The sequence below is a fragment of the Hyperoodon ampullatus genome (genome assembly GCF_949752795.1).
Source record: "Hyperoodon ampullatus genome assembly, chromosome: 4".
NCBI lineage: Eukaryota > Metazoa > Chordata > Mammalia > Artiodactyla > Ziphiidae > Hyperoodon > Hyperoodon ampullatus.
The window spans coordinates 175,710,393-175,761,283 of record NC_136917.1 but is presented as its reverse complement, the minus strand read 5'-3'; the positions used below and the strand labels follow the sequence as shown (position 1 = coordinate 175,761,283).

The window sequence follows — 50,891 nt, the reverse complement described above, 5'->3', positions numbered from 1 at the left end:
GCTTTCACTTTCGATGTAATTTTATCTCAGGAGCGTCTTAGGTTCAAGTAAATAATAAAAAGAACCCGGTCTGCCTTCTCACTTCCCCTGCAAAGCAGGGCCCCGAGCTGTTCTGAGGACGCAGCAGTCCCCTAGCAACTATCTTTGTTCAGTAAACAAACAGCACCGGGCGCCAGCCCAGGATGCCCGCCCTGTCACACGGCCGCCTCGCCGGTCCTGCAGCGGGAGGGCGCGGCCCCCGCGGAGCTGCCCTACCGCTGCCTGGGTCCCAGAGGAGCCCCACCCCGCCCAGTGCTTTCCACAGGCCAAGGGCGGCCAGGCTTCCGCACGGTGACCCCCATGCTGCACGTGCAGCCTTGCTGACACTTCCCTGTCTCCACCGGGCCCACGGAATGCCACCCGGCTTCCTGAAATCCCGCGGCCCTGACCCAGGACACTGCCCTCCCTGCTCCTGGGTCGCTGCAGGCGCCGAGTGACGCTGGCGCGCCCTAGTGGCCAGAGCATGGCGCCCAAGTGCAGCTGCCGGGGCCTGAGGAACATCGCTGGGGCAGTGGCGGGTCTGGGGGGCAGGAAACTAGACCAGAAAACATGTCCTGAAGGCCGTCTGAGCTCTGAACAGCCAGGGACGCCATCCTGCATCCACCGCTTGGGACAGGCAGGAGGGGGCCACACAGACTGGGTGCTGAGCCACCCAGAGGCAAGAGGCCCACCAGGGGGCCAGGACTCTGGGAAGAAATGGCCGTCCATGTGGGACGGGGTGCACTTGACCCCGGGGCTCCTTGCTGTGCACAAAGCAGGTAAGCACTCACAGTGGCTACTGGACAAAGCACACTCAAAAAGGCTCCAAGGGCCAAAACTCAGCTAAGTTTTGGGTCGAAAGAGAATGAAGATACAGCATCATAGCCAGCACATAAGCAAAGACCCACAGGTGAGGCTGAACTGTGTCCCCAAAAGATGTTGAAGTCCTAACCCCAGGAACTGTGAATGATTTTACTTGAAAATGGGGTCTTTGCAGATGATCAAGTTGAGATGAGGTCCTTATGGTGGGTCCTGATCTCATAGGACTGGGGTCCTTATAAGAGGAGAAGATCAGGACTCAGACACGCACAGCGGGACAACCCTGTGAGGACGCAGAGGTGGTGGCATCTAAAGCCAAGGGATGCCTGAGGCCACCGGAGCTGGGACAGGTCCTGGGAACTTCAGAGGGAGCACGGCCCTGCCAAACCAGTTGGACCTCTGGCCTCCATCTTGGACCTCTGGCCTCCATCTTTGTGCCTCCGTGCCTCTGCGTGTGTGGCAGAGTGGGTGCCCATATGTGTGGCTGGTTTGTGACTTGTGCATTGTATGTGTATTTGTGTGTTTGTAGGTCTGTGTGTGCTTGCACCTAGGGGGAAAATTATAGCTTCAGATACGACAAAAAGAAAAAAGGTCTAAAATCAATGGCCTAAGTTTCCACCTTAAGAAGGTAGAAAAAACAGAACTTCCCTGGTGGTCCAGTGGGTAAGACTCTGCGTTTGATCCCTGATCGGAGAGCTAGATCCCGCATGCCGCAACTAAGAGTTCACTTGTTGCAACTAAAAGCTCCCACGTGCCACAGTGAAGATCCCACGTGCCACAGCAAAGACCTGGCACAGCCAAAATAAATAAATAAACGGATAAAGATAAATCTTAAAAGAAAAAAAGAAGGTAGAAAAAGAGGAAATTAAAGCCACAATACATTGAAAATAAATAGTAAAAATAAAAGCAGAAATTCAAAAAAAGAAAACAGGGAAAATCAGTAAGTCCAAAAGCTGACTCTCTGAATAATTGATAAAAGCAATAAACCCTAGGAAGACTGATCAGCAGTGGCATCACGACAGATCCTACAGATAACAGGAAATAGTGCAAATAATTTTATTCCAAGAAATTTGACAATTTAGACAAAATACTAAAATGTCTTGAAAAACATGACTTGCCAAAACAGACAGAAGATGAAACAGAAAAGCTGAAGAGCTCTTTTCCTATTCAGGAAACTGATCACTGCAAACCTTACCACAAAGAAATCTATCTCTATGACCTCGAGGGGAAAAAATGGGCCTCATCTGAGTGAGAGGCACTCCAGGCAGATGCCCTGCTTTTTCTGACTGATTGGGGCTCAGGGGGCCCCACATCTGCAAAACGACAAGTGTCAATCTTGGTAACTTCCCATGGGGTTTTTTAGATGAGATAAGAAGAATGGTGGTGTGGAGACAAAAGTCTCTGTCAGATGCAAACTGGGGCATTCCAGTGAAATTTCATGATGTCTGGGGTTTTTAAAGATACTCAGTGTATGTGTGTGAGATATGAAACAACACTGGCAAAATCTTAACTGGTGAAGCTGAGTACCTGGTAGTTGGGGTCCATCACACTGTTCTCTCCACTTCTTCAAAGCTGAAAGACGCCACGATAAGGGGTTGGGAGGCCCCGGGAGACAGAGGGCCCTTCTTGGTCCTGCCACCTCCCTCGCGCCCGATCCCCACCTCTTACACACACCTGGCCAGGGGCACGGGGCAGCCTAGGAGAAGAGGCAGGCAGTGTAGCCACAGGCGCAAACACCCCACTCTTAGAAGCTGGTTCCAACGCCCACTTCGCAGCAGCCCAGCCTGTCCACTGGCTGTAACGTGTGGCGACCCTCAGTGTGAGGGCCGGGGTTCCTGGTGGAGTCCCGCGCCACCCTGACGCCCACCCTGACGCCCACCCCAGCATTCAGAGCAGACGTCTCTCGCCCAGAACACAGCCACCACACATTATCACAGACGTCAGCGCCTCGGCTCCACCTATGTGACCCTCGCGGGGGCACGCGAGCTCTTCAAGTCCTTATTAAAACCCACCAATCCTCTCGGACAGCACAGAGCGACCGCTTAGCCATGGTTGGGAAAGTGCGTGGCCCGTCTGCGGCTCTCCCGCTCCTGGGGTCTCTGTCCACCCGGGACCCTCCCACCCCTGCTGCCAGCTGGGCACCCTCTCCCTGCCCCAGCACTGGTGGGCACTTGTAGCCCAGACCCTGAGGCAGCGGCGGCCTGGAGGACAGCTGTGGGGTTTCCAGCACTGTGACAGTGGGAGCCGGGGCGGAGGGCAGGTCTGACCACCTCTGCGGGTGGCCTGGAGCCAGGCCTACTGGAGGCCCCTCCAGGACCCCCTCGTCCCCTTAGATGACAGCAATGCCCCCAGTAAAAGGATACACTGTAGGCAATGTATCTCCACTCGGGTGGCAGGAAGGGAATGAAGATGCCAAAGGTGGTGAAGGTCAGGATCAGGAACACGATCCAGGTCACGACCTGAAAGCGGTGGATGGGCTGCGACCAGCCATTCACCCTGGACCGGCTGGGTGGCACAGTCTCCGTGCTCTTCCTGCACATGGTTCCTCGGAGGGTGAGCCTCGAGATCCTGGCACAGAACGCCATCTGCAAGGCAGGACGGGGCATGGCAGGCCATGTTCTCCTGCCCTCGTGGCCCGGGGACTCGGGGTGGGACCCACGGCCCAGCATTGCCCGGGGCCCCGGTGACATCACAGCTGCGGAAAACAGCTCTTGGGGGGGTGTGGCCCCCTGGATGAGGAACAAAGGGCACCCCTCGGCCCCCACCATGACCGCAGGGCGGGCAGCTCCCAGCCCCTCATGGCCTGGGGGCCACCTGCAGCAATGAGTCTGAGGGCTGGTTTATAGATGCACACGCCTCATCAGAAGACTCATGGGATATGGTGGACCCAGTGAGGAAAAGGTCCTCATCCCCGGGGAAACCGAGGGCGGGGCAGGAAAAGCCAACTTTAGCTGGTGTGATCACGTGACACTTTCATCCACCAGAAATCCTACACGTTTCCCCTGTGGCAGGAGAGGCCACATTTCCAGAGTCCTGTGTTTTTCCTTCCACAGGAACAGGCCCTCCAGGGGTGGGAGGGAAGCAGCCAGTCAGGTGGGCAGGGCCACTGGGAAAGGGAGGGACATGGCCAGGGAGGCTGTCGGGTGTTTGGGGGTGCTGGAGGAGGCAAGGATGTTAACGGCTGTTACAGGTGGAATGTTGAGGTTAGAAGGCCCCGTGCACGGCCTTCCTTGTCTCTTCAGGAAGAAATGCACAGAAAATACAGCTGATATTAATGTGTTACTCCGAGAAGAGACGGGAATGTTGAAAAATATTCTAAGACTCTTTTTTTCTGTGAGCTGTGACTTCCCCTTGGGGATTGTCCTAAGAGCAGGTTTCAGCTGCTGGCCACAGCTTTTGGTCATCTGCTCTGGCCCTCTGGATGTGACGCCACGTGGACATCGGGACACAGCAGCCCCGAGTTTGCGTGGGTTTCATGAGCATCTAATAGCACATCTGTACAACACAACCAAGGCACCAGGGGGTTCAGAACCCAGAAAGGCAGGCTTGGTATTGAAACATGATTCCCAGATGAAAGCATTCAGATGGAAGGGCCAACTAACAGAAAAGATGTTGCCAAAAATCAAACTCCAGTCACGTGCAAGGTCACATCAAGGGATTACTGCAGATCTTGAAACAGAGACGTGTGGAAGGGATAATTGTGAGAGCAAATTTAAGTGACACAGACACAATGTGTGTCTGTCAGGGTTTCCAGAAGAGGAAAAGGAAGAGGGCGTGAGAGAAACAAGAAAAGTGAAGCAATGTCCGCACTGCAAGGAGACTGAAGACTAAATTATCCTCCAAGAACCAGACAGTGGAAAGAAGAAGACATCTACGGTGGTGAAAATGCGAGCTTCCAGGACACAGAGTCCTACAGGTGTCCCGGAAGAAGAAACAATGACATTACCTATGACATGATGTAACTGGCATTTATCAAGTTCAAGTGCTGAGTCTTCTGTCCTGAGATGGACCAGCCAGCCTGTCACTGAAGGTGAGACAGGGCAAGCCCCCAGGAGGCTTGGAGACTCAAGCGCACCCACTCACCTTTTCCCAGAGGTCTTCTGAAAAGATTTACTCCATCAGACCTGAGAGTCACCCTGACACCCCGGGCACTTCAAGTTCAGAATGCAGGGCCGAGCGGGTGGGTCTTCAGTGAAAGCCGGAGCCCACGGTGCTGGCCGCGCGGACACCCGCCAGCCCGTCAGCAGGCCCGCCATGTGGTGGCGCGAGGTGGCGCCCGGGTCCCCCCGACCCTGACCCAGGGCCCCCTGCACACAGACCTGGCAACTGTGGCCTAAGTCCTTCCTCTCCAGGACCTGCGCTGGGACGTCGGGATCAGCTGGGTTGTTCCGAACAAGAGGACCTGGGGGAGGAGAGAGCTGACGGGGTGGAGGGGCCACGGCCCACGCTCGTCCTGCGTCTCTCCTCGTGAGCCGCGCCCTGCGGCCTGAGCCCCGCCTCCCCGCGCGGCCCAGGGGACACGCGGGGTGACGAGGGCCATGCAGGGCTGCGAGCACGCGTCATCCGTGGGACGTTCACGCGGGGCCAAGCCCTCCGCCCCGAGACGGGACTGTCCCCACCTTCCTGTCAGGCTCCACCTCCCACCGCAGCCTTGGCTTGTCCTGCCAGCTCCTCTGCGTTCAGCCCTCTGCCAGGCGCCTGGTCCCCCGTCGCCACGGCCACCGGAACCCCGCCGGTCGCTAGGCGACAGGCTCTCCTGCCCCAACTGTCCTGAGACGCAGCTCCACACTGCTGCTGCACGCGGACACACAGCACACGCCACACACGCAGGCACGCACACACACCACACACACACATACACACCACACATACACGCACACCACACAAACACATACACCACACACATACACACAGACAAAACACACAATCCGCACATGCCACAGACACATGCCACAAATACAGACACACACCACACACACACACACACACACACCACATCACACACGCCACACAGACACACAGCACATAGCACACACACCACTCACCACAGCTGCACACACTCTCAGGTTTCTGGGCTCGTTTCTCACTGCTCAGTGTTTTCCAGGCTATTTCCTGGGCCGGGGCCCTGGGGCCATCTTGTGCCCCTGCCCACCCTGGTAACAGCCGCCTTCTCCCTCCGTGCCCTGTCCTGGTGCCACCTCCTCTGGGACATTCTGATTTCACTATAGGGCAGACCGCTGGTGTTGGGCTCAGGAAATTAGCCCTTTGGGGCATGATGGTGCCTGGGTCCACTTTTTGCCCCATTTTGGTTCCTGCATCTTGTTTTCCAGCCTCCCTGGGGCTCCAGAGTCTGTGTTTGGTGCTGGGATGACCCGTAAGGTCATTGTCACCTCCAGGCCCCCGACACGACCATGGCCAAGATTCACAGGCCGTGGTCGCCATGGAAGCAGGGGGGTCCCAGATCTCCTAACGTGTCCGCAGTGCGGACAGAGCCCCTCCCCAACCCCGTCCCCCATCTGTTCCCACCCCATCCACACTGCCCCCACCCCATCCCCACCCCGTCCCCGTCCTCCCCGGAACAGGGCATCGGGCTGGCTGCACGCTGCGTCCTGAGCCAACCATGACCTCTGTGAGCACGTTTCCTGACCGTCCCCCAGCACAGATCCTGGCAGCTTCTGGACCCGTGTGTCTTGCCCGCGTCCCACGTGGTCCTGGATTCCCTGCAGACGGAGGGGCGAAGCACCCACCTTCCCCGCAGCCAGCTGCGCAGCCAGAACACACTCTCCTCACCCCTCTCCCGGTTCCCAGGTCCTGGATGAGCGGGAATGCACGGTGCCTCTCGCTCAGCGCAAGCCCACGTGAGGGGAGCCGGGTCTCGTGGCAGCACCCAAGGCGCGACACAAGGCCGGGGCCCCGCCGCCGGGACGCATCACCAGATCTAGGGGAGGGGCAGGCGGCACAGGGGCGGGACCGAGAGACCCTCAGGAGGGACCCTCACCACCGCGCCTGAGCCTGGAGAACTTCAGCCCTCGGTGGAAAGGCGGTGGGCTCAGCTCTCGCTGGGGGAGGCCAGGGCGTCCATTACAACCTCGTCCTCACACGTGACCCGGGAGCCGAGACTCCAGCAGCCACAGCTGCTCCTGACCCCTCGCCTGTGAGATGCCTTGTGCTGCCCTTTCCCCAGTGCTCTCGGGGATCCTCGTCTGTCCAGACAGCGAGGCAGCCAGCCCCGCTCCCTGGCCTCTCGGCCACACACCTCCCCCAGGCCTGACCCTGCCCCGGGAGGAAACGGAGGCTCCGGTTTTACGTTTCACGGCGAGGGAACAGGAAACTGTGCGGGTATGGGTGTGACCCTGGACGTCACTGCGGTGCCAAGAACCGGGCCAGATGCGGAGGAGACCGCAGGAGACGGGGCTAGGAAGAAGGAATGCCACCCAGCTCGCATGACAAGGGTTTTTACTAAGTCACGCAAAAGGGGACACCTAGCAGTGCTGTAAATAACTAAGCGTAACGACACTCTTTGTGTATCTTTTTATTAAGATCTGTATTTACATTTTGCAAATACAAACAGGCATCCAGTAAACACATCCAGAACAGAGTGTTTTCAGACACTTAACCCTTCGCCATGGCCAGCAGGACAGGCCAGTTGTCAGCAGGGGGCGCCCCTCTCAGCACAAGGCTCAGAGAACGGGGGACGCTGCCCTCACTCCCAGCCCCCACGCGGCCCCCGCCATGACCCGCCTGGGAAACGTGGGGACGTGGGGCACGGGCGGGGCGGGAACGTGTAGGATGCCCCAGGGAACAGAGACGGACGCACCCACGTCTGCCTCCCAAGGGCTTCTCCCGTAGGACGCGGGGCAGACAGGTGCGCCCACACAGGCACAGAGGAGAACTTCACCGCCACCGAGAAGCTCAGAGACAGACCACACCAGCTTCCCAGCATCTGGTCACACACCCTTTATGAGTGATCTCCAGCTCTTCAGGACCCACAGGGCTACCACAGAAACGTTGCATCCCAGTGCGGCTAACATGATAACAGACAAGTCACCACCTCCCCGGGGCTGCTTCCCGCACGCCAAAGGGGACAAAATGAAAGTTTTTGTCTCACGACAAAAACTCTGTACATGCAAATAAAAGCTTACAAAATAAGAAACCACCAAAGGCCACCTCCAGGGCTAGCTCTTCGTGGAGGCTGCGGGCTCTGGGGACTGAAGAAACTCGTACGGGTCGTGGGTCCCCTCGGGCTGCTCCCCAGCACTGAGGCGAGAAGGGCTTCCTGCAATCACGGGAGAGAAGGGACGTGTCACCCCAGGGTCTGCCACATTGTGTGCAGCTCAGGACCCTCCTTCAGGGGCATCGCTGCTCCATGGGACAACTTTAAAAGCTACAAATGCATGCGTGCTGAATACGAATGTCCACGTGGCTGCAGTCAGCTGAGCCTGGGCCTCAGCCCTGAGCAGTGGCTCCCAGGCTCCCACAGATGGGCCACCCGATGGCCCCAGAAAGGGGGCCCCGAGCCTCCATGCAGCAGGGCTGCTGCTTCTGCAGGAAGGAAGGCTCCTCGGCCGGGGGTCCTCAGACAATCCCAGCCTCCGGAGGAGCCCCAGTGTCACCCTGAGTCCACCAGGACCTTGGGGTCCTCATATCTGGAGCTGCCCCAAGGTCACCTGGAACCTCCTTCACATGCCTTTATCACAAGGTTAACAGGACCAAAATGCTGGTCCTCACAACAGTCTTAGCCAAACCTCTGCAGGTGATCACTCATTTCCCCCTCCCCCGAATGCCAAGATTTGTTACATTGAAAGAGTAACTCAGGGTCTGTATCTGGGAACTAAAAAGGCAGCATGAGGACTAATCCAGCACATTCAAGGAGCCAGGAGACACCCTGTCCGGGCGCGGTCCCGATCCACCCACCCACCCTCACTGGTTCAACAGGGGACTCCCAGGCCAAGCAAGGTCCTGTGCACTCCCCACACGAGGGTCCTGCAGGAACACACTTGTCCACACGCTGCCTCAGGACCAGAAGCAGGAACAGCAGAAAGAAAGCAACGTTCCCAATCCCTCACCCTGGAGGCTGGCAGGTCCTCGGCCCGGGGCTCCTCCTGACACAGGACCTGCAGCACCTTCCGGCCCAAAGCCCCCAAATCCCTAGACTGAGTCCCATCCAAACCCTTCACCTCAGTGCAGCTGCCTGACCCGGGAATCCCAGGGGACAGGGGCCTGGGGAGGCAGCGGGGCCCACGGAGCCCCGTGGGCCTGGACCCGGCCCTGCACGTGCCCTGGCCTCCCAGGGTCTTTCCGGCCGCGACCCACACCACTCCGCACGAGGCGGCCTCACCCAGGTGGTGCTGGTCCCTGTCAGAGGCGTTGGACAGGGAGCTGAGGTTGGAGGACGGCCGGGAGCCCCCACGCTCTGCCTGCGCCTCCTGCAGGTCCTGAAGGAGCTTCGTGGTCTCATCCAGGCTCAGGTGGCCGTCGTCGTGGTCCAGCTCCTTCTTCACTTTCCCTGCACACACGGGACGATGGCATGTGGGGCAGGCCGGCCAGCGCGTCCATCCGCAGCCACGCCCTCGGGTCACCACGCGCACAAGGACGACAGCCGCCTGGCCGAGCCGGCCCTGTGCCAGCGTGAGGTGGCCTCTTGGGGGGTCAAGAGCCACACACGTGCTGTGGTCACCTGTGGCCCAGGCCCCCGGCAGGGCGCGGCCTAATGGTGGGACGACGTTCGCCCTGCACTGACCCGGCTCTGCACCCTAAGATGGCCTAAGGAAAACCTGGACAGGGCCCGACGCTCCAATCTGCCTAACGACCACCAGAACAGCGCCCGGCACGTGCAAAGGCACGGACTAAATACAGCGCATCCGACCCACCACGACCAGGCAGGCAGAGAAACAGGGACACGCAGCGCCACCGGGGGGAGCCCTGCAAATGAGATGCGGGGACAGCGATTAGGAGCACACACCACGTGTTCATAAGGCAAAGGACACGTGCCCGGAGGCAAGAAGGGGACGGTGCAGGACAAGCTTCTGGGGTGACGAGGACGGCGCCACGGCGAGCCCAGGAGACTGACAGGCCGGCAGCAGGAAGGGCGCCCAGTGCCCCCAGGACTCTGTCCGCCACGGCCCGAAACCAAGCAGAGAAAAGACCACAGGCAAACGGGCAGAACTGGGCTCAGGAGAGTGCTGAAGAACTACAGCCAGACCCCCCCCATTCAGTAAGAACGCCAAACCCCCAGGCCCAACGAGGAAACGCAAACCTAAAGGAGAACAAACCAGGGCTGCCGTAACCAAACTACCAAAAACAGGTAAAATGGAGAAAACCGTAGACTCCGCGGGAGGAAAAAGAGCAGCTGGTCAGAAGGCCAGACCGGCCCGTGGCTGGGTCCCACCACCCGAGTGACCGAGGGGTCGCGGTGCCAGACCATCTGTGCCACAGTGTGCTTTGTCCTGGGCCCCTGCCTTCCTGCTGGGAGTCCGGGACCTGGGGCTGGGCCACGCAGAGGGTGCCGGTCGTCCCAGCCCCAGCCGGGGGCCCGCGGGGAGGGCGCTGGCAGCTGCTGCCGGGCCTCCCGCAGCAACCCCCCCCGGGCCCCTCCCCTGTAGGGATCCTGGACTTTGTCTTTTCGCTGTAATGAGCCGTGAGTACGACCACCACCTGCCGAGTCCTGGGGTCCTAAGGAATCACATCTGGGGGTGGTCCTGGGGACCCCTGAACCGCTGGGAAACCAGAAAACAGCCAGATGGCAGGCTGGAACACAATCCTATCCACAACTGTGTTGAACACCAAGGGTCTGAAGCGCTTCAACCAGAAGGCAGGGCCTGCCAGGCTGCGTGACGGAGTGCGGCCTGCCTGACACCCTTCAAGACGCGGTGACGAGGTCCACTTCCAACAGCAGGTGGGGGCCCGGACTCGGCCCCCGACCTCAGGCCAGGCCATTCTTGCTGGGGCTCTTCTGGGGCTTCAGGGCCATCAGCAGCACCTCCGGCCTCTGTCTATTTGAGGCCAGAAGCACCAGGTCCCAAGTGTGAGGCCAAAGACGTCTCCAGAGGCTGCCCCAGGTCCCCTGGGGGAACTGCCCTGGGCGAGATCACCGAGGGGACGCATAGCACGTCCAGCAGGTCTGAAGGGGGAGGGGAGATGCACCACGAAAACCACTGGCCACGAGGGACTGGGAGGGCCTCGTCAGCACCCAAGAGCCGAGGGGAGCACAGAGGCATCCATCTTCCCCGACGGGGCCAGCCCAGTGGGCACACATGGACGACGGTGGTGAGCACACCGATGCACAAACCGGGGGCGGGACCCCAGCAGACGATTCCCAAGGATGGGGCCTGAGGTCAGACAGGAGAGCCGGGCGAGCCCCATTTGGAGTCACCTGGGGGGGTCCTGAGGATGGGGGTCTTCATCGTGTGGCCAATGGGCAGGGCCGAGCCACCCTCCTGGGGGGCAGGGTACACACAGCGCCCAGCACAACCTACCCAGACAGCCGAGTACAGAGATGTCCAGAGAGACGTCCGAATAGGACTTCATGGCCATGAAGTCCAGGGTGGAGCCACCATCCCCGAGAGGGTCCCCTGCCTGCAGGAGACAAGCAACGTGAGACAGGAAAGGAGAGGCAGCTGACACGGATGTAACGGCCTGTCAGCCATGGGGAGGCCAGGCCTGTCGCATCGTGTCCACCCCGAGAAGCCCACGCCGCAGCCCAGGGGTGAGCTCCCAGAGGATGCCTGTACCTGGACCAGCAATGAAGGCTGCCGGTCTCTGGGGACCTACAGGCACTGAGGGGGCCTGAGAGAGACCCAAGACCTGAAGGGCCAGGCTACCTTCCAGGAACTTAACAGGTAACGTGGCAGATTCCAGAGCAGCGCACTCTCTTTCCTTCTCTGGGCTGACCCACGGAGGCCCTGCTGCGGGCCAGAGTGGGCGGGTCCCTGCCCAAGGTGGCCTGCAGCCCATCCCAACTCCTCACAGACTGTGCGAGGCTGGCACCCAACGCCACACGTGTCTGTGTAATCCAGACAGAGACCCGAGCAGAACCCTGGTTGCCCCGTGCACCCGGGGGAGATGCCCTCGGCACCCTCTCCAATTCTGCCCATCCAAGGGCCCCCACCTGACAGGCACCTGACGCTCTGCCCTGGGTGGGCTCCCCAGTCACCAAGGCCAGGTGACCCCTGCAGTCCAGGCCCCCATACCCTGCCCAGAGTCCTGGCACCTCTGCCCACATGGCCGTGTGCAAAGCTGGGGGCCACAAGTGCTCCAAGTCACCCCAGGGCAGGATGAGGAAACCATGGCCGGACCGCAGCAGAGCGTTTCCTCAGAGTGCCTGCCCCCGCACTGGCGAGGCCCCGGGACGCCCCAGCTGACAGCACGTGCCCACCCGCGAGCCCACCTTCTGGGAGGGCTGGAAGACCCCTGCTCACCCTGTGGGCCGCCCCGCCAGCCCGTGAATCCCTCTGTCCAATTTGGAGGAATGTGCTGTGCCCACACCCTCAGCCCAGTCATCACAGTCGGGCTGGGGGGACCACCACTTAAGATTCCTCATCAGCAACGTAGCCAGTTTCTAAATAAAATATCTCAACCATCCCATTTCAAAGGCCAAACACAACTGTCCTCGCGGGAACCCAAACGATTAGGTTTCTACTAACTTGTCCACGAGACGCACCTTTACTTCATCCAGAGGCTTCGTCGGAACGCTTCTCCTCTGCAAAGCAAAAGAGACAAGAACCAGTGTTCCACAGAACCACTCATCCAGTCGCCCACGCGTGAGGTGGACGCGGCTCATCCGCTGCTCCGAGCTGGCCCTCATGGGGTCATGCTGCACTGTGAATCACACGGCCCGCGGGTCACAGCCAGCACGAGGCCGCCACTCACCCTGTGGGGCCCGGCTCACGAGACCACCCTGGGGTGAGGTGGACACCAAGGAGAGCACCCCAACCTGCGTCTGCATCCCCGGGGGCAGAACACCAAAGAGGAAGGTCAGACTTTGGAAAAACAGCCAGTGGTTTAACCTGGAAGACGGTTTAACCCAGGAGGTAGAGAGATCCAGAGACTAGCTGGATCCCGACAGAGCAGGACGCCTGTGGTGCCACCACCCTCGCAGGGATGGGGCCACAGGCCAGGCACCCTTCTCTCTGGCCTGCTCAGCGCCAGGGGAGGGCGTACACCTGACCACCCCTGTGACCACCACTCTGACCACAGCACAAAGGATGCGCTGAGCCGTGTCCTGTGATCTGGCAGGAGCACTGTCTGAAGCTACCCTAGTTCTGTGGATGAACCTAGAAACAGCTACTCAGCCTGCACGCTCTCCATCTGCGATCTTTTGCTCAAGATGATGTTTCTGAGATGCACTTGTGTTAAAAGCTTCACGACTTTTAAGTAGAAAAATAAATACTGCCATTATTTTAACATCTGTTTCCTCACATAAACTTCTGCTGACATATACATTTCATTATTGGATGTTATTTATGCTGTGGCACATCTGAAATTATGCCACTCTGAACACAGTTCACATTCAGAAAATTGATCAAACCGTTCTTGCCTCCTTTGTCATAAATTGGCCAGAAGTGGGTGGGTTTATTTCTGGGCTCTCTATTCTGTTCCACCGATCTGTGTGTCTGTTTTTGTGCCAATACCACACTGTTTTGATTACTCTAGCTTTGTAGTACAGTCTAAAGTCTGGCAGTGTGGTACCTCCAGCTATTCTGTCTCAAGATTGCTTTGGCTATTCGGGGTCTTTCGTGTTTCCGTATCAATTTTAAAATTATTTGTTCCAGTTTTGTGAAAAATGCCACTGGTATTTTGATAGGGATTGCACTGAATCTGTGGACTGCCTCGGATAGCATGGCCCTTTTAACAATATTACTTCTTCCAATGCAAGAAAAGACAGTCTCTTCAACAAGTGGTGCTGGGACAACTGGACAGCTACATGTAAAAGAATGAAATTAGAACATTACCTAACACCATATACAAAAATAAACTCAAAATGGATTGAAGACCTAAGTGTAAGACCAGAAACCATAAAACTCCCAGAAAAAAACACAGGCAGAACATTCTGATATAAATCGTAGCAATATTTTTGTTTTTGGATCTATCTCCTAAAGCAAAGGAAATAAAAGCAAAAACAAACAAATGAGACCTAATTAAACTTAAAAGCTTTTGCATAGCAAAGGAAACTATAAACAAAACAAAAAAACAACCTACTGAATGGGAGAAAATATTTGCAAATGATATGGCCAATAGGGGTTAATATTCCAAATACATAAATAGCTCATACAACTCAACATCAGAAAAACAACCCACCCAATTAAAAAATGGGCAGAAGAACTAAACAGACATCTCTCCAAAGAAGACACACAGACGGCCAACAGGCACATGAAAAGATGCTCAACATTGCTAATCATCAGGGAAATGCAAATCAAAACCGAAATGAGCTATTACCTCACACCTGTCGGAGTGGCTGTCATCAAATAACAAATGCTGGAGAGGGCGTGGAGAAAAGGGAACCCTCCTACACTGTTGGTGGGAATGTACATTGGTGCAGCCACTATGGAAAAACAGTATGGAGATTTCTCAAAAAAACTAAAAACATAACTACCATGTGATCTAGCAATTCCACTTCTGGGTATATATCCAAAATATATACTAATTTGAAAAGATACATGCACTCCAATGTTCACAGAAGATTATTTATGTTTGCCAAGACATGGAAGCAACCTAAGTGTCCATCAACAGATGAATAGATAAGAAAGATGTGGTGTATATGGGTGCGTGCGTGTGTGTGTGTATATATATATATATATATACATATATACATACACACACACACACACACACACATATATACATACAATGAAGTACTATTTACCCATAAAATAGAATGAAATTTTGCAACTGGCAATAACATGGATGGACTTGGAGGGTTTTATGCTACGTGAGATAAGTCAGACAAAGAAACACAAATACTGTGTGTGATCACTTATATTTGTAACCTAAACAACACAAGAAACCAGTGAATACAGCAAACAAGAAGCAGACTCACAGACACAGAGAACAAACTAGTGGTAACCAGTGGGGCGAAGGAAGGGGGGAGGGGCAAGATAGGGGAGTAAGAAGTGCAAACTACTCTGCACAAGTAAGCTACAAGAATGTATTGTGCAACACGGGGAACAGAGCCAATGCTTTATAAGAACTAGAAATGGAATAGAAACTTTAAAAATTGTGAATCACTATACTGTACACCTGAAACTGACGTAACGCTGCACATCAACTATACTCCAATTACAAAATGGTAAAGAAATAAAAGCACAATCTAGACTTCACACACAAAAAAGAAAAAAGATATTTGAAGAAACAAAGGCTGAAAATATTCCAAGTTCGATGAAAACTATACACTGAGAAGCCCAAGAAGCTCAACAAATGTTAAGCAGAATAAATACAAGGAAAAGCACACGAAGAAACACCAAAAGTAAACGGATATAAGTCAGTTATAAAGACCATAATTTTCAAGTATCTACAGCAGCAGGCAGCACTTTTTCTCCAAATGGCTGGAGAGCAAATATCTGAGGCTTTGCGGTCACACACGGTCTGTAGCACGTTTTTCTTTTTTTCTTTTTTTTCTTAAATCTTCAAAAACTGTAAAAAACATTATTAGCTTATGGGCCAAAATTTGCCAATCCTTGATCTTGACCAAAAAAGACACATTACAAATGGAAAACAAAGATAAAAATGACTGCAGACACTTCCTCAGAAACAAAGCAAGTAAGACATCGTTTTAAGTAGAGGCTAAAACGTCACCCTGTAATTCCACACCAGGAAGATGACTTTCAAAAATGAAGGAAAACGAAGACACTTTTCAGATAAAGAAAAAGCTGAGTAAATTCACAGCCAGCAAATCTGTCCTTTAAGAAACTTCAAAGCAAAGTTTTCAGGACGAAGGAAAGTGACAGCAGATGAAAGAAATGTAGGTCTAGAGAGTGATGGAGAATACGTGCTAGACAGAGAGGAACTCCGTAAGTTTCTCTGAAAGATAATTGACTAAAGTAAAAACAAAGAATAAATAATAACCAGTGGGGGAGAAACAGCCACCGATCACCTAAAAACAGCACATCCCCTAGCGCCCAGTCTGGCGGGCACAGGGGTGGCCCAGTGCGCCCACCTGCCTCAGCTGGAAGAGCATCCGCGAGTGGTCTCCGCCCGTGATCTGGTCCAGGAGGTCATCCACCAGCTTCTTGCTGTAGCTCCCGGCATCCTTCACAAACTCCTGCAGGCTGGGAGGGGCCGCGAGAGAACAGGCTGGAAGCCACCCTCCGTTCCCACTCCCCATCCTGGCTGCACGCCCCTCAGACATCCCCCCACGGGACAGGCTCTCCCTGAGCGCTGCAGCCCTCCAGGTGCAGCGGTCTGGGGAGCGGACAACAGCTTCATCAGAGCTGCCCATGACCCAGAAAAGTTAAAGAGCAACGTGAAGAACACGTATCCACATCCCGACATACCTCACGCTAGCTTTCACGAGAGCAGCACGCTCCTATCTGCGCGTTTTGGATTTAGAAACACAGGGAGCCTGAGGAAGAGTGTGCTGCGGAGGGCTCCACGCTGGGGAGCGGGGGGGCAGGTACGGGAGCAAGACTCCCCACGTGCACCTTGAGTGTCATTTGATTTCTGGACCGTGTGAATGCTTGAAAATCCAAAATAAGACTAAACAGCAAATTTGGAAAGGCGTCCAGGAACAGAACCCACAGCCCAAGCACAGAGCCAGGCAAAGTCCCAGAAGGGGCCCCGGACCGCAAAGGCCCTCACGTGGGGAGGGGAGGGCTGCGGGCCTGGAGGGTCTCCACCAGGAGCCTTGGGCTGGGGAGCGCTGAGCAGCAGCTCTCCCGGGGGCCCGGGAGTGCCCAGGGGAAGGGGCGCTGCAACCGCGAAGGGCGCGGCCTGCTTCCTGGGCTGTTCAGGCGGCCCGGGACCCGTAGGCCTTCCAGGAGCTCGTGGAAGGTCACATATTGAGCTCATATATTGAGCTCGCCGGGGGCGAGCTCGTGCCGGCTGCACTTGCTGCCTGAACCACGGGGCGTGGAGTGGTGCCCCCAAAGCTGAGCTGAGGAGCGGGCCACCGCTCGGGACACGAGCCTCCCACCTGCAGCGTCCTCCCTGCGTCTTTACCGTCACTTCTCTGTTTGCACAAAATCCAGGGTTAGGTATTCATTTACTGTGTTAGGGGCTAACTGCTTTCTTGTGTAATCTTCAAAAATATTCCATATTCTCTTTGAAATAAAACAAAGGTCTGATATGGGAAGACTCTATTTCTCAGAGACTAGCAAAATCGTTACTTTCCCCATAGAAAACCACTAAAATTCTAAAAGAATGATCCACTTTTACTTTGTCTCAGAAAACAAAAAATACAAAAACAGCCCTATAGAAATGCAGTACTCTATCACTAATTTTAACATCACATTTTAACTACAGCTGGGGCTGAACCGCGTTCCCCAAACTCACACGTTGAGGCCCTGAGCCCCCAAACCTCAGAACGTGACTATATTTTGAGATGCGGCCTTTAAAGGTGATTAAGTTAAAACCAGGTCTTTAGGGGGGGCCTAACCTTGGTGTCCCCAGAGGAAGGGAGCTCAGGACACAGACACGCAGAGGGAAGTCGGGGGAGGGTGCGGGGGACAGCTGTCTGCCCGTCGGCGAGAGAGGCCGCGGGAGGAGCTGCCCTGCCCGCACCTGCACCTCGGCTCCCGCCTCCAGGACTGGAGGCCGTGAGTGTGTGCTATACGGGCCGCTTTGTTCTGGTGGCTGGAGACGTCACGCAGCCACGAGACCCTCTTCAGGACAGCCGCGACGCCGGCTCTCCCTGACGGCGCACGGCCGTCCCACACATGGGATCCCGTGGCCCCGGCTTGGACCGTCATCACCTCCCAATCCCGACCGACCGAGTGACCCGAGCTTCAGGGCCGCCTGCGGTGGCCGCGGAGGTCTACTGGAAACAAGCCGCCCCGCTGCCGTGGCCGGCACACGGCCCCCACCCCGGCCCTGCCCGCAAGGCGGCCGCACCGCCCACCTCAGCGCGCACTGCACACCCGTCTCGTCTCCGTAGGCCGAGTACAGCAGCTCCACCTCGTCGCACTTCAAGTCCCCGAACACTGAGTTGTTGTGCGTGGACAGGGCGGTGCTGGCGCCGGACAGGAAGGTGACTGGGGGGGGCGGGGCGGCGTCAGGGCTGCGGGCCACGCCACGCCCACGCCGCATCCTCCAAGGATGGGGAGGTCACGGAGGAGCCGCACAAACCAGAGGGCCCAGCGTGAGCCCCACGCGCCCTCCCGCCCTTCGCGCAGGGTCCCCGCTGCAGTCTAGCGACCCCTCCGATGGATGAAGCGTGACAGCTTGTTGAAGGAAATGTAAATCGCACACGCAGGCCCCGCCCCCCCAGCGGCAGAGGCGGCTCCTGCCCACCTGCCCACCTGCCCGATGGGCTCCTGAGTCCCAGCACCTGCCCTGTAAGATGAGGTCCTTCCCGGGACCTGCCCTGTAAGATGAGGCTCCTGGCCGGGCCCGGACGCGGCGTCCACGCGGTGAGCTGGGGCCCCGGGGCGCTCACCTCTGTTCCTCCGCTCCTCCCTGAAGCCCAGCGCGGTGAAGCCAGGCAGCAGCTTGCTGGACAGCGCGCTCAGGTCCACCGGGTGGGTCTCCTCCTCTGCAAGGGGACCAGGGCCGTGAGCAGGTGACCCCGGAGCCCCCAACCCCAGGCAGCATTGGGTGCACGCAGGAGGGCGGGCCCAGGGGCTCCCCGTGCCTGTCTACAGCCGACCTGCCAAGCCGGCTGCCTTTCCCTCATGTCAGCTGCACCGTGATCTCACCTTGGTGCCCCCGCAGCTCTCATGACGACAGGCCAGCGGTCTGCCCACCACAGGACAACATAACCTTCCCAAACCCATGCTACCACTCACCACCTCCAAGAGACCTCGGGCCACGTGTCAAAAGAGCAACAGAGCAGCCTGAGGGCAGTCCCTCCGCTGAATTCTCCCTTCAAGTTGCCCAGTGGCCTGAGCAGGACCCTTCACATCCCCAACCTGAACCTCAGTCGCGTGCTCTCTAAGTGTCGACTAGCTCGCCTGTGCTCTTCCGGCGAGAACGTTAGGATCCCCTCCAGCTGAAGGTCAAAGGCGGTGGTCAACGCGTGTCCCCCTTGTCCATCAGAGGACACCGAGTGGCCCTGCTCATCTTGGCGGTGGCGGGGAAGCACCGAGGGGCATGCTGGGCCGTGAGAGCCGTCCCACATCCACGCAGATGAGAACAAGGGGAGTCTTTCACCTGCTGTGTGTGTGTGACAAGCCTTTGAAATACTTTTCCAGAAGATGGAAAAGTGTAGGAGTACTTTAAAGACCACAGCCGTGACCATACAGGCTGGATGGACCCTCCCTTCAAGGAAGCTCATGCCTCCTTCGAAAGCTTCCCTGATGCAATCGCCAAACAGGCCGTGTGGGGCAGACGCCCGCCTCGTTCTAGCTTCGAGGGCGGGCAGAGCTCAGTGCCCCAGTTCCAACAAAGGAGGCTCAGCTGGGCCGTGAGGCAAACCCAGCTCCCAGGGCTTTGCTGCAGCTTTGGGGAGTGCGACCCAAAGCGCCTGGGGCTTGGGGGCCCTTGGTCCGAAAGGTCTGACCAGCATCTCCGGCCCTGCTGGACGGCCGCCGGTGGTCCACTGACCACATTTGCATCCCGCTGTGTGGGAGACCGGACATGCCTTTATCTACACTTCACCACAGCATCGTTACCAGGGAAAAGGGGCATCTCGGGCAGGCTGTGAGGTGCAAGGTCACCGAACGGGACAGAGGTGAGGCGAGCGCATGTGAGCCACCCACCGTCTGTGTCCGGCTCAGCCGTGTTGACCACGCTGTAGAGCAGGCTCCCGTCCCCGTTCTTCTTCAGGTAGCCCATCTGCAAGGAAGCACGCCTGAGCACCCGCTCTCCGGATGGCCCTGGCTCCCTGGCCCAGGGCTCCACCGAGGCACCAACAGAACAAAGGCCTCCAAGGACGGCCTGAATCCTAAAAGGCCACGAAGTTACTTGTTTCCCCGTGAACAAATGACCACGTGCACACATGTGCGATCGAAGAACTTCTGGGACGGGCTCCTTGGGACCCCTTCCAAACAGGAGCTTTGAAGACAGAGAACGAACCCTAGAAACAGCCTGTTCCAGCAGTCAGAGGCCCGAGCAAAGCGAGCTAGGTCGGGGCCTGGTCAAGGAGACCAGAGATCCACCTCTGACACCTGTGGGAACTCATCTCCGTTTGAAAACCAGCCTGCGCACAAGAGCAGCCCCTGCACAGGCTGTCGGGAGGGCCCAGGAAGGGGAGGCTGCCGTGTGGCTCCGTGTGTGCGAGGGGTCCAGCGTCCGAGCAGGGTGAGCAGGGCACGGGGTAGAGGGGGATGGAGAGGCGATGTGAGTTGGGTTTCTCACAGTGTAACTATGAAACTGTAAGGGGGAAAAGCAAAGCAGACCCACTGGTGTTGGACGGAACTGAAGGTTTCAGTGTGAAAACTCGGTGTTCAGTGAACGTAAACACGGACGTCATACAGGCTGTACGGACGGACGGGGCCTTCCTAGCTTTGTCCACCAGGGCCCAGGTCTAGGTCTGGGAACCAGGGCTCCTTGGAGAAATGCTGACTCCAGGGCTGAAAGGCCACAGGAGTGCAGACAAGCGAGCTCAACAGAAAGAACTATCACGTGAGCCACACGGGCAACTTCAAACTTTCTAGAAGGCACACTGGAAATAAAAAACTGGTGGCGTAAAATGTAACGTATTTCATATAATCCGACACATCCAAATTGTTACCACTTCAAACTTCTTTACGTAAAATGTAAATTCCAACACGTTTCGCAGACTTAGTACAAAAAAAAAAAAAAAAAGTAAAGCTGTAATAAGTCTTTACACAGACTGCACGTTGAAATAAAATTTTAGACGTTATCAGGTCAAACTAAACACTAGGGTTAATTTCATCTGTATCCTCGCTAATACAACTACTAGGAAATTTAAAGCCGCACACGTGTGTCATTCACCCTATTTCTATTGGATGCACGGATGGAGAACACCTTGTGTGTCAGAGAAAAGGTGCTCAGAGGAGGGCAGGGCCCCCTCGTGAGGACCAGCAGCCCTCTGCACAGGCTCACACCTGGGTCACACCCACGAGGGACTGCAGGGGCACACAGACACGTGAGCACACAGGGGAAAGGATTCACCTACAGCGGAGAGTCCTGGACGGCTTGGCCTCGGTCCGGGGACAGAGGTTAGCGGCCCTGCTGGCAGGCGGCCCGCACACAACCACACCCCTCCTGTCCTTGAGGTGCCCTTGGAGTCCCTCCCTGCCCTCCGGGAGACCGGCCAGCAGGCTACCACGGCCAGTGGGGACGAGGAGCTGACCCCTCCGGTGACAACAGCACCGCCGGGACACCAGCGGGACTCCGACCACATGCTCGTAATGACCGGCTAACCTCTCGCTCTGGACGGCTGTGCCACTGTCCTGGCAGAAACACAGCCATCCTGTCCGGGAGTGCTACCTTGCCACCGGGGACCAGCCGGTTGATCCTGTCCCGGGCCTCGTCGGCTGCGTGCTCCACCAAGGCCAGGACGTGCTCCTCCGCGGTGCTGTCGGTCAGGCTGCAGGCATTTCCTTCCGGCTCGAACATGCAGCTACGAGGCAGAAACAGGCAGGAGTCAACGGGCCGCACGTGGGCACGCTCACCCCTCATCCCCACAGTCCGTCCCTCACGCCACGCCAGGGCGCAGCACAGGGCAGCGCGGAGCGCACTGTAACTTCCTTCCTTCTACTTCCGACGCTTCGGCTAAGACGAGAAAGTACGAGCCAAGCAGACGCTCCACGTTTCTTGTGTCTCGCCTCCACGTTTCGGTCACTTTAAGAGCAACAGCAGCCTCACGGGTTCGTGCCACTCGAGGCGCCAGCAGAAAAAATGACAACCCCACGCGGGGCTGGGGCGCTGGCAGTGAGCTTGGGCTGGAGAGCGGCCCACCAGGACCCGGGGCGCCTAAGACCGCAGAGGCGGAGCAAGAGCGGACTGCCAGCGCCCGAGGGAGGCGCCCCCCACCCCCTCCCGGTGGAAGGCTCTAGAAGCAGAGGCGCCGAGCCCCTGCACAGAACTGTGGGACTGGGGTGAGCCCTCCTGGGGGCTCTCGAGCCCACAGAAGGCCCTCGCTCACAGCTACCGGCACGGGGAGCCCGCCCTCACGCAGCTGTCTGCCCAAAGCAGCACACCGGTGCCGAGCCTGCAACGGGCAAGCCCAGGTCGCCAATGCGCGTTCTACCCAAGAGGGCATGTCTTGGGAGTGAAGGGTCAACAAATATTCACACAGAGCATGAGTGTGGGAATAGCAGTGACTGGTCAGCAGTGGACACCGCAGAGCCAAACAGCTGGGCCTGGCAAGCCACACCTGGGACAGAGCGTGTGTGTGGCCGGCCGGCCGGCCGGCGGGGGTCCATCAGGGTGACAGTGACTCTTTTCCAGGACAAGTCACTGTGCACTGGCACACGGAGAGTGTGGGTCACAGAGCAGAGAGCCGCGCCCCTCACAACTGACCCCGGGGCTCAGGGTCTTCTGACACTCCCAGCACCCACCGCGGCCACCTCATTCCCGAGGTGGACAGGGGAGAAGGGTCACCTCCCTCTGAACACAGGGTCCGGGGCCTGTCCCAGCTGCCTTGAAAGCCCGGGGGCTACAAACATGGCCCTCGGCTTCCAAAGAGCACACTCTCCCGCCAGCAATGCGGGCAGCCTGTCCACAGCAGCTGCGCAGACCCACGAGGCCCGGCTCGTCACCCGCTCCCCACAGAGCCCCGGCCCCCAAGGCGGGTGGCCCTTTACCTGATGACTTCTCTACTCGGCCTTTTGGATTTCTTGGCAGTTTCTACTTGTACGGGCACAACTTCAGGAACAGGCTCCTCGACGGCTGTATCTTCGTTGCCCAAAAGAGCTGCCTGCTGAGAAAAATCCATGTCCTGCATAAACGACATGCTGCGCTTCAAAGCTAACAGCCGCTCCTAGAATCAGAAAGGACAGAGCAGCAGGGACTTTACCTCTCCCTCCGGCCAAGGCACCATGACGATGGGATGGGATGGGTGGCCACAGCCTCACCTGGCCTAACAGCTAAGCTGCCACGGGGTGCGGCACCAAAGGGCGTGCCAATTGGCCGGGAGTGGTCAGAGCCAGCGGGGATGCACCTCACCTATGGGCTTGTCAGGCCCAAGGCACTGGTCCTGGACGCATGACGCATGCAGCCTGGCTCACAGGAGAGGTCGGGGAAGCCACCTGGGATGCCCGGGATGGCTGTCTGGATTCAGAGAGGCAACCACGTAAAACAAGCCCGCGACGCAGGCTGCGACCCAGTGAGACCAACAGATCCGGAACTCTGCGCCAACCCTACGCGAGGCCCTGCAGCTGGGGTGGGAGCGGAGGGCAGAGAGCGCCTGCAGGAGAAGGGCGTGGGGAGGATGGCTGGCTGGGGGGGCTACCCTAGAGCAGAGGGCCCACGCCGTGGCCAGGGGCGGATGGATGGAAGCGTGCCGGTCACTGTGAGCTTCTGCTTAGGCACGAGGGCCGTGGAGGAGGAGGGCGCTCACAGCCGCGGCTCCTCGCTCGCTGTTAGGGGGGCCCTTACTTTGCTCATCATCTTAAAGCCCGCGTGCAGGATCTTCTTGGCTAACTTGTAGTACACGGTTTCCGGTCTGTTGTATGTCATTGCATTATCACACATCAGTTTGAAATCTGCCTGAAAAGAGAAAAGAATTCATCAAGTTTGAAACGCCACAGATAACAACAAAGAGTTGAGATTTCTATCCAAAGAGGCCAGAAGTGGCTGAAAACAGAGCGGAAAACAATCTGGCTCTTCAATTCAAAGAGTAATCTTTGTTAATTTATAGGAACTTTGACAGGTTATTTTCCACTACGGATTACTATTAAGATACTGGGCATATAGTTCCCCGTTCTATGTAGTAAGTCCTTGTTGCCCATCTGTTCTTTATATATGATAGTCTGTAACCGTTAGTCCCAAAGTCCAAATTTATGCTCCCGCCCATGCCTTTCCCCTTTGGTAACTGTATGTTTGTTTTCTATGCCTGTGAGTCTGTTTCTGTCTTGTATACAGATTGTTACATTGTTTACATTCCACAAGTGATGTCGTATAACATTTGTCTTTATCTGACATACTTCACTAAGTATGACCATCTCTAGGTTGCTGCAAATGGTAATATTTCATTCTTTTTTACGGCTGAGTAATTAAAGCATAATTTTTTAAAACTCTGAGAAATCTTCATAATTGTTCATTGATCTTTACTTGTATGAAAAATACCCCAGTGAGAAGCTTGCCAAAGTGTGTAACTTCTTTCTGAACGTAATACACACATTTCACAGGAGTAAAATGCTGCTTCCCTCTGCTTCCTCCCTGACCCACCCTATTCCCTCTCTTTGGAAGGAACTCAGACATTAATAGGAACAAAAACCAACAACCAGTTCTTTTAAGCAAAAGCAGAGGGACGAACTGAGAGGTGGGCAAGTCTTCTATCTCTGGGAGTTTTCCATAGGATTTAAAATTCTGTCTACAGACAGTGACTCTAGTACCATTAGAAAAACACTTTCCCCTAAAATAAAGAAGAGCCTTTTAGTGAAAAACTTACAATAAAAGTAAATGCTTTGAAATATCAGCATTTTACCACCTAGCCAAATTCCTTAGGGTACACCTGTCACAGGTGAGTCAGACCTCAGGATGGACAACGACTGCTCACGTAGCGTGTGCCACCTGGAGTCCTTACCAAGTCACTGTGCCAGTACCCCCAGGGCTGGGACCGAGGCCGTAAAGTCCCTCTGTCACAAGTCCCAACTGTGACAGGTTCAGAACACTCTCTGGAGGACATGTCTTGGCTTTGTCACTGCGTGAGTGACCAGATTCGAGGCCTGCAGGTAGACAGGTCGCGACTCTAGGACGTGGATCTTTATTAACCACCTGCCTGCAGGACTAGTGCCTGACCTTCCTATGAAAACTTCCCTTTTCTCCCACCCTCCCTTTCGTCTGTTGTGCTGTTTCTGCAGGTCAGCAAACCCTTTCAGTAAGGTCTCCAGTAAATAAAAACAGAAAAGCCAAGCTTTTCCAAAGTTAACAGAACCTAAGAAACCTAATGCCTTTTTCTAAGTGACACTGTCAATGTTGTCAAGCATTTGTTTTGATCTCCCCCGAATGTGAAAGCCAATGAGCAACTTTCCCCTTTCACAGCCAGTGCTGAGAAACAGGGAGTTAGGAACAGAGTGCTGGGGAGACATAAAGATCTATTATCCTAAAAACGTTAAACTCCCGGTCATTAAGATAAGGACAATTATGTTTCTAAAAACACCCACTCTGGAGCCAGAGGCCACAGCGAACCCATCCTCGCCTGACCCAACACGTCCGTTTACGCCAAAACAGTAACTTAAAAAAGAAACATGTCTACTGGCACGCAACATACAGGCCAGCTTCTAGGCCAAAATACTGAGAAAAGTACAACCAACCCCTATGTTGGCGAAACGTCAACCCAACACAGAAACACCCACGAACACTTGGAACTGGAAACAACCTAAGATGTATGAAGTGTCTACTGGACATGAAGACACATGGAGCCTCCGAACAGTTACTTCAGGAGCTGAAATGAATTTACCTTAAATTCCGTGACCGACTTGTATTCATTAGCTACAATTTTGTCTTTCATCGTGCCAAAATCCATCGGGTGTTTTATTATCATTGAGTATCCAGGAGCGATTGCATCCGTGACAGGAAAAGCAAAAAATCCATGAGGATCTTTTCTGAAAACACAAACATCTTTACTTAAACTGGAAAAACCCTGAAACCTAAATTTCTAAACAAAACCCCTCACAGTTAAAAATCTGATACAATTAACCAGATTTTGTTTCTTAAAAATAACAAATAAAATTTATGCTCTTTACAATTGTGGTATTTTGGATACACTGAAAATTCCAAAACTACCATCCCGGCTCCTGCCATGACTCTACATCAGGGTGTCTGACAACTGGTGTGGACGCAGAGGAGACGAAGGAGGTGTTCTCGAGCCCTCCCAGCTCTTCTCCCACGTGGCAGTGCCCCACCGCCCCAACTGAGCGTTACCCAGTGAAGGTGAAGTGCCTGCTTCACAGGTGATGGGGTGAGGCAAGAACACCAGAGAGAGGAGACACCTCACATGTCCCCTAGCACAAACTCTTGAGAAAAGCTCTTTACCTCTGGAGCTGGCGGAGGAAATGCTCTAGTAGTTGCTGAATAGGCGTGCTCTCATTTTCAGCTGGCGATTTCAAAAGTAAAAAAATAAAATTGAAGAAAAGAATTTTGGTATCACTTCACCAGAAAGAAAACTCCAATTTCGTAATACTTATTTATCTATTTCTTTTTCTACAATGTTTTGGGTTCAAATGAGAACTGGATATAAAGATAAACAGGGGGCTTCCCTGGTGGCACAGTGGTTGGGAGTCCGCCTGCCGATGCAGGGGACATGGGTTCGTGCCCCGGTCCGGGAGGATCCCACATGCCGCGAAGCGGCTGGGCCCGTGAGCCATGGCCGCTGAGCCTGCGTGTCTGGAGCCTGTGCTCCGCAACGGGAGAGGCCACGACAGTGAGAGGGCCGCGTATCGCACAAAAGAAAAAAAAAAAAAAAGATAAGCAGACCCCGCAAAGCTCAGCAGGGTGAAAAAGGGCACCCGCAGCATTGGTCCTCTAAACCCCTCAGACTGCCAACACCCCTCTAAAAGAGTGATGCAGAGCCATCACCCTTCACCCTGTCCCCAGCCCCCATCACTCCTGGGCCTGGGACATTCCACACAAGGTATGAAGCAGCAGACGAAGGCTCTGGACATGGAAGCTGACCCTGGATGCACCGATATCGCTGTACTCGCTATCGTTTACGGGCCTAAACTTGTGGGCGCGCCTCTGTTTATGTGTAAAATGGGGATAAACATGAGGGTTCCTGTGAGGACCCCAACTGTCAACTACGTCTCTGGGCCCACAGCGTGAAAGACACGGTTTTCAGGGAACGTCAACGCAGATGTCGGTACAGGCTTCCTTCCACAAGAGTATGTATTAACTGGTCCTCCCTAGCTTTGTCCCCCAAGGCCCACAGCCAGCGCCCAGATCTGGCATTTTGAATGCTGTTCTCCACCAAGGAACCAGGGCTCCTTGGGGAAATGGCTCACTCCTGGGCTGAAGGGCAACACGAGTGAAGACCTGCGGGTCCCAAGAGTGACGCTCCTGAGAGTGATCAGGACAGGTCCAAGAGAATGTCATCTGATCACGAGCTTTTCAGGTATACCGGGGCAGGTGCGAAACGTATGACCTCCAACAGGTTGTCATGCAGATTAAGCTAGCAATTACTAGTAACTGTAGTAACTTCAGGCGCGTTCGTCTGCGGAACTGATGCTCTGTGCCTCACCTTCTCTGCTCCACAACAGGCCCAAGGGCCCTGAGTCCTACCTGTTCCCTACAGCAACGACTCCCGCAGGAGAGGGTGTTGCCAGGAAACAGCAACCCCGCACGTGCAATACAGTACCTCCCCCCGCCTGCCCCGACAAATCAAAGGTGGCCAGACCCCAAGCCAAGAAAGAAACACCTGCAGAACAAACCTGCCTCCAATTCAGTACCTCCCGACAACCTCTGAGGGAAGTGACCACACACAAATCAGAGGGTCCCGAGCACTCCAGAAGCCTTCCTCTGCTGGAGCCAGCATAGCTCCCAAGGGAGCTGATGTCCTGAACAACTGATGCCAGCACTAGCCTCCTCCCGTCTACGATGAGCTTCTCATTAGCTCCTGGGCTTTAAAAAAAAAAAAAAAAAAAAAAAAAAAAAGGCCAGGAGCAGTGGTGGGCCAAGCCCTGCTCTCGGAGTTCGGAGCGGACGGCAAGAACCTTAGGTCCATCCAGCTACTCTGTGTGAGGCCCTGGAAGAGAAAGTGCTGTTCCTTCCTTCCTATGCTTCTCCCAAGAGTGGAAGGGCAGATGCCAGCCACTAGTTCACAGCGACAAGCTCCAAAGCTCCAGGGCGTCTCTGAAAACGCCGCCACTTGCCTGGCTGTGTCCGGCACGCTCGGACAGGCCGGTCGGGGGGCGGCTCCACCTCCACCTTCTTCCCGGGATCAAAGTCGTCCGCCTCTCCCTCTGTGTCACAGTGTTCCTTTTCCCGTTTCCGCTTCTTCTCTTCCTGTGAGGCAGGGTCAAGGCAGCGAGAGCAATGAAGCGCTTGTTAACAGACCTCGCGCTCCTCAGGGAAAGCTAAGAGAGAAAAGCCCTCTTCCAGAGCCCCTTCTTACGCCAACACCACCCTTCAAAGACCCGCCCCCCACGGGCCAGACAAGAAACGATGCGGAGCAACCGACCCCGGCACGGTGCGCCCTGCGAGAAACAGAGCATCCCTTCCCGAGGCCAGGAAGCCCTTGCTCCACCCGCCCCCCAGGGGTTTCGGCCGCCCTCGCTCACCTTTCGCTTCCTCCTTTCTTCATCGTCAAGGTGCTTCTCCTTCTCCGACTTTTTCTTTTTCTTCTTCTTCTTCTCCTTGTGCCTCTCTCGCTCGTGGTCTGACCTGTCATCGTAGTAACTGGAGTCGTGGCCGGACCCCGAGAGCTCTGTCACTTCACTTCCTCCAACCTTGAGCACCAGCTTCAGGGGCTTCTCCAAAGGCTTGTCTGTATAGTCTGTGGACACGCAGGCAGCCTTCACCGTGTGTGCTCAGGGCGCTCAGAGGCGCATACTGCTGCCCTGTCGGCAGCATAGCGGGCCCAGGGTGGGGTGTCACGGGGAGGACACAGAGGCCCAGGAAGGTGGGGGGATCGGCTGAGCTCAGGTGGACGGCCGGGGAATGCCAAAACCAACAGCGAAAGATGCTGCTGGGCACAAAGACAGGTGGGGTGCTCCATCCCCCTCGTCCACAGTCATTCTCGGGGGGGGCTGCACGGAGATCTCTGGGTCACTGTCAGGGGGCAGGAGCCAGACCACGTCTGGGGCCCAGGCGCCCAACCCCCTACCCCCAGGTCCTGGCCCGTGGTCATCCCCTTCCTGTCCGGCAGCAGCCCCCGTGCGGCGTCCCTGACACCGGGACCAGGGGCTGCCGGACCAGGGCACAGGCGGGAAAGGCGGGAGAAGACCTCGGGAAATACGGACGAAGAACCACAGAGGCGCTCAGCGCTTCTCTCCAGGATGCGGCCAGAGCTAGACGGACGCTTGAGAGGCGCGGCCCCGAGACCCTCGCCGGCGCGCCCCGGACCCCCGCTCTCGTCCCCGGGATCCCCGCCGCCTGGAACGCCCGCCCCCCCGTCCGCCCTCCCGTCGTCACAAAACGCGTCCGCCGCCTCACCCTCGTACGACGAGCGCCACTCGGCCTTATGCTTCTTGTGCTTCTTGCCCATGGCGACGGCGCCGAGGACAGCAGCGAGCCCTGCCGCACCGTGGCCGCCGAGCCCCCGCCCCGGTTCTCCGCCCGCCTCGCCGCGGAGCTTGTGGGATCGCGCCGGAAGCGGGCGCCGAGACCGGAAGTGACCCGTCCGCCGGCGCCGGCGCTTCCGGGTCAGGGGGCGGGACGCTGCGCGCGGCAAGTTCGAAGCGCGGGCGCGGCGGAGGGCTGAGGCAGCTACGGTGGCGGCTGCGTGGGGCGAGAGGCGGCGGCGGCCGCGGTCCGGCTCGTTCCTCTCGGCTCCCGGCGGCGGCGCCATGGACGAGGCCGTGGGCGACCTGAAGCAGGCGCTGCCCTGCGTGGCCGAGGCGCCGACCGTCCATGTGGAGGTCCACCAGCGGAGCGGCAGGTGAGCCGGGCCCCGAGCCGACCGCGGCGCAACCCCGACCTGACAACACCCGACCTTGACCCGGCCCCCCGAGCCTGACCCCGACCAGATCCCGCCCTGACAGGAGCCGACTCCGATCCCGAGGCGGACTCCGGCCCGGCCCCGGCCGAGCCAGGGAACGCCGGGCTCTGGGACGGCCGGTCGCAGGAGCTCCGAGTCTGGGGAAACGGCCCTGACCCCGCACCCTCGCCCGCAGTCCCGATCCCCGGCGAACCCTGTCTGGCCTCGGTGGGCGGGGAGGGGCCGGGGGTGCCGGTGGCGGGTGACTGGCCCCTGCGCGCGGTGGGAGGGGGGGCTCTAGGTGCAGCCGAAGGGTCTGCGAGGTCTGGGAAGCAGCGGGCAGGGGGCTGAAGGGGGACCGCAGTTCACGGCCTCGTCGCCCGCCGCCGCAGCTGTGGGGCTTCCAGTCTCCGCTAATCACAGCCCTGTCACTGCGGCTGCGCTTTGCGGGCGTCACGGTGGGCCTCGCGTTGTCCAGCACAGCTCCAGCGTAGTGACTGACCTCCAGGAGCCCAGGGTGGCACGGGCTCTTGCCGTCGCCCCTTCTTCGGATGGGGACCTGGGGCCCAGAGCCCTTGGTCGGCTTCCCCAGGTCACGACGAGTCCGCGCAGGTCTGCTCCCCAGGCAGGCCCTCCCGCCTGCCCTCTTCACTGCTGCACTTTTCCCTGTTCCGTCTGGTTTTTTTTTTTTTCTTTTTTTTTTAAAATCACTTATTGTTAAAATGTTGGTTTTGGGCTTCCCTGGTGGCGCAGTGGTTGAGAGTCCGCCTGCCGATACAGGGGACACGGGTTCGTGTCCCGGTCCGGGAGGATCCCACATGCCGCGGAGCGGCTAGGCCCGTGAGCCATGGCCGCTGAGCCTGCGCGTCCGGAGCCTGTGCTCCGCAACGGGAGAGGCCACAACAGTGAGAGGCCCGCGCAAAAAAAAAAAAAAAGTTGGGTTTTAACTCAGACCTGACTTACATGTTTTGTTTGTTTTCCTAGCACCGCAAAAAGAGAAGATCTAAAGCTGAGTGTTAGAAAGCTTCTCAGCAGGCACAATATTGTGTTTGGTGACTACACATGGACTGAGTTTGATGAGCCTTTTCTGACAAGAAATGTGCAGTCTGTGTCTATTGTTGACACGGAATTAAAGGCTAAAGATCCACAGGTAACTTACTAATTCTCAGTGGCCCCGTGAACATACACTTGCTGTTTTGAGGGTGTGTCGTGTAGATTTATCTGATGTTTCCTTCTCCTCGCAGCCCATTGATTTGAGCATGTGCACTGTTGCACTTCACATCTTCCAGCTGAATGAAGATGGCCCCAGCAGTGAAAATTTGGAGGAAGAGACAGAAAATATAACTGCGGCAAACCACTGGATGCTGCCTGCAGGTACCTGGGACAGTAACAGCAGGCAGAACATGCCAAGACTGGGAGGCCGGAGGGTGGCCCACGCCTTGGCTTGTCGAGGAGATTTTGTCCGCTGTGTAGAAATTTAGAATGTTTTATCTGCTGTGAAATAGAAAGTATATCATGACAGAGAAAGGTAGAAATTTCCAGTATGCACCTATTTGGAGGGATCCCTCAAGGACAGTGCTAATGGAGAGTTACACTGCTGCTCTTCTTTCCTGCCCAGTTGGTCAGTCCTGCTGGACCACTCCTTTCTCCTGCCTTCTCGATGCTGCTCTGTGAACTTTGCCGATGGGGTCTAGCAGGCAGAATCCTGCTTCTAATCCAGGTTAGGCTTGATGTCCTAACGACTAGAACAGACCCGCCGCTCGGCCCTGCCGGAATGTCGGCTCGTGGGGAGAGTGGTGGCTTCAGGGTCTGTGCTTGTGTCCGAGCATAGGTCCCCAAAGACAGGTGCGCAGAATAATATGACAAAGAGGTTAGTTATCTATCCAAAGCCACGTGCGACTGCCATTTGTTCAACGTCTTTAATTTTAAGAACAATTTGAAAAGTTTAGCTTCCCTGTAACCAGAATTTTAGCTTACCGCGTGTGGAGCGGTGGAGGGCATCAGCGGCTCGGGGCAGACCTAACCAGTAGGTACAAGGCTTCCTTTCCTAAAATTAGGTTTTTGTTTTATTCTCTCAGTTGAATTCCATGGGCTTTGGGACAGCCTGGTGTATGATGTGGAAGTCAAATCTCACGTGAGTTGTGCATTTTTCCCAAAAGACCCCATTATTTGAAGTAGAATCATTATTGTGTCACTCTCTAGCACTCCTTGACTCAGATGGGCTTTTGTGAACACTGCTTACCAGCAGCCCATGTCCTGGATTTCTGTCCTGTGGGATCGCTCCTGAGTGGAGCTGCCCTCCGGGGAGTTCCCCTTGGGAGAAGGGGGAGTGTTGGGAGGGTGAAGACCACTTGCTCTGGGTCACACGCTTGGTGTGACCAAGCACGTGCACATGGTCACTCCCGCGGGCTGAGGGGGCAGTGCTGAGGGGCAGGCTCAGCAGGTGGGCAGGTCTGAGCAGGTACCGACGTGTCTGCAGCCCCTTCAAGGGGGAGAGGCCTGCACACTGGGGGGACACTAGGGGTCTGTCCCCACCGCCCCTCATCACCCCAGGCCCCTCTCGGCGGCCACAGTGGGCCGCAGAGCCCTGGCTGTTGTTCTTTCAGTGAATGTGCCGTGTGCGGCTCCACTGCTGTGTCCCAGAGGAAGGAGCTCACTCTTACTTGGCGTGTCCCTCAGTTGTTTTGTGTGTCGTTGGCATTTTAAATAAAAGTGATCTTTGTGTTCCCCTTTTATCCTTAAAACAGTAACAGCCAGCGCTTGTCCTCTTATATCTCAAGTTACCGTCCGAGTTGAAAGCCTGTAGGTGTCTGGCAAGTGTCCGGCCATGGCAGTCTCTGAAGACTCCCGTCGCTCTGCTCGTTTAGGGCACGTTCAGCGGAACCTTCGCCTTGCTGGGGACTTTATCTGTATTTTTCCTTTCTCCACGCAGCTCCTTGACTATGTGATGACAACCTTACTGTTTTCAGACAAGAATGTCGACAGCAATCTCATCACCTGGAACCGGGTGGTGCTGCTTCACGGTAAAGCACTACAGCTTTGTTTGACAAGATAAACTGCATGAAATCAGGCTTTTACTTGTGCCTTTGTCCTTCTGCGAGGAGTTGCAGCTCCTTTTTTCTGGTGGGACCAGAGTTGTCCTAGACCGTCCTCCTCTGTGAAGCCAGTCGGGCTCACGCTCTCTGGGCTTTGGTTACTTGACCCTTCATTTGGCAGCCACCTGATTATGCCTTGTGACTTTTTATACTATCATTTAACTTTTCAAATAACTGCCTTATTTCCCGATTGATTGTGGACTCCTTAGGATAGCAGTTGCCTTGTATTTCTTCATAGTGTCCTTAGAGCTTCCCTTGATGGGTAATAAACTGCAAAAGCCACACTTTACAGGACTCTGTCTAGTTCTTGGAGGAGAATACTGGGTTTTCTTTCTTAATGTCCCTGGAGAGAAAAGAATCGAGAGAAAACCCCAATTTTAGTGAAGTAGGAGCTATAATTAAAAGGGTAATTAGTCTCTTTATACAATAAAGATTGTAGGCTTGTATACAAGTTAAAGAAAACAATGTCTTTTAAATAGCACATATTCTGGCAGATTGTCTTAATACCAGGGTCAGCGTAGGCAATCAAGAGGCGTTTTAACTAGTGCAGTACATCACTTCCATTTAGAATTGGTTGTATATTTACTCTTAAACTATGGAAAATGCAGAAAATCAGAGTTGAACGTGTCAGCATTTTCTATGGGATGGGTTCATGCTTCCACATCAGTTACCTCAGAGTTCCTGCAAAACTCTGTGCTAAGTGACACACACACAGGGCACAAGCCCTCGCCTTACGGCTCTCCCTGTGTAGCGTGGGGTTCGAGCCCACGTCCAGGTAACTGGAGTGAAAGATGGTGGTTCCTTGGGCTCCAGAAAGAGCACACGTCAGTGCCTTCAGGGTCCCGATGGCTACCAGGAAAGGTGTGTTTGACTTTTGAAAGGTGGATTTTCGTAATCAGTGGATTTCATAGAGGATGTGTGGGGATGAGGAGGATGTCAGTGAAGATATGGACAAAGAAACGTGGAGCGGATTGTGGGCCATACTTGGCATACTTGTTGATGTTTTCTAGCATTTACACCGCTAGGAGATTTCTTTGTAAGTTCATAAGCGGTACTTGTGGTAATAACATTCGTAGCATTGAAGTCTGTTCGTTATCTTATATCCTGTGGATGATGCAACTACTGTTGTTTAAGAAATTTGTTATAGCACTAACTTAAAAACATATTTGCTTGCATTTTGTTCCAGGTCCTCCAGGAACTGGAAAAACATCCCTGTGTAAAGCTTTAGCCCAGAAATTGACCATCAGACTCTCAAGCAGGTAACTTCGGTAATTTGAGAGAGGAGAGCCACAGAAGTGGGTTTGCTGGGTTTTCAGTTATAACAACGGAAACTGTTTTTATTTTTAAATCATTTTACATGAATAGTAGGTCTCTGTCTTTCAATGTAAATTAATGAATTCCTCTGTACTCAGCATTGTCTTGAGTTACGAGTCCAGTCTTTTTAAATGTGTTGAGACTTGCTTTATGACCAGCACGTGGTCTCTCCTGGTGACTGTCCCACCACGTACCCTTAGAACGTGTTTCTGCTGTTGTTGGGTCGACTGTTCCATGTATGTTAGCTCAGGATGCTCGATGTCCATGCTGATCATCTGTCTGCTGTCCTGTCACTTCCTGGGAGGACTGTCCAAGCCTAGCGCTGGGTTTGTCTGTTCCTCCTTGAGTTTTGTCAGTTTTGGGGTTTATAGTTTTATCACATTTGGGGAATATTTCGCTGTTATCTTTTCAACTAATTCCCCTGCTCTCTGCATTTGTTTACGTGTTAGACTGCCTGATATTGTCCCACAGGCCACTGATGTGCTCTTATGGTTTTTTCAGGTTTTTGAAATTTTCTGTCTGTGTTTCATTTTGTATAGTTTTCTGCAGTATACGATCTGTCAGTGAAATTTTCGTTTCTGATAGTGTATTTTTCTTTGGAGATTCTGTTTGGTTCCTTTTATACTTGCATTTCTTGTCCCATTGTGTTCTTGGTAAATCCTTGGGTAAGTGTATGATAGCTGTCTTATGCTCTGTCTACCAAGTCCATTGTCATTATCATCTGGGTCTGGTTACGGGACACATGTTTCTGCTTCTTGGCGTGTCAGGTAATTTTTGATTGAATGCGGACGTTATGATTTCAAGCGTCTGGATTCTGTGGTCTGTCTATAATGACTGCTGGGTTTTGTTCTGGCAGGCGTTTGTGTACTTGTCTTTGGTGTGATCCTTTTGAGGTCTCTTTTTAAGCTTTGTTCGAGAGGCGTCTCGATGTGGTCTAGGCTTAACCCTCAGGTGGGGCCCTTCTCGGGTCTCAGTTGAGCCCCTGAATGAGCAGCGAATACTCTGCACCTTGGCTGTTAGGGCCTTGAACACTCCCGGCCTGTGAGCACCAAGGTTTCCCTACTCAGACACACCACATATCCAGGAAAGACTCCAGGGCCCCGTGATGGTTTCTGGAGCTTTATTCCTGTGTATCACCCTCCTCTCTGGAACCCTGCTCTGTAGCATCCAGACACCTCAGGCTCCTTGAACTCTGGCCTCTGTCTCCTTGACTCAGCCTGATGGCCACTCTTCCTGGGTCCCCCCCATGGTCACTGTTGGAAGGTGCTCCAGGCAGGAAGTCAGGGCGGTCGCGCTCGCCCCATTGCCCTCCTCTCGGGTCACAGTCCTCTGGAGCTGTTGTCCAGTGCCTGTCACAGACGTTGTTTCATTTGTTCTGACTGGTTTTCCAGTTGGTTAAGGCAGAAGGTAAATATGATCCCTGTTGATCCCGTATGACTAGAAGAGGAAATCCTGTGAGATTTACTTTTAAATCTATTTTGTTTTCAAAAATGTCTTATAAGTAGGGAAATTGCTTTATTTCAACCCTTTTTTTTATGTTTAGTAACTTGGCCTTGGGCTTTACATAGTGAAATGCATCTGTGTTTTGAAGACCTCTTAAGGGCAGTTTCCTAAGCCACCAGAGGGGGAGGTGTTATTACAAGAAATGTGACTTTTCCAGTACAAAGATCTGGAAATCTGTACTTATTTTGTGGCAGAAAGAAGCCTTAGCAAGGCTTTTTCGCCCACTTCACTTAATAATCAAAATGCTTTATAATTAATTTTGTTTAACAGTCAACCCGATCTGTATTCATTAGGTTGTCTGTCTCCCCCTTCTCCTATTTTGTTAAACAGAATTAGTAAATGGTCTTTTTTAACTGGAAAATTAATGATACTTTTAAAAAGTAATTCTTTTTCTTCTGTGGACTTTTGACATGAAAGAAACTGTGAAGAGGACCTGGGAGTTAGCTTTTCTCGGGCCTGTTTCCTGTTCAATTTTAGTCAGAACTAAGTGCATCCAGATCTCTTGCCACCTCCTTGGTGGATGGAGTGTTAGTGCTGGATTTCAGTCAGTATGTGTTCAGGTTCCCTTTTGAGCTTTCCAGGGCTCTAGGTTTGCAGGAAGTAATTTTATGCTGGAAAACAGATTGTCACATTCTTTACGGTTTTGTGGAAGGAGGAAAAAATGTTCCGCTCTGGCCAAAAAATTTTTCATGCTTGTGTTTTGATTTGTTTGCTGTGTTAGTGCAGGTAATGCTTTTTCAATATGGAAGTGTAAATTATAAGTAGATTTAAAATGAGAGGGATTTTATTCTTGTTTTAATTCAAATGAAGATACTGTTCCGTTCGAGAAACTTAATTTGCTACATCTATAGAACCATTGACGTTGATGCATCTTGTTAGACTTTTCATAATTTTTCGTATATAGCTTACAAGGGAGCCCAGTCCTGTGTCAGTGGCTGTAATGATGTAACAAAGCAGCCATTCTCAACCTACTGGGCATTCGAGAGATGTCGCATTAACAGGTGGAGGTGGCTGCTGCCGGGGAGGCTGCCGGGCTGATTTGTAACAATTGCTGTGACTCTTTTTTTCCTGTCTTAGGTACCAGTATGGCCAGTTAATTGAAATAAACAGCCACAGTCTCTTCTCTAAGTGGTTTTCAGAAGTAAGTGTTAGTACTAATTCCAGTTCTCTGGATTGTCAGCCATGCAGCTAAAAAGTTGTCCTGTAGATTAGGCAAACTTTCTCCTCCAAAAGGTTTAGGAGAGAAAGAAGTGAAATGGGAAAGTGAACAAGGGGCTAACTTTGTGGTCAGAGAAAACTTGCAGAGCTCAGCGGTAACTTGGAAATAGTGTGAGGCCTGAGAGGACCCTCTGCCCGTCACATCCAGACCTCTGACTGGCTAGGACAGGAAGGTCAGTGTAAGCTTAGGAGGGAAGGGTCTGCCTTCTCACGGGGCGGCACCCCTCAGCTGCGCGTGCACTTGGGGCTTGAGCCTCGGTCACCACCTGTGAACTGAGGGACTCCAACCACGTGATGTCACAGGCGCCCCTCACCTCTGAAAGGCTCTGCCGCAGGCACCTGTGTCAGGAGGTCCCCCTGGTGGGTGGTGAGTGGGGACAGGGAGTGCCCATAAGGGGTGCACCGGGCCGGTTAGCACACGAGACCCAGGCTGTCCTGGTCATGAGGACAACTGGGAAGGGAAAGGAGGGAAGACAGGTGGGCCAAGGTGCGAGTCACCCGAGCCATGCATCCCTGGCCCACGAAGCCAGGAGGGAGGACATCTGGGTTCTCTGCAGACTGGCTTCTCTGGTTCAGGGAGTTTTCCGAGGGGCTGTCAGGAGACGGTGGGCTTGTGTGGCCACCTGGGGTCAGAGCGAAGCCAGGTGGGGACAGTGGACACGTGTGCACCAGGCAGCTTGATGAGTGCAAGTGGATAATAAAGAGTGATTTGCTTCCAGAGTGGCAAGCTGGTAACTAGGATGTTCCAGAAGATTCAGGACTTAATTGATGACAAAGATGCTCTGGTGTTTGTGCTGATTGACGAGGTACGTGTGTTCAGACGTTAAACCTGTGACTGGATGAGGCTCAAGACTGAGCGGCCTCGTAACTTGCTGGGGCGCCGCCAGCCCCGCATGGGTCCAGCCTCCGCAGGCTCCGTGTCCTGCAGTCCTTGCCCCTTGGGCACCCCTCTCGTCAGGCTCAGGGTGCCCCTGCGCACGCTCACACCTGCGTCTGCCCAGCTGACAGCGCCCCGTTGCTTTGTCCCTACAGGTGGAGAGCCTGACGGCCGCCCGCAACGCCTGCAGGGAGGGTGCCGAGCCTTCGGACGCCATCCGCGTCGTCAACGCCGTGTTGACCCAGATCGATCAGATCAAAAGGTAACGCTGTGCACGGCGGGCTTGCCTGAGAAGCACGGACACCGCTCCGCCTTACTCCCAGCTTTTCTAGCTAAGAAGGCATCTGGCACTGAGCGTGGGCTCTGTCTTCTCCACATTTGAGGCAGCTTGTGCTAAATGCACGTTTTAGAAATTAAGTATTTTTTGCTTTATTAAAGTATTAAAAATACAAAACAAACCTGGGGTGTGGGGAGGATGTGTGTCCTGCAGAGGAGCATAAATGTAGTGTCTGAGTCAGTGCCAGCAGGACCCGGTGTCGGTGGCCGTTGAAGGGCCAGCACTGGGCAGGTGGGGCACCAGCTGCTCGCCCTTCACGGGGCCGGGTTCGTGTGTCCGCAGCCCAGCCTTGCAGCCCAGGCCTGTGGCCAGTGTGCCCAAAGCCGGTCCAGCTCTGGGGGCGGCTCCTGACTCACGAGAAGCCCCATCTGCTCTGTGCGGTCTCCCGCCAGCCCCTCGGGGTTCTCCCGTTGCTCCCCACGTGCCGCGCTCAGAAGGGGGTCTGCTGAGTGGGGTGTCGTGAACTACACTGTGCTATGTCGGACGTAATTACCGTGGCCGTCACAGTGTTCTTCACGGCGGAGAACATCTTCAGTGTCTGTTGGCGTCAGCTGCAGGCGTCCCTTGCTTGTCCTGCAAGCGAACTTCGTGTGAGGTGTAGGCCCTCTCGTCTCCCCCGACTCACCCCGCCGCCCCACTCTTCGGTCTGGTTTCTCCCCCTGCCGCTGCCCCCTCATCCACCCCAGTGCTTAGTGTGGAGCCGTCCTCGGCATTCGGCCCCCGGGCCCCTCCCTCTCCGCTCTCCCGACCGCTCCGTTTCTGCTGCCAGCGTCTCCCCGGCGTCTCTGGGTGGGGGAGGGGCCTGCACTCCTGCCCTGCTCACGGTTCTGGTGGGCAGGTCTCCACCGAAGACCTGTACGTCCACACGGTCCCCGGCCCTCGTTCGGCCCAGAAACCCCAACTCCCTGCGGTTGCCATTGCACCGATGGCCTTGCTGCGCACCCACTGCTCAGGCAGAAGATGGGCCCCGGACCACCCCCGTCACTCCGGGAGGACTGGAGACTGGGGCTCTGGTTTGTCTCTCACCCCGTCACCTCACGCTGCCTCTGTGCGGGTCTGACCGTTTGTGAAAAGCCCGAGCCCCGGACGAGGGTCCCAGCGGCGTGTGTGCGCCCTCTGCGCAGCCTGGGCTCACCAGCCTCCTGGCCCATGTGCCCGCTTCACCCCGGGCTCACCCTGCTCACCCTGCAGAGGGCTGTGTACCTATGTATGGCCGTGCCCAGGCAGGCGGGAGTGTAGGTGCTGGGGGCTCGGGGGCGCGTGCAGAGGTGAGGGGTTCGCCGTGGGTGGAAGGCAGGGGGATGTCAAGCAGGGGCCCGGGAGAGCTTTCCGGGAGGCAGGGGAGCGACCAGGGCACGGCCCAGGGAGGGTCTGCTGTGTTGCAGCCAGGAGAACCTGGCAGGAGTTGGGGGTCAGGCAGGAGCTCAAGGCGCAGGGCTTTGGAAGGCCTCGCGGGCAGGTGTGCGGAGGGAGCGTGTAGCCGGCTGAAGGGCGCTGGCTGAATGCCCGGGACCTTGGTGGCCGTCTGTCCTGATGCTCCTCGTGTCGGGTCAGGTGTGGTCGAGTCTCTCCGGCATGGGGTGACCGGTCCCCACCTCTCTGTCCGCAGGCACTCCAACGTGGTGATCCTGACCACGTCCAACATCACGGAGAAGATCGACGTGGCCTTTGTGGACAGAGCTGACATCAGGCAGTACATTGGGCCGCCCTCCGCAGCAGCCATCTTCAGAATCTACCTCTCCTGCCTGGAAGAACTGATGAGGGTACCTTGGTTTTTTTCTCTCTCTACTAATCAGTAGGTTTCTTATGCTTTCTTAACTTGCTGATGGAGTCTAATATATCTGGTTCCAATATGGAATGAGGTCTCTCAACCTGACATCAATCATCTCCTGAGATTGAAAGTTACAGTTGTTGGGGACTTCCCTGGTGGTGCAGTGGTTAAGGCTCCGTGTTTCCACTGCATGGGGTGAGGGGTCGATCCCTGGTCGGGGAGCTAAAATCCCACGGGCCACGTGGTGAGGCCAAAAAAAAAAAAAGAGAGAAAGCTACAGTTGTTGTATCTGCAGGTTGAGCGAATAGTCGAAATCACAGCCACTGGTCCAGTGTTTTGCTGATCACCACGGTGGTTTGATCTCCTGATCTGCAGGTGCCGAGTGCGTAGGGGTGTGGGCCCGTCCCGGACCTCATGGCCTTTGCAAGTGACCTGCTCTCTGGGCCTCGATTTCCTCCCCTGAAAGAGGAAGAACAGTAGTGGTCCTGGTTCACAGGGAGGTCACCGGACTGGAGGTCGTAGTTCACAGGGAGGTCGTCGGCTGCAGTGTTTGCGGCCCCAGGTTCTGCCGTCAGTGTGAGCGTGGCGGCAGTGAGTGCGTCCACGTTCACAGTCTGTCCCTCGCGAGTCAGTCTAAGGGCCCGCGTGTGCCCGTGGCAGCCAACAAACGGGGATTTATACAGCGATCGCCAGGCTGGCATCCTTGTAACCGGCTGGGGGATGGGACCACTGCCTGCACCATGGAGTGGGGGCCCCAGCGTCCTCACAGGGGTGACCCGGCCTCTGTGACGGGGACGGGAGCTGGTCTCCGCCCCGGCTGCGCTGTCCCGGGCCCTTCTGCCTTCCCGCGCCATGGGGGGCGGGGTGGGGTGTGGGGCTTTGACGTGATGCCGCCGTTCAGGAGCCTGCGTGGTGGCGGATCCACTGGAGGCCCCGGGTGCCTTCCCAGGGTGCCGCGTCGCGCTGTGCTGCGAGTCCAGGGTCCGCCCTGAGGTTTCGCCAGGCGTTCGGACGTTTTCTGGGAGCCGAGTGCCTGGAGCAGGTGTTGTTTCTTAGACGGTTTATGGGAAATGAAGACATTCCGATGTGGCGGAGGTTTGGCCAGCCCTGAAGGCTGTCGGCGCGGGACTGTGATCCTGCGCCGTCGGGAGCCTGCTGGACGGCTCGAGTCCCTGGGGCGGAGGCCGCGGGAGCCTGAGCGAGTGTCACGCAGTCGGGTGGGAAGGTCAGAACACACCCAGCACAGACCCTGTTGCTTAGTTTTACCTGCGACCCCCACCAGCGCTCCCAAATGTGCAGCCAGACCTCTCGTTTCTCCTCTCGTGGCCTCTGAATCAGACGGCGTGGCAGCCTGACAGTTCAGCACGGGTGCTTGGGAAGGAGCGTCCCACGTGCAGACATGTGGTCTGGCAGGTGGACTCTAGGACCTGGGTCCACGGTCAGTTAGAGGCTGTCTGTCATTCCACCAAATGAGAGTCTTGATTTTAAAACAGTGAACAGAGACCCTCCTTGAAAGGCCGGCCGAGTCCGGCTCCAGGGCCCAGCTGTCCACTGTGGGATGTGACGCATGGTTGAAACTGAATAGCAGGCTGGAGTCAACCCCTCTGAGTTCCTCTGCACCTGACACGTGCTGAGGACATGTTTTGCCCACAGCAGCAGAAGAGGCTGAGCCGCTGTGGTTTCTGAGACGTGTTTTGCGGTCTGTATTCTTGCCTTTGTTAGAAGAAGCGGGGCTGTGTGAGAGAGTTGCTTCCTGGGGCCCGTGCAGGTCCAACGGCCCTACTTGGATTTCTGAGATGTGACGTGGAGCGTGTCTGCCGTCTAGGTGCTGTCCCTGTTGCTGACCCTCCCTCTGTCCCCACAGTGTCAGATCATATACCCTCGCCAGCAGCTGCTGACCCTCCGTGAGCTGGAGATGATTGGCTTCATTGAAAACAACGTGTCCAAGTTGAGCCTCCTTCTGAGTGAAATTTCAAGGTGAGCACTGACCTCACTTTTGTAACCAAGAGAAGCCCGTTTGCTTTGGGATTGGCGGGGAGGTCGTCGTTATTGCCTGCGGCAGCCGGGGTGGTAGTTTGGGGTCAGACGGCACGGGCTTGATCCCGAGGCATCGCACACGCGCCAGAAGCCCCCCAGCCTCCCCGACCCTGGGCTCCTGGACAGGAGGGTGGAAGGCAGCTGCCCTCCTGCTTCCTAGACGTGACAGTGGACCATGAACAGAGTGCTGCCCTGGTATCTGGAAAGATGTTCAGATGAAGGCTCTCTTTGACGCATTACTGATTTCTTAAGCGATATCTGTTAGACTTTTACAAATTGGCAAGAAAATAAAATGGAGGCTTTTGCTTTGATAAGCAAACAGTTGAACAATTAGGGCACTAGGCTTGGTGCTTTGGGAAATAAAGGCAAGTGGTCCAGCTGCCTGGGCACCGAGGGACACGTAACACGTGAGCATCGAGAATCGTGGGCACGCCTGCTCGAGGCCCAGGCTCGTAGTGCTGTCAGGTTCTCCGATGGCCTTGGGGATCGAGGGAAGCTGGGAAACGGAGCGGAGCCCCAAGGGACCGTTAAAATTTGCATCAACTGGAGAGAAATCGGAAGGCTGTGGGCGCCCTTGGGGGGCTGCGCTGCAGACACCAGCTGCTGGCGCTGGCGGGGCCTGGGGCATGGAGTCACTCCCTGCTGGAGAGATTTAGTTCAAGTGGCTGAGGTGAGACAGACGAGGGCAGTGCCGAGACTTGGGCAGAAGTTCACCAAGATGTGAACCAGCCCGGTTCCCGGGGGAGACCTCGTGGCCAGCCATGTGCCCACCTCGCTGTGCTCCTTGTGAGGCCGTGGGTGGCGTCAGGACCCTGTCCTGGCCCCCCTCGAGGGGCTCTGGGGGAGGGACGTGCAGGGTCTAGTCCTGAAACATGCAGCGGTCCGGTGGAGTTGACGCCCCGAGTGTGGTCCTGTTCACAGGAAGAGTGAGGGCCTCAGCGGCCGTGTCCTGAGAAAACTCCCTTTCCTGGCTCACGCCCTGTACATCCAGGTGAGTCCCCGGCCGAGCTCCGCCCCCGGGCCCTGGTCCACCGCCGCCCGCTCCGTCCAGCAGGGTGTGGCCTCGCTGACAGTCCCACTTGCCACCATTGGGGTCTCTGCCTCATTTCACGTTTCTAAAGCGACGGGCTCCTGGGGCAGCGGGAGGAGGTGGCCGTGTGTCTGCTCACCCCTCGCTGGCACATCGAGAGCTCACGTGCAGGCCCTCCCTGCCTCCTCGGAGGTGCTTGTGCCTGGCGGGGGGGGTGGGGGGCGGTGCCGGGTGGCCCCTCCGAGGACGAGAACACGCATGATGCCGTCTGCCTTTCCAGGCCCCCACCATCACCATCGAGGGCTTCCTCCAGGCCCTGTCTCTGGCCGTGGACAAGCAGTTTGAGGACAGAAAGAAGCTCTCGTCGTGCGTGTGACCTGGCGTCCCCGTCTGCGTTCTCGTTGAGCACACAGCAAGGAGGCGACAGGCTTCTCTCACAGCAGCGGCCGCCCCGGGAATCTCCGAGCCCGTGGCTGAGCCTTGCTGGCCAGAAACCCACAGGCTGGTGTTGTTCAAGAAGCATGTTATATTTACGTATTTTTAAACGTGTGTTAGAAGACAAACAGCCTGTCGTTTTCTCTGTTTTAGAAGACGATCATCTGAGCTCTGTGTCTCTTTGTAAAGAACTGTCTAGATGTCCTTACTCTAGCCTGGCTCCGGTTGATTGGGCCCAAAATGCTGACAAATTTTGTTTAAAAAAGATGACTAAGTTTTATAGAAGCGAAGCAGAAACTACATTGCCTTAAATAAGAATGTAATCATAGCATTAAAAGAAAAGTACACGTCACTCAAGGCAAGGCAGCATTTGCTTCTTGCCGTGAGCTTGTTCTGTTTAGTGCAGACATTTTGGAGACGGATGAATAAGAAAAACCCATTCCTATGTTAACAGAAATTGAGGAGAAAATTCTAGGGCAGGCGCTCTTCTCAGTAAGCAGACAGGCTCCATTTGCGGGGGAAGAGTGGGTGATGTGGGGCGAGCCTCCCTGGTGTCCTGCGCAGGCCGGCGTTACGGGGACGTTTCCCAGTCAGTCACGGTTCAAATGCAGATTGACGTTAACAGGTGTAAAATAAATTGGCCAATAATTGATGTATTCCACAGAATATTGTGTTTGTTGCTTTCATCTCATGCTAAAATAAATTTCACATTAGTGTTTCGTATATACTTTTAAAAGAACACGTTACCTTTTGTCACAGAACTTCTTAAGTATTAAAATTGTTTTTCCAAAATTTTCTCATTTTGATTCTCTTATCACTCTCAAATGCTTTGAGTTTTATTTTAAAATTACTCACACGATTACTTGACTTTTAGCCTGTTTTACGCCTTGAGGTGAAGGTGCATCGTCTGCAAGTGGCTGTGCAGCCCCGGGAGGCCCAGGGTCAGGGTCAGGGCTGGGCTGGGGGTGGGAGGACCCGAGTTTCCGCCCCTGGGCCGTCGGCCGTGCTTGGCTCCGGTCAGATCCAGGCCTAGAGCGACTGCGGCCCTGGGGCCGGGGCCTGCCTCTGTGGTCTCCTCAAGACCCTGAAATAGGGTGAAAGTGGTGTCTGTGGGCCCTGGGGTCAGAAGAGGGGAGGGGGTGCTCCACGCTCCAGGGTTGCTACTGAAGTGCCCAGCGTCCAGGGGTCCAGATGCGAGGAGAGGGGAGCGCGGGGGCAGCGGGGGAGGGAAGCCCTGCGAGGGACGGTCCGAATGGGCTCCACCGGGCCGTTTCCCAGAACGCGGGTGTGTCTGACGCCACCGCCTCTGGGCACCAGGGGGCAGCGCTGCTCCGCGGGACGGACAGCAGGGGCTCCGGGTTCAGCCAGGGCCCGGGGGGCGGGGCGAGAGTGGTCAGCAGAGACGGCCAGCCTTGCCCCGCGCTCCTGTTCAGGCCCTGTGGCCTCCTCCCCCGCCGCCGTGTGTGCCCGTGCCCACGGGACATCGGCACCCGCATGCCAGCCAGGTGGGGGCGGGAACACGGATGCTCCGCGCCCATCCTGCCTTCTCAGGCCCCAGCTCACTCGGGGGGAGCGGGCCAGGCCCCCCAAGCAGAGGACGCAGACCCCGGGCGCCTCACCGGGCGCAGGCTGTCGTGGGCACGTTCTGGGCCGGGCCCTGGGGCCAGGGTGGGTCCGCGCGGCCGACCCCCTGGGGGCAGGTTCCTGTGCGGCCCAGTGAGCCCGCCGGACACGGCGCCCGCTGGCCAGGCCTCTCCTGAGCCCCTCGCCTGGCGCGCAGGGCTCCGGCCCGACCCCTCAGCCGGGAGGGGCGCCCTGCGGGAGAGGCCGCGGACACGGGGCCGGACGGAGCAGAACTTCCCGGGCAGGATGACCTGGAGGACGAGGCGACGGGGATCGGGGATGGCGACGGCAATTCTCACGGTCACGCCACCGAGGAGCCAGGCGCTGAGCTGAGGGCACCGTGGCCGCAGCCCCTCCACCCGGCTTGGAGGTGACACCTCGCAGAAAGGCCCAGGAGCAAGCTGACGACGGTGGCTCCGCCCACCCAGCCTGGAGGCCCTTCTGTGGAGGCCAGTGGTTCCTGCCCGAGGGCCCGTGACTCGAGCGAAGCGGTGCCCCAGGGTGGTGGCTCCTGTCACCATGGCAACGCGGTGGCAGCCTCTCTCCGCGGGCTGAAGTGTCCTTCGTGATGGGGAGGTGGGTTTTCCATCCCCTGAGTTCTGATTTCCGACTCAAACTTCCTCCCTCGACCATCTGGTTACTGTTCAGGACAGGAAATATTTTGTTCTCAGTCACCTTATATCATTCAGAACTGGAACCTTCTTTCTCTCTCACCTGAGCTGTCACTTATGGATGGAAACCTTTATTCTCTATCATCTCCAGATTTATCTACTCTGACCGGAAACCTTCCTTTTCTCTAACGTGAGTTATCCTTTGTTCCTGAAAGCTTCTTTGTCTATAATCTGAGTTCGCATCTGTTATTGGAAAACTTCCTCCTCTATCAATCACCTCAGTTAGAATTTAAGACAAGACAGTTTCTTCCCCTGTCACCCGAGTCATTATTACCGACTGGAAACCTTCCTCCTCTATCCCCCGACGTCATCACAACGCGAAGCCTCTTTTCTCTTTCAGAGAATCATCCCTTCTGAGGGGAATCCTTTCTTTCTGTATCACTTGGGTTGTCTGTGTCTGCAAACTACCTTCTCAGTGGCTCGATGTGCCTCTGTGACAAGTGGTCTTCTGTCTGGAGCACCTGAGTTACGATTTATGATCAGGAAACTTCTTTCTGCGTCACCTGACTTGGGTTTTATGACTGGAAAGGTTTTCTGTCGCCTGAGTGACCATTTATGACTAGAAACTTCTCCCTGTGTCACGGAAGTTACCGCTTAGGGCTGGAGACCGTATTTATGTCTCCTGATTTAGCATTTGTGACTGGAGGTCATCTCTTTCTACCCCCGGTGTTGTCACTTATGACTGGAAACCGTCTTTCACCATCACCTGAGCTATCATTCCTGACTGGAAACTCTTCTTTTTTACTAGTTTTGAGCAACAACCTTCAGTTTTGCCACCTGAGTTGTCATTTGTGACTGTTACCCTTCTTCCTCTGGCACCCGAACCCTCGTTTACGACAAGACGTCTTCTGTCCTGACACCTGAGTCATCACATGAGGCTGGAACATTTCCTTCTCTGTGACCCTGTTACCTTCGTGACGGATGGTCTCCTTTTTTTTTTTTTTTCCCCAAGCGTGCACTGGTTTATTGACCATGGACGGTCTTCTTTTTCTGTGATCCGAGTTAGCGTTTGTGATGGAAACCTTTTTTTTTTATAATGTTGGTTACCATTTATGACTGGAAACCTTCTTTCTCCATAATGTATGACTGGTACCTTGTCTCTTTATCACCTGACATCATTCAGGTCTGGAAACCTTCCTTCTCTCTCACCTGAGTTATCATTTATGAGTGAAACCTTTTTCCTCTGTCACCTGAACTATCACTAATTATTGGAAACCTTTCTTTTTCTGTCTTATCTATGACTAGAAACCTTTTCTCTATCGCCTTACTTCTCTATTTTGACTAGGAACCTTCTTTCTGTATCACCTGAATGATTATTTATGACTGGAACCCTTTCTTTCTCTATAATATAAGCCTTCATTTGTGATTCAAAACCTTCTTCTCTAGCTTATGAATTATTATCTATAACTGGAAGTGTTCTTTCCTATTACCTGAGTTACAAGTTTTGACTGAAAACATTTCATTTTCTCTCACCTGAGTTTCTCTATCACCTGAGTTATTATTTACAACTGGAAACACTCTTTCTCTATCATATGATTTATCTTTTATGACCTGAATCATTCTTTCTCTGTCACCTGAGTAATCAATTATAACTGGAAACCTTGTCTGTCTCATACTAGTGACCATTTATGACTGGAAATCTTCTTTCTCTATTTCCTGAATTATCATTTATGACAAACTTCTTCTCTTTCGCCCAAATTATCACTTATGGCTGGAAAACCTTTTCCTTCATCAGATTTATCCTTTATGCGTAGGAACCCTCTCCATATCACCTGGTATCGTCATCTTTCTCTATCGTGTGTTTTCTCCTTCATGACTGGAGTTTTCCCTTCTCTATCACTTCACTTATTGTTTATGACACAAAACCTCCTCCCCTGTCTCCTGAGTTATCATGTAAGACTGGAAAACTTCTTTCTTTTTGACCTTAGTTTTCATTTATGAGTGGAATTCTTTTTCAATCTCTTGATTATCATTTATGATGGAAACATTTTTTTTCTGTGACCATGGTTGTTATTTATGACTAGATACTCCTCAGTTGTAAGCATCTCTTTAGTTACAAGTTATGACTGGAAATTTTTGTTCCTTATCTGCTGAGTTACCATTAGTGACTGTAAACATTTTTCTCTGTCTGATCTGAGTTATCATTTATAGCTAGAAATCTTATTTTTTATAAACTGATTTATGACTTGTGACAGGAAATCTTCGTTCTCCGTTACCTGACATTACTTATGACTGGAAGCCTTCTTTTTCTATTACTGAAATATCGTTTACATCTAGAAAACGTCTATCTATCTCTATCACCTATTTTCATTTATGACCGGAACCTTCTCTTTATCCCCCAAGTTATCACTTATGACTGGAAACCTGCTTTTTTCTAACACTTGAATAATCATTTGTGATTGGGAAACTTTTTTTTCCCATGGATTATCATTTATGACTGAATACCTTTCTTTGTCTAGCACCTACTTTATAATTTATAAAAGGAAATCTTTCCTATCACCTGATTTGTCATTCATGATTGAAAACCTTTTTCCTTTATCACCTGTCTTCACATTTATGATAGGAACCTGCTTTCTCTAGTGCTTGGGTTACCGCCATGTCTGGAAATGTATCCGCCACCTGAGCTGTTGTTTATTTACTGAAACACTTTTGGTCCCTGTCACATTAGTTATCATTTATGCCTGGAAACGTGATCTCTGTCACCTGAGTTAACCATTTTGGGCTGGAAATCTTTCTCTCTTTACCATCTGAGTTATTCTTCACGATTGGCACACTTCTCCTCTATCAGCTGTGTTGCCCTTTTGACTGGAAACCTTGTATTCCATCACCTGAATATCTCTTATGACAGGAAAGCTTTCTCTATCACCTTCCTTATGATTTGTGACTAGAACCCTGTTCCTAACACCCGAGTTACCACTTATGACTGGAAACCTCTGCTTCTGAATTATTTATGACTGCAACCTTTCCCTCAAACATCTGAATGATCATTTCTGAAGTAATATTTTCTTTCTCTATCACCTTGGGTATAATTTATGACTTCAAACCTTACTTCCCTATTTACTGAGTACTTATCTTTGACTGGAAACCTTCTTTCTCTACAGCTGCCTTATCAGTTCTGACCGAAAACACGTTTACCTGGGGTCATGTTCCCCTGTGATCACGTTCCCCCGTGATCACGTTCCCCCTGTGATTTAGTTCCCCTGTAACTCTGTCCCTCTGTGATTTAGTTCCCCCGTAACTCTGTCCCCCTGTGATCACGTTCCCCCGTAACTCTGTCCCCCTGTGATTTAGTTCCCCTGTAACTCTGTCCCCCTGTGATTTAGTTCCCCTGTAACTCTGTCCCCCTGTGATTTAGTTCCCCTGTAACTATGTCCCCCTGTGATTATGTTTCCCTGGGACTGTGTTCCCCACTCTGTCCGGTTCCACCACGTTTCTCCATGACGCTGCGAGGCTGGTGCTGGGACGCAGTTGGGCAGGTGTCCCTGGCTCCGGGCTGTGCTGCCCTGTGTGGGCTCTGAGCACCCCCTCTGCCCTCGTCGGGTGGCCTGAACCCCAAAGGCTCTCTTCATGTCACCAGCACTTTTGCTGTTTGGGCAGGTGCCAGGCCTGCCACCATCCTGCTCCGATTTCTCTGAGGACGTTTATTATGTGCTTTTTAAGTTCACCCTCCAGCTGTCCCGCCTCATCTGCCTCTGTGGGCCACGGGCGTGTCCTTGGCTTTATCAGGGCTGCCCTCCTTGGCTGTGCTCCCAGCTGTCCACGTGGGGCTGGCAGGGATGGGGCGACTTCCCTGCAGGCTCAGCTCCCGGCACCCACTCCCAGCTGCACAGAGGGGTCACGTCGGACGTGGGGACAAAGTGCGGGGGTGAGGCCTGGCGTCGTGCCGGCCCCCAGGCCCCACGGGGAGGCGAGGGCAGGGCCCTCGGAAGCCCCGGCCCAGGGTGGCCCCTGTGTCTCCCTCTCACCCCGACTCCTGGCAAACCTAGTGCAGTGGGCGTGATGGAGCTTGGTTGGGGGGAAGCCTGGATAACATATTAAACGCATCTAGCGGAGGAAGATGTGGCTTTTGAGCTGAAATAACCCGCCTGGGGCTGCCGGCCAGAAAGAGCCGGAGCTGGGCTTGGATCCCGGGGAGCTGCCCCTTGGGGAGAGTGGAGGACAATCAGGCCCCCCTGGACCCCTCTCTGGGCTCATCTCTGAGAGAGAAGCTTTCTTCCTCCCTTTGGTCATTTTTGACACCCTCTGAGTCCAAGTCCTGGGGTTGCATGCGTCCTGGGGTTGGTAGTGTGGCGGAGACCGAGGCTGCTTCTCAGGCACCCCTGCCACTCGCCTCCTGTGCAGGCCCTGTGAGGTGGCCACACTCACTGCAGGCCCCACTGTGCACACAGACGCTGGGGCGGGGTGGGGGCACTGCGGCCAGGGTGACTCGTCACCACCCCCCTTAAGCTCACAACAGCCCCAAAGGCATCTCAGCTCCTCCAACAGCCTGGGGGGTGGGGGCCGCACCAGCCGCTCCGCATGGGCCTGTCATGGCAGAAGGTCCGGAGTCGGGAACCAGATTTTCTCTGGGCAGAGACCTCAGCACCTCATCTCTATCCAGTGCTCTTTAGACTTTAAAAAATCCACGAGGACTTCCCTGGTGGCGCAGTGGTTAAGAATCCATCTGCCAATGCAGGGGACACGGGTTCAAGCCCTGGTCCAGGAAGATCCCACATGCTGCGGAGCAGCTGAGCCCGTGCGCCACAACTACGGAGCCCGCATGCCTAGAGCGCGTGCTCCGCAACAAGAGAAGCCCCCGCTCCCGCAACTAGAGAAAGCCTGCGTGCAGCAGTGAGGACCCAATGCAGCCAAAAAAAAAAAAAAAAAACCCACGAAACTTCTTCAAGAGAAGTCTTACCTGGAAGCCCCATCTGTGAATGAAATGAAACAAAGCTTCCCGGCTGGCGGAGCAAGGGGGAGCTGGGCCCTGCCCTGGCGCTGTGCTCCCCACTTCGGGCCTCCCCGGGGTGGACCCTCTGCACTGTGTCTGCGGCCCGGCCCCCCTGTAAACTGCTCCCCTGGAAGGACGAATTCCTTCTCTGGTTCTGGGTGGGTGATAAGAAGGCAGGGCTGGGAGGGGAACTGGTTCCAGGAAAACCATTCAGTGGTCGGCTTCCTGGAGAGGCTGGCATCTGAGCTCTCGGGAGCTTTGCAATTCTTGCATCACGTCGAGGGGGAAACAGAGGCAGTTTGGGATTGCTGGGCCCTCGGCCCCATGCCCTGGTCCCCCTGGGCAGGCGGGAGAGTTG

General features: G+C 55.0%; 2 protein-coding genes across 7 annotated transcripts; one reads left to right on the top strand and one right to left on the bottom strand.

Annotated features, from left to right (window-relative positions):
* Window positions 1–7,354: 7,354 nt before the first annotated feature.
* On the bottom strand, window positions 7,355–29,373 carry BRD9 (bromodomain containing 9). Of its 3 annotated transcripts, none has more exons than XM_079702001.1 (16): window positions 29,209–29,373; window positions 28,335–28,549; window positions 27,927–28,059; window positions 26,095–26,155; window positions 25,520–25,664; window positions 23,494–23,604; window positions 22,701–22,876; window positions 21,382–21,514; window positions 19,686–19,761; window positions 18,425–18,520; window positions 17,888–18,020; window positions 15,989–16,100; window positions 12,497–12,535; window positions 11,313–11,412; window positions 9,176–9,343; window positions 7,355–8,113 (listed from the first exon to the last, which is right to left on the bottom strand). In XM_079702001.1, exons 1-16 carry the CDS (start codon window positions 29,258–29,260, stop codon window positions 8,013–8,015), a joined length of 1,851 nt encoding a protein of 616 aa, XP_079558127.1. In that variant the 5' UTR covers window positions 29,261–29,373; the 3' UTR covers window positions 7,355–8,012. The 3 variants fall into 3 exon arrangements, with proteins under 3 accessions (XP_079558127.1, XP_079558128.1, XP_079558129.1); XM_079702002.1 differs by having other exon boundaries at window positions 22,701–22,816; XM_079702003.1 differs by having other exon boundaries at window positions 22,701–22,813.
* Window positions 29,374–29,561: 188 nt separating this feature from the next.
* TRIP13 (thyroid hormone receptor interactor 13) lies at window positions 29,562–43,250 on the top strand (the record flags this gene model as incomplete). 4 transcript variants are annotated; one of them, XM_079702048.1, is made up of 13 exons in its annotated part: window positions 29,562–29,653; window positions 30,677–30,842; window positions 30,937–31,066; window positions 31,771–31,826; window positions 32,625–32,715; window positions 33,974–34,046; window positions 36,682–36,745; window positions 37,542–37,628; window positions 37,855–37,961; window positions 39,646–39,799; window positions 41,678–41,784; window positions 42,766–42,835; window positions 43,155–43,250. In XM_079702048.1, the coding sequence occupies 13 exons, from the start codon at window positions 29,562–29,564 to the stop codon at window positions 43,248–43,250; spliced, it is 1,293 nt and encodes a 430-aa protein (XP_079558174.1). The 4 variants fall into 4 exon arrangements, with proteins under 4 accessions (XP_079558174.1, XP_079558173.1, XP_079558176.1 ...); XM_079702047.1 differs by having other exon boundaries at window positions 41,672–41,784; XM_079702050.1 differs by lacking the exon at window positions 37,542–37,628.
* Window positions 43,251–50,891: the final 7,641 nt, after the last annotated feature.

Excerpts from the sequence above, each read along its gene's own strand:
- BRD9 (XM_079702001.1), bottom strand. The coding sequence starts at position 29,260 with ATGGGCAAGAAGCACAAGAAGCATAAGGCCGAGTGGCGCTCGTCGTAC. Across the intron at positions 22,877-23,493 it reads GCTTTAAGATGATGAGCAAA|GAGCGGCTGTTAGCTTTGAA; the intron begins GTAAGGGCCCCC and ends TTCTGATTCTAG. Across the intron at positions 12,536-15,988 it reads TGCTCTTCCAGCTGAGGCAG|AGGAGAAGCGTTCCGACGAA; the intron begins GTGGGCGCACTG and ends TTTGCTTTGCAG.